This window comes from Typopeltis vanoorti, chromosome 26, assembly GCF_054136105.1.
Source record: "Typopeltis vanoorti isolate ZY-2024b chromosome 26, IOZ_Tvanoo_1.0, whole genome shotgun sequence".
In the NCBI taxonomy this organism is placed as follows: Eukaryota; Metazoa; Arthropoda; class Arachnida; order Uropygi; family Thelyphonidae; genus Typopeltis; species Typopeltis vanoorti.
In genome coordinates, this window is record NC_143574.1 from 38,784,785 (window position 1) to 38,856,873 (window position 72,089).

The following is a 72,089-nucleotide window of genomic DNA, read 5'->3' on the forward strand; positions in this document are numbered from 1 at the left end:
CTAAGGTTACACGTTCGTGTGACAGAGAGGACTTATTGTTCTTATTTATTATCACGCATGTGTGTTTGTTGTAAACGTGTAATGGGATTACTGGCTAGCTGTAGTTCAGATTGATTTAGAGAGAGGATCAGGTTTTTCCACGAACTGTTTCGGATTGCACCCTGATTTCAGTTGAGGTTTCCACTGGTTATTAACACTATTGTGGCTTCCTTGAATAAACGATGTCTGTAGTCGTCATCCAGATATGGCATGGTGCTGTTTTGCCACTCTGTGGTGTGGTTAGATGTACAGAAATGATGTGCTAAGCCAGAAGAACAGTTCGTGGAAAAACCTGATCCTCTCTCTAAATCAATCTGAACTACAGCTAGCCAGTAATCACATTACACGTTTACAACAAACATGCATGTGTGATAATGAATAAGAACAATAAGTCCTCTCTGTCACGTGAACGTGTAACCTTAGTTGCTAGTTGATTTACAATGTTTTTTATATTCCTTTCAATTTGCATTTACTAGTTTTCATGTCTCTGTAAACGCCTTGAAAAGGCCAGACAGTTTGCTGGCAAAACTGGTAGGTTCTAATGCAGTTTTGTTTTTCTTAAATGGTCAGTAATTAATAAATAAGTTTGTATTTTGATTATAAGAACGACCAAATATGTTTAGTTTAAACAGTTTAGAGAAACAGAAATCTCATTTAATGGATTATCAGTTCCTGACAGTTTTGACCTTCCTCAATTTTGAAGGACTTTATTGGACTGTTGTTATTTTCTGGTATGTCTAATTCATTTATTTTTGATGAAACATTGGTCTTCATGCCTCTACTGTTAGAACCACGAAGATATCTACTCCGATGTCTTCCTCTATTTTTTTCTTAATAACGGTGGCAATTCTGTGCTGTGTTTTTTTTGGTCGCACCTCAGCACGTAACACAGCTTGGTTACTTGAGTCATGTTCACTATTCTCCTGATTATCAATATTGGAAGCATCACAAGACATCATCATCATCATCATGGAAGTACTATCGTGATGTGAAACACTGGTCAAAGGTGGAACTGCAGCTCCAGGTAAAAATAGTGAGACACCAGAATCCATTTCTTTTATCATACTTTGTGCAACTTGACAAGAAGTAGATAATGCAGGTGACACAGAACAAGGAACTAATATTTGGCCATCACTACTTGGCCCTGATTCTATGTTATTTGAGTGAGTTTTAACTAAATCAACAGCTATTTGGTAAGAAAAGCAAAAGCAGATTATGAAAGGGAATTAACCATGCAAGCTAAAGAGAATCCCAAAGAGTTTTTTCAATATTCTGCAAGTAAAAGAAAAAATGTATATGGCAGAATGATTTCAATAAATGCCGATGGTAGGGATGTAACTGAATCAGTTGATATAGTGGAATTACTGAGTGAGCACTTTGCAAGAGTATATCATCCAAGGGATGATATTGCAGGAATGAAGGACCCAGTAGCTTATACGGGAATTGTGGTGAAAGAAGTGGAGGTGAATAGTCTATTACAAAACTTTAATGTGAATACATCTGTGGGATTGGATGGTATACCAGCTCAGGTCTTACGTGACGCAGCTAAAGAATTGTCAGTGCTCTTGACCATTTTCTTTAATTTGAGTCTCAGGTCTCAGTTATTCCCAAGGAGGTGAAAAGAGGGGAAAATAGTTCCACTGCATAAAGGAGGTTCCAAGACTGCTGATGCAAATTACCAACTGATCAGCATATCAGGAGTCTTTGTCAAGGTCTTGGAGAAAGTAGTCAAGAGAAAAATACAGGAATGGATAGATGAAAATGGGATACTGTATGGCAGATAGCATGGTTTTGTGAAGGGTAGATCATACCTCAGTAACCTGCTCACGTTTTATAACACAGTGACGGCTGAACTGGATAAGGGTAATGGGTTTATCATGATAATGATGGACCTTGCCAAGGCCTTTCACAGGATACCACATGGAATTCTAATCAGTAAACTGTAGCATATGGGATGGATATAGGGTTGGTGAGATGGACAGATATCAGAGAGTAGTTTATTCAGGAGTAGAATCCAAAAGACGACCTGTGACTAGTGGTGTGCTGCAGGGCTCTGTTCTTGGACAACTGCATTTCAATTTGTTTATTAACGATATAGGAAAGGATCTGAGAGGAAGTGTTCACTTGTTTGCTGATGATGCAAAGTTGGGTAGAGCAATTGTAAGTGCACAGGATGTCAAAATTTTAGAGGATGATTTGGATAGTTTGGAGGACTGGGCTAGGAAAAATGGATGTCAATTTAAGGTGGCAAAGTGTAATGTTATGCACTTTGGGGTGAAAAGAATAGCAGCAGTATATCACATTGGTGGAACCATACTCCAGGAGATTAACAAGGCCAGGGATTTGGGAGTGTTGGTGGATAGGAAATTGAAGTTTAGGGGGCACATTGCAAAAGTGGCTAAATTAGCTCATCAAATCACTTGATTACTGAAGAATACTTTGACCAGCAGAGACAAGTATGTTACTGTTCCTCTATATTGAGCCTTGTATGACCCATCTTGACTACTGTGCCCAGATTTGGGGGCCAGGGTTTCTTCTTGATGTGGAGGAGGTGGAGAGGATCCAGAGGCGAGTGACCAAGATGATAGCAGTTCTATGAAATGAACTTTAGGAGAACAGGTTGAATATTTGTGGATTGCAGAAATTGGTTGATAGGCAGAAAAGGGGTGATATGATTGAGACATTCAAATTACTGAAGGGGGTTTCTATAAGATTAATTCAGAGGATATTTTTGAGAACAGGATTGGTGGTGGGAGGACTAGGGGCCATCCATGGAAACTGGGCAAGAATGTGGTTAGCAAGGGTGTTAGAGCTAGGTTTTTTACTTGGAGAGTAGTGAATGAGTGGAATAAGCTTCCAAAGTCTGTTGTAGGTGCCATGACTGTGAATGAGTTTACAGCAAAGTATGACAGATACTGCGTGAATGTTGAATAGTTGTTCTTGACATGATGTTTAGGGCCTCCCTCGATGAGTCTAAGGACTCCTTGGAGTTGCCGATAATAATAATAATAATAAAGAATAAGCATCATATTCATTACTGGAATTAACATTGGAACTTGGAACAAACTGTCAAAAGATGTTGTCACTGCCTGTGATTCCTCCATTTCTATTATTGGATCTTCACTTTGTTGTGATCCTTTTACCAACATTGAACTCTGCACAGATGAAAATAAGTTCTGAGTTGAACTAGGATATATATATTTGAATGAGAAACAAAAAATCTCATTTAATTGATAATCAGTTTCTGACCTTCCTTCACTTGTGAACAACTTTATTGGTCTGTTGATATCTTCTGTTGTGCCTAATTCATTTATTTTTGATGACACATTGGTCTTCGTGCCTTTATTGTTAAAACCACAAAGATAACTATTCCAAGGTTTTCCACTTAATTAACGGTGGCAATTCTGTGATGTGTGTGTTTTTGATTGCCTCAGAAAGTAACAAGTCCTGGTTACTTGAGTCATGCTCACTCTTCTCCTCAATATCAATATTGGAAGCGTCCCAATGTGCCACCTCTATAGACATCTCAACATTAAGATCTTTACAGAGGTTGAACATCTGTAGAGATCTCGACATTCATACTTTCAGCAGCACTAACTAACATAGCAAACTGGTCCTGCAAAATTATCACTTTACCCTTGTACATAAAATCTATTATTATTATTATTTTGACACCTTCAGGGAGTCCAAAGACTCATCGAGGGAGGATACATACTCTATAACCCCATATCCACCACACATTCCACCAACTACAACTAACAGCAATAACACTAATACCATCTACCGCCCACCGCCACTAGTATTTCCACAATCACAATCATCCATGTCCTTGGCAGGATTTTTATCCATGCCCTAGGCAGGTGACGAGTTTGTTAAGAAAAGCAGAAAAGGATTACGAAAGAACATTGGCCATGCAGGCTAAAGAGAATCCTAAACAGTTTTTTCGATATGTTGCCAGTAAAAGGAAAATGTATATGGCAGAATGGTTTTAAAGAATGCCGATGGAAGGGAGGTAACTGAATCAATTGATATAGTTGAGTTACTGAGTGAGCAGTTTGCAAGAATATATCATCCAGGTGGTGACAATGCAGAAACGAATGAACTAGTAATTATATGGGAATTGTGCTGAATGAAGTGGAGGTGAGTAGTCTATTGCATAACCTCGATGTCAATACATCTGTGGGATTGGATGGTATACCAGCTTGTGTCGTACGAGAAGCAGCTAAAGAATTGTCAGTACCTTGACCATTTTGTTTAATTTGAGTCTCGGGTCTGGGTTAGTCGCGAGGAGGTGATAAGAGGGAAAAATAGTTCCACTGCATAAAGGTGGTTCCAAGACTGCTGTTGTAAATTACCGGCCGATTGGCATATCAAGAATCATTGTCAACGTCTTAGAGAAATTAGTCAAGAAAAGAATACAGGATTGGATAGATGAAAATGGGATATTGTATGGGGGACAACATGGTTTTGTGAAGGATAGATCATGCCTCAGTAACTTGCTCACGTTTTATAACACAGTGACGACTGAACTGGATAGGGGTAATGGGTTTACAGTGATACTACTGGACCTTGCCAAGGCCTTTGATAGGATACCACATTGAACCCTAATCAGTAAACTGGAGCAGATGGGGATAGATATATAGGGTTGGTGAGATGGATAGGAGTGTGGTTGAAGGATACCAGAGAGTGGTTTATTCAGGAGTGGAGTCTATAAGATGGCTTGTGACTAGTGGTGTGCTGCAGGGCTCTGTTCTTGGACCACTGCTTTTCAATTTGTTCATCAATGATATTGGAAAGGATCTGAGAGGAAGTGTTCACTTGTTTGCTGATGCTGCAAAGTTGGGTAGAGCAATTGTGAGTGCACAGGATGTCAAAATTTTACAGGATGATTTGGATAGTTTGGAGGACTGGGCTAGGTTTAATCTGGCAAAGTGTAATGTTATGCACTTTGGGGTGAAAAGAATAGCAGCAATATATCACACTGGTGGAACTGTACTCCAGGAGATTGATGAGGCCAGGGATTTGGGAGTGTTGGTGGATAGGGAATTGAAGTTTTAAGGGGCACATTGCAAAAGTGGCTAAATCAGCTCAATAAATCACTTGGCTTCTGTAAAATACTTTAACATGCAGAGACAAACAAGTTGTTGTTCCTCTGTATTGAGCCTTGATAAGACCCCATCTGGACTATTGTGCCCAGTAATGGGCACCAAGGTTTCTTCATGATGGGGAGGAAGTAGAGAGGATCCAGAGACAAGTGACCAAGATGATAGTAGGTCTGTGGAATGAACCTTATGAGAATAGGTTGAAGATTTGTGGGTTGCAGAAATTGGTCGATAGGCAGAGGAGTGGGTGATATGATTGAGACATTCATTACTGAAGGCTTTCTATAAGATTGATCCAGAAGATATTTTTCAAAATAGGACTGGTGGAGGGAGGACTAGGGTTCATGCATGGAAGCTGGGCAAGAATGTGGTTGACAAGGGTGTTAGAGCTAGGTTTTTTACTTGGAGAGTGGTGAATGAGTGGAATAAGCTTCCAGAGTCTGTTGTGGGTGCTACAACCATGAATGAGTTCAAGGCAAGGTATGATAGATACTGTGTGAATGTTGAATAGTTGTTCTTGACAAGATGTTAGGGTCTCCTTCGATGAGTCTGTCGACTCCTTGGAGTTGCCCGGAATAATAATAACTAATACCCCACCTATCAAACTTAAGTATCTTTCATGATATTGTTCATATTTTTTGTATTCCCAAAAAATGAATTGAGACTTTAAATTTTAATGGTTCATATAGCCATTCCTTGTTGGATGCAGATATTATGCAGCAAATTCATTTGTGGGAAAATATGCAGTAATCATGTTTGGTAAAAAAAAAAGTGCATTGATGATGCATTTAGAGTAATAATATCTATTTAACATAAGCAATCATATGAGGACTATGAAATAAAAATGGATGTGTGCTGAACCATGTAAGAATAAAATAAGTGAACATAGATGAACTGGAGAGTTTTCCTATTTACACTGGAATGCTTCAGGGAGACTTTTTTTTGGCACCATGTTTTTATTATTATTATTATTGCCCTTGAACTATATTTTTGGACTTGCAGGAAATGAGTACAGAATAACTAAAGATTTGGCAGGGAAAACCTACATAAGCATTCTCTGCTTTATAGTTAATGATAAGCTAAATGACTAACATTCGGTTTGTCCAAAACCACCTAGATAATCAAAGAAAAATGCAGTATCAATTGTGTTGTATTCAACAGTAATAAAACTAAAGTCATTAAAAGCTGAATACAAGGAAACATTAAAGTAAATTACTATACTCTTGAAGAAACAAAATATTTCAGTAATGAAAATAAAGCACAAAACTTTTCATTTCCATAAAAAAATTTAATTTTCATTTACATTACTAATATTTGGAAATTCAAACCACAAACACCAAAATGTACAAAACCACCAGTCAAGTCATATTTACATATGATTCCCAGACATGGAACATCACTACTGAATATGCAGTTAATATTGTCAATAACTCTTGGGACACCATGCTGGCAATGAATATTAGGATACATAGGATGATCATATGATGATGATTTTTGTGTGTTTTCTGAGTATTTTAATTAGTAAATTGATAGATATGATTATTTGTGCACATGGACCCCATAAAGAGGAATACAAAAATGGCATCCAGGTCGCCATCTTTGTCTAAAAATTTTAATTTAAAGGATTTAATTCAGTGTACCGTTTAGAAAATGTATGCATTGAGGAGAGTCTGGTTAAACACCGATAGTGGAATGAATGTGTGCAGAAAGTGTAAGGAATGCGAGGATTTAAAGAGTGTTTCAGGTCGTGGGAGTGATATCATTGTTGAAAGTGAGAATGTAGAAAATAGTGATATGCGAGGTAGAACCAGATAGTTGTGAGAATGAAGTTGAAAGTGAGAATGAAGGTAAATACAGAATGAATGAATGAATGAATTAATGGAAAATAAAAATCATGAGACTGATGCAATGAGTGAGATTGCTCAGTTACACGGAGCAATACACAGGACAAATCGGCAGCTGAAGCGTTGGCAAAAATGTTTAACGAGCGCACCGACTAATAAACGGCAAAAGTATGATAGGAAAAATAAGAGTATGAAGTATGATAGGAAAAATAAGAGTATGATAGTGAGTGTAAACAATATGAAAGAGCAAGTGTTGTATAGAGATTCTTTAGTAAGAGGTGTGATAGCTGAGAATTTAGCAAAATCGCACCATGCTGGGGCGAACGTTAAGGATGTAAGCAAGTCAATTAGAATGCAAAAGCAGCGGGTGAAAGAATTGATAGTAGTAGCAGGTACAAATGATTTGAAAGGAGACAAAATGGCTATGAGAGAGGATTTGAAGGAATTACTTGAGGTAGCAAAAGAGAAGAGTGAGAGAGTTAGGATGGTGAGTCTGTTTCCTCAGTATGACAGTGAAGAATATAGGAGGGCCATAATTGCTAATGACTTTATGCGTGGATTGTGCATGGGGAGTGGTGTGGAATTTGTGGATGTGTGGAGTGAGTTAGATGGGTGAAAGGATTTATATAAGATGGATGGTTTACATTTGAATGGATTTGGTGTACGGAGACTTGAAAAGGTGTTGTTGAATGTAGTGGAAGTTAATGTGCAGAATCAGGGAAACTAGAGTTATTAAGGGGAAGGGGAAGTAGATATGCAGACTTGAGGAGACAGTTCAGTGTATGATTGTGTGTAATATGCCCAAGAGAGTACGAAAGACCACGAATCAGAATGGGATAGTTAGTATAAGGCATCAAAATAGGGATGGGAAAATCGGCTTCTGAATCCGTGTATACTAATGCGAGAAGTATTAGGAATAAGAAGGAAGAATTTTTGGCCTTGGTTGGCACTTCTAGATCACAGGTTATTGGCATTAGTGAAACATGGCTGACAGAAGATGATATAGCTAGTGGGATTGAATGTGAGGGGTATGGTGTGTTCAGGAGTGATAGGGAGAATAAAATAAGGAGAGGAGTGTTATTGATGTTAGCTGATGAGCTACAGCCAAGGAGAATAGAAGTGGAACTGCAGGATAGAGAAAAGAGCACATTTGAGGCTATTTGGTGTGAGATTGAAACTAGCAGAACAAAATATACAGTTGGGTGCTTCTATAGACCAGGTGCTGGAATAGCTGATGGAGATAGTATGCATAAGCAAATAGAAGAAATGAGTGGAAGGAGGGTAATTATTATGGGAGATTTCAACTATGGTAAAATTGATTGGAAGGAGGAGAGGACACATGGGAGGAAGGAATTGGATTTTATGCAGTTATTAAGGGATAGCTATCTGCGACAGCATGTAATGGAAAATACTAGGGGTCAGAGAGTGCTTGACCTAGTAATTGCATCTGAGGATTTGGCTGAGACGAATATGACTACGTTGCCACCAATTTGTGAGAGCGATCACAGGGTCTTGACTTCGAAGGTAGCTAAAGGTGTGGAATTTACAATTAAGACAGTATATTTTGAATTATCGAGCTGGTAAGTATGACAAGCTTAGGAGTTTGATTGGTTCAATGCCATGGCATGTAAAACTGCAAGGGCTAGATGTTGATAGTGCATGGGAGGTGGTTAAGAGGTGTTTGTATGAGGCAAAGGCTGACTGTATACCTAGAGTGTGAATAATAAATCAAGTAGAGGTTAAATGGATGAATAACATAATTAAGCTTGAGCTGCAAAAAAAGAAACAACTATGGAGGGAATTTAAAGAGAAAGGTGACTGGCAGGCACATGAACAGTATAAAGCGCAGGCCCAAAGGGTAACAAGTGCTATAAGAAAAGCAAAAACGGATTATGAAAGAACATTAGCCATGCAGTCTAAAGAGAATCCCAAACAGTTTTTTCGATATGTTGCAAGTAAAAGAAAAAATGTATATAGTGGAATGATTTTAAAGAATGCCAATGGTAGTGAGGTAACAATCACTTGATATAGTTGAATTACTGAGCGAGCACTTTGCAAGAGTATATCATCCAGGTGGTGACATTGCAGGAATGAATGAACCAATAGATTATATGGGAATTGTGGTGAATGAAGTGGAGGTGAATAGTCTATTACAAAACCTCAATGTCAATACATTTGTGGGATTGGATGGTATACCAGATCGTGTCGTACGTGAAGCAACTAAAGAATTGTCAGTACCCTTGACCACTTTGTTAATTTCAGTCTCTGGTCTGCGTTAGTCCCGTGGGGGTGGAAAGAGGGTAAAATAGTTCCACTGCATGAAGAAGGTTCCAAGATAGAATATTACTGTTGTAAATTACCGACTGATTAGCATATCAGGAATCATTGTCAAGATCTTGGAGAAATTAGTCAAGAGGAAAATACAGGATTGGATAGATGAAAATGGGATACTCTATGAGGGACAACATGGTTTTGTGAAGGGTAGAACATGCCTTAGTAACTTGCTCACGTTTTATAATACAGTGACAGCTGAACTGGATAAGGGTAATGGGTTTACAGTGATTCTATTAGACCTTGCTAAGGCTTTTGACAGGATGCCACATGGAATTCTAATCAGTAAACTGCAGCATATGGGGATGGATATAGGGTTGGTGATATGGAGAGATATCAGAGAGTAGTTTATTCAGGAGTAGAATCCAAAAGACAATCTGTGACTAGTGGTGTGACGTAGAGTTCTGTTCTTCGACCACTATTGTTTAATTTGTTCATTAACGATATAGGAAAGGATCTGACAGGAAGCGTTCACTTATCATCATCATCAAATTCCTGCCATGTACCCTCAAGGGGTGTACAGGATATGACAGTACTACATGAAAAAATTCCATCATTACTAACTTCCTATCTACAATTTTCCTCCAAATCAGTCTGTTACTTGTCAAGACTCCAACATTATCAGATCTTATATTTCTATTGTCTAAGGCACTTTGTACCGTATCAATCCACCTATATCTTGGTCTTCCTCTGGGTCGTTTTCCTGCCAACCTGGAAGAGAACACTTGTTTTGCTAATCTTTCCTCTCCCATTCTATTTAAGTGACCATACCATCTGAGATTAGCTCTACTAACGCATTCCTGGATGCTGACAATGTCAAGTTCTTTCCTAATATCCTCATTTTTAATATGATATTGCCATTGATGCCATCTGTTCATGCCTCTAATCTTTCTCAGGACTCTCATATCTGCGGTCTCTAGTCTTTGGTCAAGTGTTTTACTTCTGACCCAGCTCTCAGATCCATAAGTTAAAATTGGTTTGAACACAGTCTTGTATACAGCTAATTTAGTGTTCTGACTAATTTCTTTCTTATTCCATATGTATTTATTCAATTGACTTCCCACGATACCAGCTCTGCTGATTCTGTTGTCTATTTCTATATTTAGTTTACCATCTTCAGTAAAAATTCTGCCTAAGTAGCTGAAATGTTTTACTTGTTCCACAGGTTCTCCATTCACAACACAGTTGACATTTTCAATGATTCTGCCTATTTTCATTGTCTTTGTGTTTTTATTGCTGACCTTCATACCATATCTATTACAATAGTTATTCAATTTAGTCAGAGAATCTTGTAGACTTGTAGCGGATTTATTTAGAAGTATAACATCATCCGCATAAAGAGCTGACATTAACATCTCCAATTTTGATATCAGGTTTAATACCACATTCCTTCATAATGTGATCCATATAGATAATGAATAACAGAGGGGATAATGTACATCCTTGTCTCACACCAGATTTAACATTAAACCATCTTCCTGTACTTCAATTCTAACTGCTGACTCACAACTCAAATAAAGACTAAGTATTGCTTGATATAATGCCCCATTGACATATAACTGCAGCGTATTGAATAGCTTCTCTCTTGGCACCTTGTCATATGCCTTTTCCAAATCGACAAAACTTAAATACAGATCTTTGTTATATTCCCATGCTTTCTCGACTATTTGTCATAAAGTGAAGATCTGATCCTGACAGCCTCTATTTGGCCTGAATCCAGCTTGTTCTTCACCAAGCTTTTCTTCCACAATTCTTCTCAACCGTTTCTCAAGTATACTTGCATAGATCTTGCCAGGAACACTCAGTAGGGAAATACCTCTGTAATTCTCACATTCAGTTTTATTTCCCTTTTTATATATGGGTACTATGAGAGCTCTACTCCAATCATTGGGAATTCGTCCCTGTGTCCAGGCTTTCTGAACTATGCATTGCGCAGCCACTGTAAGACTCTTATACCACCATACTTCAGCATTTCTGGTCGAATATCATCTACTCCTGCTGCCTTTCCACATTTCAAGCCTTTGATGGCTTTTTCTACTTCAAGTATGGATATGTATTCCTGACTGCATGCCTAGTCAGTGTTTTTTATCACTGTGCTGTCATCACTGCTTGTTTCATTTAGCAGTTTTTCAAAGTAATTACTCCATACTTCAAGGATATCTTTTTCTCCTGTTTTCATTTCACCTTTATCATCTCTAATTCCTTTTACAGCACTCTTTCCTCCATTCCTAAGCTTCTTCAACAACCTCCAGAATATTTTGCCACCTTCTTGATATTTATTTTCTATATTCTTGCCAAAGTCCTCCCATCACTTTTGTTTAGCTAGTTTTACACACTGTTTAGCTTTCTTACATTTGTCTCTGTATTCTGTAAGAGTAAAAGCTGACTTATTTGCCAGGAACTTTTGATATGCTTTCTTCTTTTCCTTCACTGCTTCTTTAACTTCCTGTGTCCACCAGGGAGTTCTGATTTTTTTATCCTTGCACACAACCTCACCACATGCCTCTCTGGCAGAATCAATCAATGTTTCCTTCAGAGTTTGCCACTGAATCTCCAAGGTTTGATTCCTGTTCTCAAACTCTTTCATTTTCTTTTCAATAATATTTCTGTATTTTAGTCTACAGTTCACATCTGAGAGCTGCTCAACTTTTATTCGCTTTTAAACTTTCTTACATGTTATTCTTTTCAATATGAAATTCAATTTTATCCTGCTCAAGACTAAATAGTGATCACTTCCAATTTCAAATCCTCTGTACACTCTGGTGTCCTGCACCAGGGAGAAAACATCACTATCAACTATAACATAGTCAATGAGACTTTTCTTATTCCTAGCCTCTTCTCTCCATGTGAATTTGTGCACATTTTTATGTTGGAACATGGTGTTAGTAATAACCAGTCCATGTCCTGAGCAGAAATCCAACAGATATTTGCCATTATTATTAGCTTTGCTCTTTTCTCCAAATTTTCCCAAAATATTTTTGTATATCTCACAATTATTTCCTACTCTACTATTCAGATCCCCAACAAGGACCAACTTTCCCTTTTTCATTGTGTCAGTTGCTTTTTCTAAAGCCTCAAAAAATTCCTCCACTTCTACCTTAGTAGAACCTTCTGTGGGACCATAGGCACAAATAAGTCTCATTGTCCAGTTCCCCATTCTCATATTTGCCCACATTACTCTACTTGAGACTGACTGCCATTCAAAAAGATTAGCCTCTTATTTTGTGTTGAATACTATGGCTACTCCTTCTTTTCCTTGATTGTCATTGCCTGAATATAACATTTTGTATTTATTGCTCAGAAAGATCTCACCAGTTTTGGTCTTTTTTGTTTCAGTCACCCCTATTATGTCGATCTGGTACTTATCTAATTCCTCAGCTAGCTCCATTTCTTTGCCATTCAGGCTTCTTACGTTGATAGTACCGATCTTTAACTCTGGTGATGTTGAGTTGGGGTTTGTTTTCAGATTTGTTCCAGTAGCTGACTTTTCGCTGTTCGCCCTGGTTCCCTGGCGAAAACAACGGGGGCCTTTTTAACCGGGCGACGCCCCAGCCGGCATGAAATTTTGTCATGTTGTACCATCATTTTTTATTTTGGTTAAACCAATGAGAATACAATTTGGTCGGCTAAATCCCAAATTGCCAGCCCATCCTCGTTCGTTCAGTATCAAAGTAGATACCCAACAGGGTGCACCATGAGAAGGTGAGGATTGGACATTAGGTCAGAAGCCCTGGTCGGTTCCCTGCATTCCTTTAAAGGTTATGTGGAGGTCTCCTCTCAGTTATACAGCTTTGACCCTTAAGCACCCCACGTTCACTTATTTGCTGATGATACAAAGTTGTATAGAGCAATAGTGAGTGCACAGATGTCAAAATTTTGCAAGATGATTTGGAATGTTTAGAAAACTGGGCTAAGGAAAACGGATGTCAATTTAATGTTGCAAAGTGTAAGGTTATGCATTTTGGGGTGAAAAGATTAGCAGCAGTATATCACATTGGTGGAACCGCACTCCAGGAAACTGATGAGACCAGGAATTTGGGAGTGTTGGTGGATAGGGAGTTGAAGTTTAGGGGGCACATCGCAAAAGTAGCTAAATCAGCTGATCAAATCACTTGATTACTGAAGAATACTTTGACCAGCAGAGACAAGTACGTTACTGTTCCTCTGTATTGAGCCTTGTACAACCCATCTTGACTACTGTGCCCAGATTTGGGGGCCAGGGTTTCTTCTTGATGTGGAGAGGATCCAGAGGCCAGTGACCAAGATGATAGCAGTTCTATGAAATGAACTTTAGGAGAACAGGTTGAATATTTGTGGATTGCAGAAATTGGTTGATAGGCAGAAAAGGGGTGATATGATTGAGACATTCAAATTACTGAAGGGGGTTTCTATAAGATTAATTCAGAGGATATTTTTGAGAACAGGATTGGTGGTGGGAGGACTAGGGGCCATCCATGGAAACTGGGCAAGAATGTGGTTAGGAAGGGTGTTAGAGCTAGGTTTTTTACTTGGAGAGTGGTAAATGAGTGGAATAAGCTGCCAGAGTCTGTTGTAGGTGCCATTACTGTGAATGAGTTCAAGGCAAGGTATGATAGATACTGTGTGAATGTCAAATAATTGTTCTTGACATGATGTTAGGGCCTCCCTCGATGAGTCTGTCAACTCCTTGGAGTTTCCCGTAATAATAATAATAATAATAATATGTTTAATACTGTCATTCTTGAAGAAAGCCAGCAAAGACTTCTAATTGAAATAATTCAGGTTAATTGGGACAACAATTTAGACATATATCCTCACGTATGCCCAGTTGCGCCATCTATAGCCAAATTAATGTTTATAGAGAGCAATAGATAATTCCCAAGAAAACAGTTCTGAAAATATGAGTACATAAGTAAAATTCTTTTTGAAGATGAGACTAATAAACCATCTAACATTTAGAAACTGGCATAATAGCAATTTGTTACAACTTCATTTAACCAACCAAATGGCTATGACATTATATTTATGTCATAGCCAGTTGCCATGGATGTGATTTGCCCATTAAAACTGCAATATCCTTAATATTCCATAATGTTTGCATGGTTAATGGACTTTATCTGTATGAGTTAATGTTCTTTGCATACTCTGTATATATTTTTCTATTCAAACTCAAAAAACTATAATGATGATATGCTGAAATATAATCAGCAGAAGGCACGGCAGACATGTGTAGAAGAGTGAAATGTTTTCTGCATTCTGTATTTTTCTAATTTTCTGCATTAGTATTTTCAGTCAGAATTTTAATTTTTTATTTACATTTCTTGTTTGTTATACTCTCTTGACAACTCTGAATATTATTATTCAGAGTTGTCAAGAGAGTATAACAAACTCCCCTATTGTCACCCTCTTTATGCAGTTTCCAGGGATGACCTCTGGTTCTCCCCCTGATCTCCCAATATTTTCTGTAGAATCTCTTCAGCTTTGATATTATAACAGCCCATTAATAACTTGTAGGTCTCTATCATATCTCCCCTCTTCCTCCTATCCACCAGACTGTAAATTGCATCTTCTGAATCTTTACTCATATTCAACATTCCAGAGCTCAGAAACTACCTTAATCAGTTGCCTTTGGACCCTTTCCAACATCTCTATACCTGACAGCATGATGGTGTTTGTGAAGTTTTCTTGCTATTTCTATTCTCCTTAGTCCGTAAACATTATTATTATATAAGACCCTATGCAGTCAAAGATTCATCTGGGAAGTCCTTTTGTCATACACACAACTCATCATGCTGTGCTTTAAACACATTCAAATTCTCTGCAGACACCACACTCTCAAGCAACATTCCAATCATTCACAACTTTGCATGAAAAAAACCTGCTTCTCACTCCGCTACAAACACCCTCTTTATACAGTTTCCAGGGATGACCTCTGGTTCTCCCCCTGATCTCCCAATATTTTCTGTAGAATCTCTCCAGCTTTGATATTAAAACAGCCCATTAATAACTTGTAGGTCTCTATCATATCTCCCCTCTTTCTCCTATCCACCAGACTCTGTAAATTGCATCTTCTCAATCTTTACTCATATTCAACATTCCAGAGCTCAGAAACTACCTTAGTCAGTTACTTCTGGACCCTTTCCCACATCTCCTCATCCTTCTGAAACCAAAGTGAACAAATCTGGGCACAGTAGTCCATGTGTGGCCTATTCAATGGAAAAAGAATCTCCATACTTCTGCAGTCAGTGTCTATGCATCATTCCCAGAAGTCTTTGTGATGTCTTCTAAATTTCAGATCCTTATCCACTATCACTTCAAGATCTTTTATTTCCTCCACCTCCGACAATATATCCTCACCAAGCATAAATTCTGCATCGCATCTTTGTTTCCCAAATTTTAAGACCTTACATTTTGTAACATTGAACTTACATCCCTATTCCTGTGACCAATCACTCAATTTATTTAAGTCTTCTTGTAAGCCAACAGTATTTTCTCTACTCTTCATAGTTCATCCTAACTTTCCATCATCTGCAAACAACTGAATATCTCCATCCAAATCTTCTCCAATATCATTAATATACAAGTTAAACACTAATGGCCCTAAAAAAGACTCCCTGAGGCACACCTCTAGTAACTTTCCTTATCCTAGATATTCCTCCCCATACACAATTTGATGATACCTATGAGATAGCCAGTCTCCAATCCAATGCACTAATCTAATATCCAAGCCCATCCAATCTATAATAAATTTAGTTTAATCTTTATCCATGTGTTAGCAAACAAAGTTTATGCCTGAAGTATCTTCAGGACTGAGGCAAATCATGGTAAAGGTAATCCAAGCTCTGATCACTCCTGTCTCAGTATCTCCCAAAATGCAAAGCACATCTTCTTGCAGACATGTATAATGCTATGCATTAAGGGAAGGGCCACTACCCAGACTCGCTTCAACCTTTTTTGAGGTCTCGTCAGTGGGAGCCAGACCCAGAAGTGGTGATATTAAGGCAGAAGCAATGGAGAGGTCATATTTACCTAGCATGATAAGTTGATAGTTTGACTATCAACTTATCATGTGGTAATCTATCAAAAGCCTTTGCAAAATCAAAGTATATATGTCTGTGTATACTTCTCCTCTGTCTAAGGAAGCAGTCACCTTATTGTAATAAGTAACTAGATTACTAAAACATGACTTCCCTTTAGCAAATCCATGCTGTCCATCAAAGACAATACCCTTGTTGTCAACCCATTTCTGGATCCTGGTTCTCACAGGCTTCTCCAACAACTTAACCACAACACTTGACATACAGGTAGGTCTGTAGTTGAATGCTTAAGTTGTTATTACTAATATCCAGCCTCCATGGAGTCAAAAGACTGATCGTGGGAGGTTGTTCTTAGGAACAAAGTTTATCTTACCATTCCTTGATGTTACTGACCGTTCTTGCTCTAACCACTCTCTCCGGCAATGCATTCCACGGTTCAACCACCCTCTATGCAAAGAAACCACTCCTCACCCTCTTGCTCACAGTTTCCTTTCGTAACTTCCATTAATGTTTTATCACCTCCTTCATGAAGTGGCACAATCTTGCCCTCTTTCCTCTCTTTAGGATCTTGACCCAGTGTAAGGATCGTGTTAAAAAAATATGTCAAGGCCATCATCAACACTTTGGTACATTCCTTCAGAATACTTGGTGATATATTATCAAGTCACACAGCCTTATTAACATCTAGTTTGCTCAACTCCCCATACAACTCTTGCTCACTTACAGTTAGTCTCCCCTCCCCATCAGCAACTGATATCAATCTCTGCATGAAGTGACATTCACAAGATTGAAAAACTTTTATGAACTACTCATTAAGTATCTCCACCACACCTTCTGCCACAGCTGTCTTTATATCATTTTTTCCAATCAGTGTCGTCCTTCCATAATCATTGTTTCTTTTGCTGGCTGCATATCGAAAGAACTGCTTAGGATTCTTTTTGGCTTCATTAGCTAACTACTGTTCACATCTCACCTTAGCTACCCTCACCAACCAAGTCACCTGTCTTGTCTGGTCTCTGTAATCCTCATGGAATTGGTTATTTCCACTTCTCATGCTACTTCCATAATGCCCTTTGTATCACATGCTTAATCTCTTTATTCATCCATTTCACACCTACCTTATTTAACCTTGTCACCCTGGAATACATTTAGACATTGCATCTACCAGATAATTTTTGAAAATCTCCCAAGCTGCATCGATCCCCATAACTCTTCATTTCATGCTACACCTGCAAGCTGTTATTGTGAGCTCCTCGTAATCACCTCCCCCCTTGTAGTTCCATATATACCCTTTACTCAAAGAGGTCCTCACACTGCTTACCAATTAGTGGGTGATTTGACACCTCATTTATAATTACATCCTCTGATGAGATGACGAAATCCAAGACCCTTGATCCTCTTGTGTGCTCTGTTACATATTGTCTGAGGTAGTTATTCCTGAACAACTGAAGAAATTCTTTTTCTTTCCTTTCAGTGCTATCTCATCTTTCTAGTCTATATTGCCATAGTTAAAATCGCCCTTTTCTTATTAAAAAGCTACTCTTTTCTTATTAGCTTGGCTAATTTGATCATACATTTCATTATCACTACGAGCCACATTACCTGGTCTATAGCAACATCCAACCTAGTATTTCATTCTATTCACCTCTATCTCACACAATGGTGCCTGAAAACCACTGGGACTATTTCCCTTCTCGCATCTCTACTTTGTATGGACATTACTCTTTCTCTATCATCAATTGCACTCCCCCTCCTCCCTTATTACCCCTTCTATCCAAACGAAACACATCACACCTTTCCATCTCTATTCCTGTCAGGATGTCGTCCTCATCTAAGCATGTCTCACTTATTCCAACAATTTTTGGGTGAACAGACTCAATTAGTGCAACCATTTCATCTACTTTGTTTCCTACACTTCTAGCATTTGTATACAAACACAACAGCTCATTCCTGGATCTACAGCTAGTTCCACTGATACCACTCATTCGATGTGATCTCTCCATGCTCAACTTCAGCCCCTCTGGTTACTATTGACAATAAATGTATCATTTTTCAAAATTCCAAAATGCATGACACCTTATATATGACAATCCCATACCTGTGGAATGTCACAGCGCAACCAAGCGCCGGAATGGATAATCCATATTTTTTGAATTAATCCAATTTTTAACAGGGACTCTTTCCTTTCCAACTGTCCATTTTTTAACATGGAAGTCTATGGGCGACCGCTGTGTACGTCGTGATGCGCTAGCAGGCGCCTCATCCTCGTTCGCGAACGGAAGTGACGTCACCGGAAGCATAGAGTGTGATGAGTGCAAGAGATCAGAACAGTAGTGTGAGAAATGAAGAGAGAGAATGGGAATGCAAGAGGAACAGGGAAATGGGATAAGCCCCTGGCAGACAGGGAGACATGGCGCAGGGAGAGTGGATGTTGAAAGTCTCAGTGAAAGTGTATATGAAGATGGAGTATATAGTGATGTGAGTGGGGAAGTTGAGACTTAGCAGAGGTATGTGGTAAGTGGTGATAAAGGTGATTGGGCAGGTGTGGTGTGGAAATCACAATGAATAAGTGGCTTGGATAGGACTGGTTATAGACCTAAAAATGAATTACTGTGCATGTTTAAAAATTCCAGAAGTATCAGAATTAAGGAAGATGAAATGGTTTCACTGATTGAGTTCATCGCCCCAAAATCATTGGATGAAGTGAAACATTGAATGAAGATGATATTCTAATAGAAATAGAAATGAAAGGATACAGTATTTTTTCTGAGGATAGAAAAGACAAGAAGGGAGAGGGAGTGCTGCTGATGACAGTAGAGGAATTATGTCCATATAAGGTAGAAATGAAAGAGGAAAATAGGGGCAATAGTTATGAGGCAGTGTGGTGTAACATAGAGGTTGACAGGAAGACATATTTAGTTTGATGTTGCTATAGGCCTGGGAATGTGGAGGGTGATGTTGAAGAAATGTAAAAACAACTTGGATTAGTGAACAGAGGAAGGGTAATTATTATGGGTAAATTTAATTATGGCAGTATTGGAATGAAGAGATATCATTTGGGAATAAAGAAAATGAATTTCTTGAGATCATGAGAGATAACTATCTCAGGCAGCACTTCAAGGAAGGCAAGCAAAGATCAAGAGTTCTAAATCTGATCATTTCATCATAGAAGGGTTTCATACTTTATTTCAGTTGGTGGAAGTGATCACAAAAGGATCATTTAGGTAATGGCTAGCCATATGCAGACTTTTGTGAGGAAAGGATACATGGGGAATTATATGGCTGGTGATTATGACAAGCTTAGGAGGCAGCTTGGAACTATAACATGGAACAAGGATTTGAGCAGTAAGGAAATAAATGTTTCAAATTGACAAAAACAATACATAATAACATCAGTGTAAGAATGTATTCCGAAGGCCAAATAGCTGAATAAAGTATGCATAAGATGGATGAATGTGGAACTTAAGCATGAAATCTGGAAAAGAAGGTACTTTGGAGGAAATACAGACGATTAATGGTAATAATCAGTTACATGAAGTGTATATTAGTAAGGAAAACAAAAGTGCAGTACGAGCAGAAATTGGGAAATCAGGTGAAGAAAAACCCTAGAGAGAGTTTTAGATATGTGGCAAGTAGAAGGAAGAATGAACATGGTAAGATGATGTTAATGGATAAAAGTGGTAGAATAGTAACTGCTGCAGAAGAAATTCTGAGGTATTCAGTGATCAATTTATAAGGGTGTTTCATCCTGATCAGAGTGGAATCATGAGGAACTTAAGGAGAGGATGGCTTAATTGTGAGTGAGCAGGAGGTATTTGAGGAAATAAACTTGATGTCAACAAGGTGATAGGATTTGATGATATATCACCATGCATCTTAAGGGTATTAAAGTTCTAAGAGAGTGGAAGGAGGGTAAATTGTTCCACTGCATAAAGGTGGTGATAAGGACTATAGCTAAATTATAGACCAATCTGCATATCTGGAGTTGTGGTGAAGGTACTGGAGAGATTGGTGACAAGTAGGATACAGAAATCAGTTGATAACAGCAGCATTTTCTGTGATTATAAGCATAGGTTGTTAAAGGGAGATCATGTTTTACTAACTTACTTCTCTTTTATAACAAGATGTTACGTCTTCGTACTGGCCCTGTTATTATTAGTTATATTATTTACTTATCTTACTTATTCTCAGCTATTCCGTTGCCGACAAATTTATATTCTTTTAAGTCGACTGCGCCAGCCGGCAACTGAATTCTGACACACAATTTAAAACTACTGAAAAACAATATAGGGATCAAGTGATTTGCAGTTGTGGTCCCCCTTTCTTAGTTGCTAATGGATTCCTCTATTACTTATGCATGGTCCGAAATTTAGTGGTAACTCAATTCTCAGAACAATGACAGACTCATGAGGTTTGAATTGAAGAAATACATTTATTTAGACAAATACTTATATACACTTTAGTTAGAAATTCCAATTCTAAAGAGCCTGAACTCCCCCCCCCCCTTTTTAAGTTAATGTATCCTGGTTTACTTTAAAATCTTATACTAGCAGTCTCATACTCTTCTTTGTGTAACTACGTTCAGGCTCGGTTAATTCTTACAGAGTTGCTCAGTTCCTATATATAAGAATAACACATATACATAGATATATTCTACAATCCTAATATGGAGCTTATCAGACCTACTCCGTCTTGCAAAATTCACATGGGGCAATATTCTCTCTTATGCTCAGGCTTTATCCTCCCCCAAAATTCAGTTAATATTCAGATTTAAATTTTACACAGTGATATAAATGTTTCTTCCAACATAAACAGTTCGAAATCTTGGTTCCCAGCTCAGCTTAAGCTTAGGGTGTCACTTGCTCTTTAGACATAGACAAAAATGTCCAAAAAAAAGCAGTTCTTTAGATATAAAAATGGAAGTTGACTATATGGAGCTCCTTAACATTCTGTTTCTTATACCCTCTTTGGTTATTATGCAATTTTAATACGAAAATTTGCACCTTACCTTTCTTGCCTTTCTAGTAGTTGTTGGGACTTCCTTAATTAGACTTCCGGGTTTCCTCACCATATATTTCTTATGGTGTCCACGACATACTTTCATTCTTTTCGAAGGATCACCTCTTCGCTGATTTATACGTTGCCGTGACTAACCAACGGCTCTTTTCTGGAACTCTGGCCGCATTCCTCAGTTGTGGCTACAGTCGACACGGCACGCACAGCAACGGGAGAATGTTGCTGGGTACAGTGGCAAACTTCATAGCTATCCAGCACTTGGATCAGGCACCAGGAACAGAAAATAAGAGAGCAATTGAATTATGCGCCGAAACCTATATAGTCAATGTGAGCACTCTCACTACGTCATGCATGTAGCGGCGGCCGATTGGTCACCGCAACTCCGAACTGTTTTTTGACATGGCTCAATGCATATATCATCTTATATACATCTTTCAGCATTTATACATAATTTTCCTTTGTTAAATAATCCACAAACATTATCTATTTAAATTACGGGTTTCTCAAAAATCACTTAATATCTACTAGAAAAATGGTTAGACATAGTTCTGAGTTACCAAAATGCACATTTTCTTTTGGAGGCATAAACATGTCCATATCCGTGGTTTTTAACGTTACCTTATGTTGAGTCGGAAATAGGATGACTCATTAAAAGTGAATCAGCACTTTTTCCGACACAACAAAGGCCCCCCCCCCCCTTATCTAAAATTTTACTTTAATGAAGTTACAGACAAATTTTGTACATTTTATCTGCCCCCCCCCCTTTTTTTTTTTTTTTTTTGATTACATTAGTTGCTCAACACATATATATGAGTGGCTTTGCTCTCTACATTGTTTATTTGGAATTGTGCATCTATCACTTCATTTTCTGCCCCTTTACAGGTATTAGTCAGCTTTATTCTTGTGATAAAATCATCATGTATTTCCTCAATCCTAAATTTGTCTTTTATATTCGAACCATTTTCAGTGCACTGAGAGTCCTCGTGCAGAGGCTTGTCCTTTCTATTTCTATGGCTCTGATTGGCATTGCTTGGATCCTTTGTTCGAAGGAACTTAATCTCCCCTTTGAGGTAGTCGCACGAGAATCCATTCTTCCACAGAAAATCCTCCCCTAAAATTAGCTCTATGTGGGAGATGGAGCTTTTTGGTAGAATCAAAAAATTTTGCCATGCATAGAGTCCAAACTCAGGTAGTCCCACCTTCAGTCTTACTACTTTAGTAGCGTGTATTGGGGAGGGGGATATCCCTAAAATCCCAATTGATTTCTTCAGATGTTTGATTCTATTCTCCACACCACGCAAAAGTTCATTGATGTGTTTTTCAGATATTATAGAGGCTTGGGAACCAGTGTCAATTAGTGCTTCAAAATTTCTCCTGAAGATTTTTCCTTTCACCACCATTCTGGGGAAACTTTTATTGCCCTGTTCCCCTTTTTTAGTGGGTAATCTCGCACATGTGAGCGATGTTGTCTCTGGTTAGTATCTGGTTCTACAATCATTTTGTGCAATAAAGCAATCTCGAGCAATATGCCCCAACTTTTTGCAGTTGAAACACCTGGGAGATTCTCGGCGGTAGTTTTTTTTCACACTCTTCCTCTGAGGACAAAAGGGCTCCAGTTCTACAGCTTATTATTATTATTATTATTATTGTTCCAGGCAACTCCAAGGAGTTGACAGACTCATCGAGGGAGGCCCTAACATCTTGTCAAGAACAACTATTCAACATTCACACAGTATCTATCATACCTTGCCTTGAACTCATTCACGGTCGTAGCACCCACAACAGACTCTGGAAGCTTATTCCACTCATTCACCACTCTCCAAGTAAAAAACCTAGCCTCTAACACCCTTGTCAACCACGCTCTTGCCCAGCTTCCATGCATGGCCCCTAGTCCTCCCACCACCAGTCATATTTTGAAAAATATCTTCTGGATCAATCTTATAGAAACCCTTCAGTAATTTGAATGTCTCAATCATATCACCCCTTTTCCACCTATCAACCAATTTCTGCAACACACAAATCTTCAACCTATTCTCATAAGGTTCATTCCACAGACCTGCTATCATCTTGGTCACTCGTCTCTGGATCCTCTCCACTTCCTCCCAATCACGACGAAACCCTAGTGCCCATAACTGGGCACATTAGTCCAGATGGGGTCTTAACAAGGCTCGATACAGAGGAACAACAACTTGTTTGTCTCTGCATGTTAAAGTATTTTTCAGAAGCCAAGTGATTTGATGAGCTGATTTAGCCACTTTTGCAATGTGCCCCCTAAACTTCAATTCCCTATCCACCAACACTCCCAAATCCTTGGCCTCATCAATCTCCTGGAGTACGGTTCCACCAATGCGATATACTGCTGCTATTCTTTTCACCCCAAAGTGCATAAACTTACACTTTGCCACATTAAATTGACATCCATTTTTCCTAGCCCAGTCCCTCCAAACTATTCAAATCATCCTGTAAAGTTTTGACATCCTGTGCACTCATAATTGCTCTACCCAACTTTGCATCATCAGCAAACAAGTGAACACTTCCTCTCAAATCCTTTCCTATATCATTGATGAACAAATTGAAAAGCAGTGGTCCAAGAACAGAGCCCTGCAGCACACCACTAGTCACAGGCCGTCTTTTAGACTCCACTCCTGAATAAACCACTCTCTGATATCTCTCCGTCAACCACCATCCTATCCATCTCACCAACCCTATATCTATCCCCATCTGCTCCAGTTTACTGATTAGGGTTCCATGTGGTATCCTGTCAAAGGCCTTGACAAGATTCAGAAGTATCACTGTAAACCCATTACTCCTATCCAGTTCAGCCATCACTGTGTTATAAAACGTGAGCAAGTTACTGAGGCACGATCTACCCTTCACAAAACCATGTTGTCCTCCATACAATATCCCATTTTCATCTATCCAGTCCTGTATTCTTTTCTTGACCAATTTCTCTAAGACCTTGACAATGATTCCTGATATGCTAATCGGTTGGTAATTTACAACAGCAGTCTTGGAACTACCTTTATGCAGTGGAACTATTTTCCCCTCTTTCCACCCCCTCGGGACTAACCCAGACCCGAGACTCAAATTAAACAAAATGGTCAAGGGTACTGACAATTCTTTAGCTGCTTCTCGTACGACACGAGCTGGTATACCATCCAATCCCACGGATGTATTGACATTGAAGTTATGCAATAGACTACTCACCTCCACTTCATTCACCACAATTCCCGTATAATCTACTGGTTTATTCGTTTCTGCAATGTCACCACCTGGTTGATATATACTTGCAAAGTGCTCACTCAGTAACTCAACTATATCAACTTATTCAGTTACCTCCCTACCATTGGCATTCTTTAAAATCATTCTGCCATGTACATTTTCCCTTTTAGTTGCTACATATTTAAAAAACTGTTTAGGTTGTAGACAATTCTTGCAGCTTCCTCATCATGTGATCCATTTTCTCCAGCACTGGTTGCTGTAGTCTTCCAACATCATTGCTGACAATTTTCTTTACCTTTCTTCTTGCAAAGAGGTGAGCATTTGATTTTTGGCTGGATCAATTGTTAGCTGATTGATCACGGCATCAAGACGTTCCACGAGTGGTCTTTGTATCTTCTCTACCTCTTGCCTGACTATTGATGGCACTTCGTCAGAATTTCTAGCACCCATTGCAACACTGTAAATTGACTCAGAGTTGCTTTCATTGTAGTCTTTTAATACCCCTTTTTGTTTCTCTTTTTCTTCTGTTTCATCCCTCACAGGGTTTGGATTCTTGTCAGTGTGCTTGTTTTCTCTATTAACATTAATGTGACTGACAGAGGTTCTGGGATAAATGTCTCCCAACAACTGTTCCCTTTCAAGCACAGCATCATAGCATTCCTTTATGGGGTTTCCCCACCTTACTTGGTGGGGAAACTTTAAAGGGGGTAGAGGAAATGAGAGTTGTGGTGGACAAGGACCTGAAGTTCAGGGACCAGGCTGCACAAGTTGTGAAGACATCACAACAAATAATGGCAATGATACAGGGATAAAGTGGTTATGATGCCATTGTATGAGGCTTTGATAAGACTTCATATGGATTACAGTCTATAGATCAGGTCGCTGGGTTTTAGTGGGGATGAAAACATATTAGAAAGGGTCCAGAGAAGAATCAAAATTCGGTGGTCTGTGGAATGTGGAGAACAAGGACTAATTGAGAGAATGTAAATTGCAAAGCCTCATGAATAGGAGGAAGTGGGTGGATTTGATTGAGATATATATATGCTGGTCCGGAGTTGTTATCAGGTTGGCAGGATAGATATTTTTTCATAGAATGGAAGAGAGGTGGTAGAATAACAGGCATTTGCTGGAGACATGGTTGGTGAGTGGAATGCATTGATTGAATGTGTTGTGAATGTAGGCACATTGAATCAGTTTAAAGCATGAGAATTATGTGCAATAGTGTGTACCTCCAACGATGAATCTCTGACTGCATGGAGAGCAGATGTTAATATAATAACAAATATATATTTTTTGTCTATAATTATCTTCATATCTAATATTTTGCAGTTGTGGCTAGTATTTTATAAGAATATCACATCCATGAAAATTTTGAAAACTACCTTCATTAGTACTATTAGGAAAATATGGGTCAGATAATACAGAAACACTGTTTCAAGTGCCAAATTCTTCAATGCATTTTAGGCCACCAGTAAACAGAGTGGTGGCATTTCATATTGGGCTGTTGACCCACTCCAACATTCACTTTTCCATTAAATATCTTGGACCAGATATATGCACAATATTCCAGATCAGCTGCAAATACAATAATGCTATCATCTCCATAACTTGTCAGTGAATCTCATTATGATCATATATTTTTTTTTTGTATGTTATTTGTGACTCTCATCCATATAAGTGAGCAACACCCAAGAGTATACAGCAGTATCATTGGTGGGATAAGTTCTTGTGTTTTGTTTTTTTTCTCAGAAATCCTGCTCCAGATACTGAACATGGAGCTTTTTCAAGCCACTTCAGGCTTCCAATAAATGCAGCAATAAAATTTATTTCCCACCTAAAGTCTTTTATAAACATCCATGTATGAAGTAGGATTCAAACCTCATGTTAGAGGTTTAATGGAGTATTGACAGCACTAAGAAAGGATTAAAACTAATTTTAATGCTTTCAGTATTTCCTCTCATTCACTGAAAAATCTTCAGGGAGTTCAAATAACATTTGTAACATACACAAAGGCAACATACTCAATGAAAAACATGGCTATAATGATTCTAAAGTCCTACTAGGTGGCGTGCCTTCTATGTATTTGTAGATGACCCAAGATGTGAATTGGAACCTCTGATGATTCACATTTCCCAAATTTTGGGAAGTGTTTTGCACCTGTAATTGTTTAAATTTGGTAAACTTCTGAGTGTTGCTGCAGATTCCAAAAATAGTCATTCTTTTTTAAATTTAATATGATGCAGCATAGCAGTTTTCTTCCAGAAGATCTTGTAAGTGGTATCCAATACATGGTCTGCAAGACCAGATTGATCATCTGGCACACCATGTATTGGATCCCACTCATGGGATCTTCTTGAATAAAACTACCATACTCCATACTTCAGCACTTAAGCCATAACACATGGATGGGTTCAAACCAGCAGCTTGCAGGTTGCAGAATGGATACATTAACCACTCGCCAATTAGGAATAAAATTTCTTCTCTATAGTTATCTCCAGTTCCCTTCACTTCACTGTCATCAGGAATATTTCTGCCAATGCAGTGTAATGTATGCTCTCTTCTTGGATAAAACAGATATTCTTGAATTTGTCAGCGAATTGTATTTATTTCTAAATCCTCGAAATATCATGCACATCAAGGATTTAGGCCTAGCGTGGCCTCTTCCGGCCTTAGAAGTCATTGTTGAATCTTTTTATTATTATTGTTATTATTATTCATGCCTCCATGGAGTCAAAAGACTCATGGTGGGAGGTCCTTCCTAAGAACATAAAGCCTGTCAAGACTCATCGAGGGGAGGTCCCCCCCCCCCAAGAAACACAGTCTATCATACCACTCCTAAAACTCATTGACTGTTCTCGCTCTCACCACTCCATCACGCAATGCATTTCACGGTTCAACCACCCTCCATGCAAAGAAACCACTCCTCACCCTCATGCTCACAGTTTCCTTTAGTAACTTCCAGGGATGGCCTCTTGTCATCACTCCTTTCAACTGTTCAACCAAGCGAAAGAACTCCTCAGTGTCAACCATGTAACCACCTCTCAACTGTTTAAAAGTCTCAATCATATCACCTCTCCTTCTTCTATCCATCAACCTCAGCAGTCCCCATTCCCTCAGCTGATCCTCATAACCAAAATTGTACAGTCCTGAAACCATCTTTGTCATCCGTCTTTGTACCCTTTCCACAGTTAATTTATCCCCTTCAAATCGTGGGGACCAAATCTGAGAACAATAGTCTAATGAGACTTATACGACAGAAAGATAACCCTTTCATCTCTTCAGGTCAGTGTCCTCATAATTGCAGCAATCCTCTGTGTTACCCTCACCACCTTTGCAATATTTCCCCTAAATTTCAGGTTTCTATCAATCATCAATGCCAGATCTCTTGTCTCCCCTACTTCCTCCAGTATAACTCCTCCCATAGAGTATGCAGCATCCCATTGATGTTTCCCAAACCTCAAGACCTTACATTTTGCTGCATTAAAGTGACACCCCCATTCATTTGCCAATCAATCTAGCATAATCAAATCCTCTTGCAGGGCTACCACATCTGCACTATTACTAATAATCCTTCCCAGCTTCCCATCATCTGCAAACAATTGAATATCCCCTTGCAATGTCATTGATGTAAAGGTTAAACAATATAGGTCCTAGTACTGAGCCCTGTGGGACCCCACTTGTAACCCTCTGCCTCCTTGAAACTGCTCCACCATACACTACTCTCTGATACCTAATGGACAGCCAATCCGTCAATCCAGTTGACCAATCTGACATCCAGACCCATGTGCTGCAACTTAAATATCAGCTTATCATATGGCACCCTGTCAAATGCCTTCGCTAAGTCTAAGAAAATTGCAGTATATGCCTTTCCCTCATCTAATGTTCTTGTAACTTTATTATAAAAGGCTAGCATATTGCTAAAACAAGAGCACCCTTTCACAAATCCATGATAACTTACTCTCATCTGCCCAATGCTGTATACAGTCCCTTTTAAGAGGACGTCCTTGTTATCTTTTTCCTAATGGCTTATACTTTAAGACTTGTTTTGGTAATCTTTCTATTTTCATTCTTTGAACGTGTTCCATCCATTTATGTTTATATTTTTAAAATTTTTTCTATTATTGATACTTGGTCTAATTCTTTCATAATTTCTTGATTTCTTTCGTGATCAAATAGAGTATACTTTGCAGTTTTTCTCATAAACTTCATTTCTGCTGTTATTAATCTTTGTCTTTTTGTTTTATTGTCCAGATTTCACTTCCATACAAAAACACTGGTAGGTTAATGTATTGTATACCTTTAGTCTGGTTTGTTTTTGAACTACTAACCACTCTGTTTATCTAAACAATAATAATAATTATAATAATAATTATTATTATTATTATTATTATTCAGGCCTCCATGGAGTCAAAAGACTCATTGCGGGAGGTCCTTCCTAGGAAACACAAACTCCATCAAGACTCGTGGGAGGTCCCTCAGAGGAAACACAAAGTCTATCTTACCACTCCTTAAACTCATTGACCGTTCTCACACTCACCACTCTATCAGGCAATGCATTCCATGGTTCAACCACCCTCCATGCAAAGAAACCACTCCTCACTCTCTTGCTCACAGTTTCCTTTCATAACTTCCAGGGATGGCTCTTGTCATCACTCCTTCCTGCTGTTCAACCAAGCAAACATACTTCCCAGTATCAACCCTGTAACCACCTCTCAACAGTTTAAAAGTCTCAATCATATCACCTCTCCTTCTTCTATTCACCAAACTCTGCAGTCCACGTTCCCTCAGCCGATCCTCATAACAAACATTATACAATCCTGAAACCATCTTTGTTATCTGCCTTTGTACACTTTCCACAGTTAATTTATCTCCTTCAAATCCTGGGGACCAAATCTGAGAACAATAGTCTAAGTGTGGTCTGATGAGAGTCTTATACAATGGAATGATAACCCTTTTATCTCTGCAGGTCAGTGTTCTTCTCATTATTACAGGAATCGTCTGTGTAACCTTCACGGCCTTTGCAATATGTCCACTAAATTTCAGGTTTCTATCAATCATCAACCTTCATGTCTTCCTTAGTTACTCCAGTATAACTCCTCCCAAAGAGTATGCAGCATCCATCGATGTGTACCAAATTTCAAAACCTTGCATATTGCTGCATTAAACCGAAACCCCCATTCATTTGCCCATCTGTCTAGCTTATTCAAATCCTCTTGCAGGGTTACCACATCTGCACTATTACTAATAACCATTCCCAGCTTCACATCCTCTGCAAACAACTGAATATCCCCTTGCAATCCACTGACAGTGTCATTGATATTAAGGTTAAACAATATAGGTCACAGTACCCTGTGGGACACCACTTGTAACCCTCTGCGTCCTTGAAACTGCCCCACCATACACAACTCTCTGATACCAATCGGACAGCCAAAGCTAAATCAGTTGACCAACATCACATCCAAACCCATGTGCTGCAACTTTAATATTAGCTTATCATGTGGCACCCTGTCAAATGCCTTCGCTAAGTCCAAGAAAATCGCAGTATATGCCTTTCCCTCATCTAATGCGCTTGTAACTCTATTATAAAAGGCTAGCATATTGCTAAAACAAGAGCATGCCCCTTCACAAATCCATGTTGACTCTCACAGATAACTTTACCATCATCTGTCCAATGCTGTATATGGACTCTCACTAATTTCTCCAAGATCTTAACAACTACTTATGCCACACAAACTGGCCTATAATTAGACACTTCCAGGCTGCTACCACCCTTATGCAATGGCTCTATCTTACCTTCCTTCCATTCTCTGGGAACCTTTCCCACAGCCAAAATTTCATTGAAAAGCCAGGTCAAAGGCTCTGTCAGTTCTTTAGCACATTCTCTCAAAACTCATGGTGAAATGATATCTAGTCCCACAGGTTTATTGACATCCAGAATACTCAGTATTTGGAATACACTCTCCTCCTGTACCTATAAACCTGGAATCTGTCCTATCCCTCTACTATTAAAATTTCCTTCTCCAGGATGAACTACTCCAATAAAGTATTCATTGAACAATTCCACTATGTCCTCTGCCTCAGTCACTCTATTCCTATTTTTATACCACAATGGCATTCTTCCACAGTCATTTCTCCTCCTACTGGCCACATAGCTAAAAAATTATCTAGGATTTTCTTTGGATCTCAGGGCCAATCTCTCCTGTTATTGCAGTTTTGCCTTCCTTAACATATTAGTGACTCTCCTGGCCTGTCTTATATTTTTTCATGCATCTTCTCTTCACCTTTCTCCTTATATCTCTTCCATAGCCATTTTTTTGCATGCAGTTCCTGTTTAATATTGTTTGTCATTGACTTTACTCCAAATTGTGTCCTCTTCTTCACTTGTGGAATACAGGTTACGTTTGCTGCTAACAAATATTTCTTCACAATTTCCCAAGCACTAATGATATCCCGCTCTTTGATTTCCTCCCTGAATGAAAACAAAATTCAATACATGTTAGATAAAGGAGAATAAGTAACACTCCAAAAGGTTTAACAGGATTTTGGTTGCTATAGACTTTTGTATCTGGCCGCATGGTCTATGATAGCCAATTCCATATAATTATTATTATAGGTTTTATTTCTGAAAAAAATTTCCATGTTACTCCTCTAAGAAATTATTAATTTTATGGCTGATTAGCCTATGTATGTTTAGGAGTGCTCTTTTTTTATAATGTCATTGGTTTTTGCCCAGTTCTAGGGCATTACTGAAGTTTTACATAGATAAATATATGAAGAATATAAGAGGGAAAATTCAGACAAACCTTTAGGATGTTGCTGGCTGTCTTCTTATTCAGTGGCATCCTGGTGTGTGGAAACAACATTCATCTGCTGTTTGATGTCAGTATGACTGAAAGGAAGGGAATTTTGGAAAAGGTGGTGGTATAGCAATGTTGGAGAATTATTGTTGAGGCAAGGGTGAATCTTTTTGAAAAACATGTTTTTTTTTATATATTATTAACGGTGGGCAGAGAATACTTTGGGGGTGAAAATAGAAAAACGTTTTGGAGAAGGGGAAGGATATGATGGGATAGGTTCAGGGGGTGGGAGTCGAAATGGCCTACACATGCTCTTCATGTTTTATGTAGCGTGACTGAATATCCTTCTGTTGACAATGAACACGTCTGCAAATCTGCAGTCCAATAAATATTTGATGTATACTTTGTTGCATTTGATAAAACTGTGTGCCCTTAAAACAACACCTTTTAAAACATCAATAAGAATATATATATATATGAAATATTTAGCACTTACAGAAATTGCATCTTTCCATGCTTCACGTTTTCGGGAAATATTAAATTCTTGAGAAAACTGAAAATGTATTTCTTCATTCCTCATTAATAATGTGGGAGTCTTGACATATAACAGATTGATTTGGGGAAAAATTTTTGATAAGAAGTTAGTAATGATGTAAGTTTTTCTTGTGGTAGTAGTCATAATATGCTGTACATCTCTTGAGGGGAGATGTCAGGAATTTGATGATGATGATTTCCTCATTCCTTTCAATATCATGTGTTTCACTGTTGATGAAAGAGATGATGCTTAAATTTTTTGAAGTTTTTTTCAGTTGGTTATGCTGTAAATTAAAGATGCCAAGAAATTATATTCTTGGTTTCATTCCTTATCCTAGCATAAGCAAACAAGTTTGCACATGAATAACTGCATGACTGGGCTACTTGTATATAGAGACTAATGACCTCACATCAATTGCCTTAGTATTCTATAATGCAACACACATCCTTACAGGTATGTATAATGCTATGCATTATGGGGAGGGTCACTAACCAGGCTGGTTTTGTCCTTTATTGAGGTCTCATAAATGGGAGCTAGACCCAAAAGTAATGCCAAAGTTGAAATAATGCAGAAGTCATATTTCCATATACAAGTAGTCAAAATGTGTCACTCCTTATTACTAAAATACTCTGGATTAGAGACAGATGTTGAAAGTTTTTTCACTTGGTTATACTATAATTTAAAGGTGCCAAGAAATTATATTCTTGGTTTCATTCTTTGTTATACATCCAAGTGTAAGCAAACAAAGTTTTTCAGTGAAGTGACTTCACGACTAGACTACTTGTATATTAACATCAGTTCTATTAATATCCCATAATGCAACTCTGACACCTTTTGACTACTTGTATATGGAAATATGACTTCTGTATTACTTCAACCTTGGTAGTACTTCTGGGTGTGGCTCCCATTGATGAGTTTCAATAAAAGTCAAAACCAGTCTGGGTTAGTGGTCCTTCCCATCATACATAGCAATATATATGTCTGTAAGGATATGTGCATTACATTATGGGATATTAAGGCAATCCATGTGAGGTCAATAGCTCTATATACACATAGCCCAGCTAGGAAGTTACTTCACATGCAAACTTTGTTTGCTTACACTTGAATAAAGGATGAAACCAAGAATATAATTTCTTGGTATATTTAATATATTATGCTGAAATTCAATAAATGTGAAGTGTAAACAACCTGTCTAACCCACAGTGATGATCTTAAAATAATAATAATAATAATAATAATAATAATAAAATATATATACATAAAACTCACCTTTGTAAGACGAATCTTATGAATATATCGTGATGGCAGAGTAAATCCATTCAAGAATGGATTTAGTATCTCCTTTTGAGAGTGAACAGTAACATAATGGAATGGATACATATACTGTGTCAGATAATTCCATGGATCCAAATTTAATACTATCATTACTGCTAAAATATAAATAAAATAATTTGCATCAAACATACAGGTTATTAAAAATGTCATCTTGTGTCTGTATTTCAGATTTAAAATGTTTAAAACTATTAAATGAAAGAGTTTATATAAAAATGTAACATTTGAAAAAGCATTTATGAATGAATAAGAGTTCTTTTTATTATCATTATTATCCCAAGATTCCATGGAGTCAAAGAAAGACTCATCTAGGAGGTCCTTTCGTCATTCACTGAAGAAGTATAACTATACTAAATTCCTTTTACAAAATATATAGCAGAATTTTAAATAACAAACTAATAAAATATTCTGAAAACTTTATTTTAGAAGTAGATCAATTAGAAAAGAGATCAATGCAGCTTGGGGGATTTTTAAAAACTATCTAGTAGATGCAATGTAAATGTATTCCAAGGGTCAGAAGATTGCCTGAGAGTGTGTTGTCTGTAGAGAATTTGAGTGTGTTTAAAGCAAAGTATGATGAGCTGTGCATATGATAAAAGGACCTCCTAGATGAGTCTTTAATTCCATGGGGTCTTATTATTATTATTATTACTACCCCAAGACCTCATGGAGTCAAAGACTCATCTGGGAGGTCCTTTTATCACACACACACAGAGCTCATCATACTGTTTCTTAAACACATTCAAACTCTTTACAGACTCCACACTCTCAGGCAAGGCATCCCAGTCATTCACAACTCTGCACAAAAAAAACCTGCTTCTCAGTCCACTACTCACACCCGCTTTATACAGCTTCCAGGGATGACTGCAGGTTCTCCCACTATTTTCTGTAGAACTTCTCCAGCATTATGTTAAAGATACCAAGCAATTTTAAACCTGGTTTTACTCCATTTTTCCCAAGTAAGCAAACAGACAAAAATGCCAAGTTTGCGCCTGCAAGTGATGCAAGACTAGCTGATCCTACAGGTGGTGCAAGACCAAGGCAACTCGTGGTAGAGGTGGAAAAAGCTCCGATCACTAATCTTAATATTTACCCTTAATGTTTACCCTTAATGCCAAAACACATCTCCAAGAAGGGGATGTATGATGTTTTGTATTAAAGGCAAGGGGCCACTACCCAGACCGGTTTCGACCTTTTTTGAGGTCTCATCAGTGGGAGCTAGGCTAGAAATACCAAGATTTACTAATACAGAGCTTGTAAGTATTTTACCAAAACAAGTTACCATAAGCTGTTTTAACCTTATTAAATAAAAATCTCAGGAGGAGATATATAGATGTAGAAAGTATTTTTACCTTGGGTATAATTATGTTAAACATACCAAGCAATTTTAAACCTGGTTTTACTCCATTTTTCCCAAGTAAGCAAACAGACAAAAATGTCAAGTTTGTGCCTGCAAGTGATGCAAGACTAGCTGATCCTACAGGTAGTGCAAGACCAAGGCAACTCATTGTAGAGGTGGAACAAAAACCAGGTTTAAAATTGCTTGCATACACCTGCAATTCCCGCCACCAGTCAACAAGATCCAAAAATTCGCCATTTTTTTAATTAACGTCTTAAAGTAACGTCTTTAATACAAAACATCATACATCCCCTTCTTGGAGATGTGTTTTGGCATTAAGGGTAAATATTAAGCTTAGTGATCGGAGCTTATTCCACCTCTACCACGAGTTGCCTTGGTCTTGCACTACCTGTAGGATCAGCTAGTCTTGTATCACTTGCAGGCGCAAACTTGACATTTTTGTCTGTTTGCTTACTTGGGAAAAATGAAGTAAAACCAGGTTAAAATTGCTTGATATCTTTAATATAATTATACCCAAGGTAAAAATACTTTCTTCTCCAGCATTGATCCTATGACAACCCCTTACCAACTTGTAGGTCTCTATCATAACTCCCCTCTTCCTCCTGTCCACCAGACTCAGCAAATTACATCTTTGTCCCAACTTTGCATCATATGCAAACAACTGAATATCTCCATGCAAATCCTCACCTATATCATTAATATAAACGTTAAACAGCAATGGACCCAAAACAGACCCCTGAGGCACTCCACTAGTGACGTTCCTTTTCCTGGATATCGCTCCCCCATATACAACTTGTCGATACCTATCAGATATCCAGTTTCCAATCCAATCCACCAATCTAATATCCAACACCATCTGCACTAGTTTGACTGTCAACCTATCATGAGGTACTCTGTCAAAAGCCTCTGCGAAATCCAACTATATTACTGTGTATCCTTTTCCTCTATCCAAGGAAGCTCAGTCACTTTATTGTAATAAGTAAGTAGATTACTAAAACGTGACCTCCCTTTAGCAAATCTATGCTGTCCATCAAAGATAATACCATTGTTGTCAACCCAACTCTGGATCCTAGTTCTCACAAGCTTCTACAACAACTTAACCACAACACCTGACACACAGAGATAGCGCTATAGTTTGATGCTTGAGTTCGATCACCCCCTTTATGAAGTGGCACAATCTTGCCCTCCTTAGGAACTTGAACAAGTGTAAGATTAATATTAAAAAAAATAAGTCAAGGCAGGTGTCAACACCCTGGCACATTTCTTCAGAATACGTGGTGATATATTATCAATTCCCACAGCCTTATTAACATCTAGTTTACTCAACTCCCCATACACCTCTTGCTCACCTACAGTCAGTCTCTCCTCCTCCTCATCATCGACTGCTCTCAATCCCTCCATGAAATCACATTCACAAGATTGAAAGATCTTTATGAACTGCTCATTAAGTATCTCCACCACACATTCTGCATCAGCTGTGTTTATACCATTTTCTCCAATCAATGTCATCCTTTCATAATCATTCTTTCTTTTGCTGGCTACATATCGAAAGAATTTCTTAGGATTCATTTTAGCTTCATTAGCTAACTGCTGTTAATACCTCTCTTTAGCTACCCTCGCCATCAAGTCACCCTCCTTAATTGGTCTTTGTAGACCTCATGGAATTGGTTATTTCCTCTTCTCTTATGCTGCCTCCGCAATGCCCTTTTTCTCTGTATCGCATATTTAATCTCTTTATTCATCAATCTCACACCTACCTTATTTAACCTTCTCACCCTTGGAATACATTTAGACATTTCATCTACTAGATAGTTTTTGAAACTCACCAAGCTGCATTGATCTCTTTTCCAGCTAACTCCTCATTCCATGCTACACCTGCAAGCTATCTCCTGAGCTCTTCATAATCACCCCCTTGTAGTTCCACATACTCTTTTCTCACAGAGGTCCTCACACTGCTGGCAACCACTGAGGTAATCACTTCATGGTCACTCTCACCAATTGGTGGATGATTTGACACCTCATTTATAATTACATCCTCTGATGAGATAACCAAATCCAAGACCCTCAATCCTCGTGTGCCCTCTGTTACATACCTGAGGTAGTTATCCCTAAAAAACTCAAGAAACTCATTTTCTTTACTTCCAGTTGCTATCTCATCATTCCAGTCTATATTGCCAGAATTAAAATCACCCATAATGATCACCCTTTTCTTATTTACTTGGCTAATTAGATTGTACATTACATTATTACCACCATCCACATTACCTGGTTTATAACAACATCCCATCAAGTATTTGATTCCATTCACCTCTATCTCACACCATACTGCCTCAAAACCACTGGCACTATTTCCCTCTTGCATCTCCACTTTATATGGACATAACTCTTTCTCTATCATCAATAGCACTTCCCCCCTCCCTTTTTTACCCCTTCTGTCCTCATGAAATACATCATACCCTGCCATCTCTATTCCTGTCAGGATGTCATCCTCTTCCAACCATGTCTCACTTGTCCAATAATCTTTGGGTGAACAGATGCAATTTGTGCAACCATTTTATCTGCCTTGTTTCTTATACTTCTAGCATTTGTATACAAACACAGCAGCTCATTTCTGGATCTACAGCTAGAACCACTAATACTACTCACTCGATGTGATTTCTTGATGCTTGACTGGGGCCATTTCCCTTTCTGCTTCTTCATTTTAGAACCCTTCTCAATTCCAACTGTTTCCTCTTGATCCCTGGTCATCCCATTTCTTTCCTGCCTACACATGCTCACCTTCTCTTGGAGCATCCACCTTTCTCATGCTGTGTACCCCTGTCCACCCTGAGCCTCCCTGTTTCCCTGCTCCTCTTGCACACCCAATCTCTCATTTTCTATACTCATACCACTCACTTCCCAATTCATAACCACCTCTTCAATCTCTCCTGTCTTACTCCCCTGCTCTTCCACATCACTTCCTGCTCGATCTGATTCATTCTCTCTATTCACTTCTCTACCTTCCAGCAGCACTTTCTCCAAGCGACTCACACCATAACCACTCAAATGCAGTCCATCGCTCCCATACAGTTCACTTCGTCCCTCAAACTCATTCCACACATTAACAAACTGTACTCCCGTCTCCTCACACATTTCAGCCAGCGTATCAGTCTGGTAATAATAATAATAAGTACAGAATGGATTTAGAAAAGGATGATCATGTATAGACCTGGTCTTCTGCCTAAAATTAATAATGGAGAAATGCATTTTTGAAAATTATGGAGACAACTACCATGTTTGAATAAAAACTTTAGTTTAATATAACTAAAATCTACATTTGACGTTTCGACCTTTATGTCAAGGTCATCTTCTGGAGCATACAACTATACACAGATAACAAGCTACACTACAATCAAACTGGTTTGTTAAAGACACTGACCAACAGCTACAACAATTGTCGTCCTGACCTCTGTTGGGAAAAAAATAAAAATAAAATAAAATAAAATAAATTATACATCAACGCTAGAGTCCTATTATTAGCGTTATCTGTTGGTTGTAGAAATACATTGGGCACAACAACAGGTATTTATCTATATACATATATTAACTTCATGTACATTCCAGCCAGTTGGTATGGAATGGTTTCTAATACTAGCTGAAGATTGGCTAGAGTCCTGACTTATTCTGGATCTTATATGTTAGGTAGGCTGAATGTGTGCCATCCAGATCCTTGGAATTTTCATGTCATCTTTGTTGTTGATATTTGGGTGGTTTATCAGGATTGCACAGACAAACCAGTTTGATTGTAGTGTAGCTTGTTATCTGTGTATAGTTGTATGCTCCAGAAGATGACCTTGACATAAAGGTCAAAACGTCGAATGTAGATTTTAGTTATATTAAACTAAAGTTTTTATTCAAACACGGTAGTTGTCTCCATAATTTTCAAAAATGCATTCCGATCACCGTGTAAGCTTAAAAGAAATAATAATAATAGAGAAAAGAAGGAATACAATTTAGAAACACATATTACATTTATTGACTTTGAAAAAGCATTTTATTTAACATATTAAAAGAAAGATAAATACCAAATAATATTCTAAAAGCTATCATAAGTATATATGAAAAATAATCAAACACAAATCAGATTAAATCATTAACTATCATATACGAGGCAGATAAACCAAGGAATCTGGCAGGGATATCCTCTTTTCAGCAACTCTTTAATGTTTATCTAAATGAAATAATAATAAAATGGAATAAAAATTTCCATCAAGGTATTAAACTTTCTCCTAGTGTGAACTTAAACACTCTCCTCTTCATCATTGAACACATAATAATTACAAATTCTGAAGATAATTTACAGAAAGGTATTTTAAATTTAAATGAGATAGCCAAAGATTATGGAATGATAATATCAAGAGGAAAAATCAAAAATGATGGCCTTTAAAGGACAAGATCCAGTAAGAACTAAAGTAATAATAGATAACAAGATTTTAGAACAGGTGAATTCATTTAACTACCTAAGTTGTATGATTACATATGAAAATGAAAAAGATATAAACCTAAAAATTGCAAAATATTTAAAAATAACAGGTGTAATTATAATAGTTTATTAAGAGGAGTAACATGGGAGTTTTCCCAGAAATAATATACATAATTAAATTTGTTTAAACCAAACCAGATTAAAAGTATACAATACATTAGACATACCAGTCTGACTGTATGGAGGTGAAATCTGGACAATAAAACAAAAAGAGAAACGAAGATTAATAACAGCTGAAATGAAGTTTATGAGAAAAACTGCAAAGTATACTCTATTTGATTACAAAAGAAACAAAGAAATTATGAAAGAATTAAACCAGAATCAGTAATAGAAAAAATTTAAAAATATAAACTCAAATGGATGGAACACGTTGAAAGAATGAAATTTGAAAGATTACCAAAACAAGCCTTAAATTACAAACCATTAGAAAACCAGGATGTCCTCTTAAAAGATTCAACAATGAATTCTAAGGCTGGAACAGGCCACTCTAGGCCTAAAACCTTCATAGGCATGATGATGATGGAATCGGCCCAATGGCAGAATCTATAGAAGACTCCTATTATATTTGATGTTATTTCAGGAAAATGACAATGTAGACTAAATAATTAAAATTTTACTTCTTATTTCCAATATGTGAGAGGAGATGTGTGTGAAGAAAGGAGTGCAGTTTGTTAATGTGTGGAATGAGTTTGAAAGACAAAGTGAACTATATTATTATTATTATTATTATTCAGGCATCCATGCAGTCAAAAGACTCATCGTGGGAGGTCCTTCCTAAGAAACACAAAGTCTATCATACCACTCCTTAAACTCATTGACCGTTCTCGCTCCCACCACTCCATCAGGCAATGCATTCCACGGTTCAACCAACCTCCACGCAAAGAAACCACTCCTTACCCCCTTTTGCTCACAGTTTCCTTTCATAACTTCCAGGGATGGCCTCTTGTCATCACTCCTTCCTACTGTTCAACCAAGCGAAAGAACTCCCCAGTGTCAACCCTGTAACCACCTCTCAATAGTTTAAAAGTCTCAATCATATCTCTTCTCCTTCTTCTATCCACCAAACTCTGCAGTCCACATTCCCTCAGCCAATTCTCATAACTATCCTTGTACAGTCCTGAAACCATCTTTGTCATCCGTCTTTGTAACCTTTCCACAGTTAATTTATTCCCTTCAAATCCTGGGGACCAAATCTGAGAACAATAGTCCAAGTGTGGTCTGATCAGAGACTTTTACAACGGAATGATAACTTTCTTATCTCTGCAGGTCAGTGTCCATCTCATTATTGCAGCAATCCTCTGTGTTACCTTCACCACCTTTGCAATATGTCCCCTAAACTTCAGGTTTCTATCAATCATCAACCCCAGATCTCTTGTCTCCCCTGCTTCCTCCAGTATAACTCCTCCCATAGAGTATGCAGCATCCCATCGATGTTTCCCAAACCTCAAGACCTTACATTTTGCTGCATTAAAGTGACACCCCCATTCATTTGCCAATCGACCTAGCTTATTTAAATCCTCTTGCAGGGCTACCACATCTGCAATATTACTAATAATCCTTCCCAGCTTCGCATCATCTGCAAACAACTGAATATCCCCTTGCAATTCACTGGCAATGTCATTGATATAAAGGTTAAACAATATAGGTCCTAGTACTGAGCCCTGTGGGACCCCACTTGTAACCCTCTGCCTCCTTGGAACTGCTCCACCATACACAACTCTGTGATACCTATCAGACAGCCAATGCTGAATCCAGTTGACCTTCTGACATCCAGACCCATGTGCTGCAACTTAAATATCAGCTTATCATGTGGCACCCTGTCAAATGCCTTCGCTAAGTCTAAGAAAATTGCAGTATATGCCTTTCCCTCATCTAATGTTCTTGTAACTTTATTATAAAATGCTAGCATATTGCTAAAACAAGAGCGCCCTTTCACAAATCCATGTTGACTCTCACAGATAACATTACCCTCATCTGCCCAATGCTGTATGCTGTATATGGTCCATCACTACTTTGTCCAAGATCTTAACAACTACTGATGACACACAAACTGGCCTATAATTAGACACTTCCAATCTGCTACCATCCTTATGCAATGGTACTATCTTACCTTCCTTCCATTCCCTGGGCAACTTTGCTAGCCAGACTTTCATTGAAATGGCAGGTCAAAGGAATTGCCAGTTCTTTATCACATTTTCTCCAATCTCATGGTGAAATACCATCCAATCCCACTGCTTTATTGAAATCTAAAATACCCCACATTTGAAACACGTTTCCCTCCTGCACCTCTGATTACAGGGAAGTACTCATTTGTTTGCAGATGATGAGAAGCTTGGGAAGGTTTTTATTAATAGTATTGATGTGGATTTTCAGAAGGATTTGAATGTGCTATAACGGTGGCAAATGAATGCAGATGATGTCATTTTATTGTGTATCCCATCAATGGATCTCAAATGTAAAGGTTTGACATTTGGGACCTACAGATTGGATGCTTGATGGTCACTTAGAGCTAAACTAGAATAGGGAGAAGGAAAAGGAGAATATGAAATGACTGAACATAGAATTTAAAATTTGACGACAAATTGCAGTGAAAACACCCACTGCAATATGTCATCATGGAGAGGGAGAGAATGTGTGGATTTGGGTTCTTCTGACCAGACTACACCAAAGTTATCACTATCCCATATATTCAATGCACATCTGAAAAACTAACAAATGTACAACCTTTCAACTATTTATGGACTATATAAAAAATTAGCATCGATTTCCTGACCATGCTTTTGACACCCACGAAAGCAACTGGGCTCCATCACACCAAATATAAATATGAAAGACTTTACTTCGAATCTGCTTCTGTCGTTACCATTATTATTATTACTTACATAATTGATACACAATCAAAACAAGATTTAAACACATGATTTAAACAACAATTTGACTGGTGATACAGAACAATTCACATTCTACCGAAGAATCTAAGAATAGTCCGTCAGGTAGCGTCGTAAAATATGGACTGTTCCAAGTAATGCTGTTTTTTGTAGGTCATATGGGATCATTTCGTGGATGTTTAATTGTGGTATATAGTTGGATAGAATCTTTGAAATTGCACCAAGTGCACCGATAACTGTTGGAATAACTTTAATTGTGTTTAAACCACAGACTGCAAATCCGATTGTCAGCTCTCAATATTTAGTAATTTTTTCCATCTTTGATGTTTTTGTTGTTATCGCTGGGTACTGTGACATCGATAATCCAAACCTGTCGATGATCGATAATTGTGACGTCAGGTCTATTGTGTTCCAAATGCCGATCAATTTGTATTCTAAAGTCCCAGAGAATGTTTGCTGTTTCGTTTTCCAGTACAGTCTCTATTTTATGATGCCACCAGTTATCAGATGTAGGAAAGCCATATTTTTTGCATACATGCGAATGAATTACTTTGGCCACTTGATCATGGAGGTATTTGTAGTGAGTTTGAGCTTTTTTTCTGCAGGCACTAATCAGATGTTCTACAGTCTCATATTTCTGATGGCATAAATCTGCCTTTGCTGTTATTATTGATGTTCAAAATTTTTGCTTTCATCGCATTAGTTTGTAATGCCTGTTCTTGAGTGCTAAAATAAATCCTCCTGTTTCTTTTTTTACATATTCGTATTGTAGCCATTTCCATGTCTTGTTCACGTCAATTTTGTCCTCAGTATCTCGAAGAAATTGGCCATGCAAGGGTTTATTTTTCCAGTGCACATATCGGATATTTTGTTGTTCCTATTTGTAATCGGATTTGTTTCCTGTTGCTTTTAGAAGTTACTGCCTTACTCTTTACAAGCAAATTACCTCTGTGTAATTTATCTACTACTAAATTTCATATGCTGTGTTCATTAAAATAAATGAACCATGTTCAGTAGAATGCAGTTAGTTAGGGCAGCCATTTATTTGGGGCAAATAAATTGCAAAGTGGATGACAGCCAGGAGACAGATCTTTAGCTGGAAGGAAATGTCAGTAGGAAGGTCAGTGACTTTAGATACTTAGGTTCAACAGTGAAAGAGGATGGTGAAGCTGAGGATGTGGGATGCAAGATACAAGCAGGATGGAGGAACTGGAGAGAGAGAGATGACTGGAGTGTATGCGATAAGAGGGTGCCGATCAATCTAAAATGCAAAATCTACAGAACAGTAGTGAGAGCAGCCTATGACGTATGCTATGGAAAAATGCGATGGAAGTTGTGGCGGTGGAAATATTTGCGATGGAAAAATAACATCTGCAGGATGGAGGTAGCGGAGATGAGAATGCTTAGGTGGATGTGAGGTGTGACCAGAAAGAATCATCTGAGCAATGGGAGCAAAGATACAGGAGGCAAGGCTGAGATGGTTTGGTCATGTGATTAGGAGGGAGGACGAGTATGTGGGAAGAAAGGTCATGCAGATGGATGTGCAGGGGAGGAGGAAGTGCGGGCTGCCAAAGAAGTGGAGGAGGACTTGAGGATGAAGAAATGGGATGTGGTTACATCCCAAGAGAGGAAGCTGTGGAGGAGACTCAGTACAAACAGGGACCCTACTTAAGTGGGACAAGCTGCAGATGAAGAGGAAGTAGTAGTTAATCACTTGTAAATTGTTAGTTAGTTTAGCCTTATTGGCGCAAGAAGTGCAAGAGTCATGCTGCACACCAAAACGCAGCTCATAAATGATTTATCAGCCTTGTTCCTCCATGTGCTTTAGGTGAAAAATGACTCATATAGGCATCAATCTTCTCACGCACTCAGCTTATATAGCGTATTGCCTTCTAAGAGAGAGAGAGAGAGAGAGAGCACTGAAAGATATCTACATTTTTCTGATTATGCATTGGCTCTGTTTTTTGATAATTTTGGTAATTAGTTTATGGAATTAACAATGCATATAAAGTATATTAATTAAAGGCAACTTTAATGAATAACTTCTATATTAAGCAAATGAGGAAGAAAGCAAGAAACTAATATTGTTCCTAAAGTCCTAATGGTGCCCTCTGATGGGCTAATTTGGTTGTCTTGGCAGTTGGGCTGAATATAATAAATTTAGTTTAATCCTTTATCCAAGTGTGAGCAAACAAAGTTTGTGCCTGAAGTATCATCATGACTGGGGTAAGGTGATACAACACCAGGCCAACTCGTTGCAAAGGTGGAGCAAGCTACCAACACTCCTGTCTCAGTATCTCCTATAATGGCAAACACATCTCCTTGCGGATATGTCTAATGTTATGCATTAAGGGAAGGGCCACTACCCTAGTTTCGACCTTTATTGAGGTCTCTTCAGTGGGAGCCAGGCCCAAGCTGAGATACCAGGCAGAAGCATTCACAGGTCATCTCTACCTAAGTTGGGCTGAAGTTTTCATAATGTAAGTCTCCCAAATTTGGGGTAGTTTCATCCACCCAAATTTGTTGAGGTTAGGAACGTTTTTAGAGCTGCTGCTGATTCCTTGAATAATCTTTCGCATTTAAACTTGCTGCAGTGTATTATTTTTGTTTACTTCCAAAGAATTCTATGGTGGGTATCTAAGGTCTGCCAGCCCAGAGCGGCTGTACTGAAACTGGATGTAGTCTTTGTGTTCTGAAATCCTGATATTTGCTGTCCTGCCTGTTTGACCAAAGTAGGACAATTTGCAGCTGCAAGGGACCTGATATACACCAGGTAGGTCTAGGGGAAGTGGTTGGTCTTTGGTAGAGCGGATAAGGGATGCCAACTTTTTATATGGTCTGTAACAAGAAGTAAGGTCATAATTTTTGAGGATATTGGTTATTTTCTCAGAGGTGCCCTGGATGTAGGGGATGGTGATAGATTTGGTGTAATCTCTATTGTGGAGCGGGGAGGGGGTTGTGGTTTACTGGTTTTAGTATTTTTTGGATTTTTGGGGGTTATAGCCTGAAGGTTATAGACTAGAAATGAAGAATAACAAAAAAATAGTAATCACCAAAGCGGATAAGGAAACGCCACTGTGGTGCTCAATCAAAAGGACTACAAGGGTAAGCGTAATGGTACTAGACCGTACTACTTACCTCCCTATTGAATATAATCCTACCAGCTCTCAGATTAGAACTCTCCACAGACTCCTTAAGAAAGTCACCTCTTGGCCTGTGGAAGTCATTAACAAACTAAAACCTTATAACTCTAGACCCCCCCCCGATTATATGGACTCCCAAAAATACATAACTAAATGTGCCATTATGTCCCAGTGGATGGCATTGATTCCCCCACATATAAATTAGCCAAACATTTAGCCAAAACGCTCACACATTATACTGGCAACACACCATCACACATAAAAAACTCAGCCCACTTTAAAGCCAGTATAGAAAACCTCTCACTCCAACACACTGACATAATGGTCAGTTTTGACGTCTCCTCCCTATTCACTAATGTCCCACTAAAAAAAACCCTAGAGCTCATCCAAGCCAAGTTTCCTCCTGATATCTCAGCCCTATTTCAGTTCACAATGAACTTAGGCTATTTTATTTGGCAAGGAAAGTTCTACAAACAGATAGAGGGGATAGCCATGGATTCACCACTTTCCCCACCCTTGGCCAATTTCTTTATGGAGACCTTTGAAGAGAAAGTCTTAAACTCCACCCCACAAAAACCCACTATTTGGCTTCGTCACATGGACGATGAGTTCGCTATTTGGCCACATGTCTCAAACACACTCCACTCTTTCCTAACACTTAAACAACCAACACCCCAGAGTCCAGTTCACCTTAGAAAAAGAGGAAAACAACACCCTCCCCTTCCTAGACACTTTAATCACTCACCAGCTTGATGGATCTTTGGTTTTCTCTGTTTACAGAAAACCCACGCATACTAACAGATACATTCACCAGCAATCCCACCACCCCCTCACAACAATATGGGGTTATAAACACACTATATAACAGGCCAAAATTAATCTGCTCAGATGACAGGGTCCTAACTAAACCACATCCTCAACACTTTCTTAGCCAATGGCTATAACCCCCCAAAAATACTAAAACCAGTAAACCACAACCTCTCCCCCCTCCACAATAAAGATTACACCAAATCTATCACCATCCCCTACATCCAGGGCACCTCTGAAAAAATAACCAATATCCTCAAAAAATATGACCTTACTTCTTGTTACAGACCATATAAAATGTTGGCATCCCTTATCCGCTCTACCAAAGACCAACCACTTCCCCCTAGACCTACCTGGTGTATACCAGGTCCCTTGCCACTGCAAATTGTCCTACTTTGGCCAAACAGGCAGGACATCAAATATCAGGATTTCAGAACACAAAGACTACATCTGGTTTCACCAGTACAGCCCTCTAGGCTGGCAGACCATGCCTTAGATACCCACCATAGAATTCGTTGGAAGAAAACAAAAATAATACACTGCAGCAAGTTTAAATACGAAAGATTATTCAAGGAATCATCAGCAGCTCTAAAAACGTTCCTATCCTCAACAAAATTGGGTGCGTGAAACTATCCCAAATTTGGGAGACCTACATTATGAGAACTTCAGCCCAACTGCCAAGACAACCAAATTAGCCCGCCAGAGGGCACCATTAGGACTTTAGGAACAATATTAGTTTCTTGCTTTCTTCCTCATTTGCTTTTGTTAGTACCTGCATGCACATACCATATCTTTATGTTCCTGAAGATAGCAACATGACGTTGCCGAAATATAGAAGTTATTCATTAAAGTTGCCTTTAATTAATATACTTTATATGCGCTGTTAATTCTGTAAACTAATTACCAGTTATGTATTACCAACGAATAAGCCTTGCTACTAGAATTTTGATAATTTTGTTTTTAATTTTAATTTTATAAGATTTATCAACAGCTGAAACAATTGCGTTACTAGACCAAATCAAAGGCTAATTGCCGGATACAAGTCCACCATTGTCTGGCGGAGATATCTAAAGTACTGAAATGTACAATTGCATGCTTAATGCAACAGCAAGATGAACTGCGAGAAGAATGGGCATGCCACGGAAACGAGGAAACAAAAACAGAAGCATAAAGGTGAGGATCCTAAAACTGATGATACCCTAAATCAGTGGTTCTCCATTATAACTGGATGAGAAATGTGCATCAGTCATCTGATGTTAAAAAAGAAGTCACCGGAGCTGGCTCATGATAATGTTAAAGCAACAGGTGGTTTAATGTCTCAATTGAAATAGAGGCATGATATTAAATTAAAGTTACATAAGTTAAATATTTAAATATGAAATATTTTCTAACGTGTTGTGTATTTTGTTTTAATAGGATTACATTGAAGGATAACAGATCACTGTTGATATCAATGATGAAGAAATTTTAAATATTATTCTGCTAGTGTGATTAATTTTTTTGAATCAATGATTTGTTGCTCAGTGGAATGTTAGATTGTATTTTTATACCTTTTTAACTAGTAAAACTAAGCTTCATATAACTAGGGCAGCCACTTAATTGAGCCAAATGTTCAAGTTCCAAAGCGTCCCAGTTAATGTGCATCTACTCTATCTGTCTCTAAAGTGGATAAAAGAAAAGCTGTAGTTGTAATGCATAAGGCAAACTATGTGAGAAATATAGATTGCTTTTTACAAGATACCTCCACTTTTTAAGAAATTAGTTATAACCCTATCAAAACATAGAATAAACAATTAATAAATTTCCTTGATGAAGTTGTTAGCTCGGATAAAAATACTTTGAATAAGTTACACACTCATTTTGGAAGGCCTCCTCAGTTATATGATCTTCCAAAAATACATAAAGAAGGTGGTTCTTTAAAATCATTGTGAATTGTTTTGACTCTCCCACATATAGAACTGCAAAGTTTCTTTCATGTCTATTAACTTCTCACATTGAACAATCCAAATCATTCATCAAGAATTCCACACATTTTCTTGAAAAATCAAGGATATGCAAATACAAGAGTCAGTTTTGACATCAAAATAAAAAACAAAATCAGCTAACGCCTTTTTATTCCTGTATATAGGGAGTAGGCGAGGTCGTTTTAGCCCTATCTAACTTTTGGGGACTCAGTGGGGGACTCAATCTCCACTGGTACCCAATCAGAGATAGCTAGCCCAAGGCTATCACTAATTAAGCGGCACACAGTGAAGAGAGATGGTTCAACAAGTGTCGCGATCTCCTGGTCCCTAACCCTAACACTCGTATTTAATGTCTGAAATAATGTGGGTTCTACGGTCGATTTTCTTGAGTTTATGGGACAAAAAAAAAACAAGTTTCTGTGAGAAACCACCCGTCTGCCTGTGTCAGAGATTGACTAACTTAGGAACTGGTCGAAAAAAGGCTTTGAAAAATTTCCTCTAGTCGCCGATTACATTCGAAACCAAGACGTCAGTCTTCATGCAGTCAAGCACCTGGTTTGCAAGTGCCACATCCACTGAGCTATTTACCAATATATCGTTCTGCCACTATTTGTTTTCTATATGATGATTTCCATCCTGATGTTGTGTAGAGTTTTGAATTTGTTATGCTGTCAGGATATTTCAGGTGGAAAAACAAGTATCTATAAACAGATGGAAGGCACAGCCATGGGTTGCCTTTGTCTCCTGCTCCTGGCAAATTATTCTTTGAATCATCTGGAAGGTGATTTGTTTTCCTCCATTTATCCCCAACCCTCTCTGGTTTTACTATATTGATAATGGTTTTTTTAGATATTATTTCTAAAAAAAATTGTATGTTACTCATCTAAATAAATATTAATTTTAATGACTATTTTGTATATTTCTATGGAGTAACTTTTTATGTTAGTTGCTTTTTATTCTATTTTTAAAGGCATTACTGGTGTTTTAAAAATATAGATATATTATTATTATTATTACTATTATTATTAAAGCGGTAGCAAGCATGCTATTTCGATGCTCACATATTTCAAGTTGCAAAGTAGATTTTTGTTGTGAATTAAAATGTAAAGCGAATCAGTGAATTCCATTACTCAGGCGAAACATATTGACGTTAAAACTGTAAGTGTCTGTTAAGTAATAAGTAAATTATAAGTATTCAAAGTTTGAAGTATACGTTTGTCAACTATGTAAGGGGAGAACAAAGGAAGTCGCCATATTAGCAGTTGCAGCAAGATCGTCTAAATGCTACAAATGCCAGGAAGATGTAATAGAGGAATAAAACCACATAAAATGCAGGAACTTCGAGAGAAACATGTATTATTATATTCTGGAATGTCCGAGGGTGCTTGGCAGCAAAAATCAAACACAAAGTATGATGAGTGGAAGTGCCCACATTGTAGAGAAAACAAAGGAATGTCGCCTTTAACCACAGGCGGTAAACAGCCAATGCAGAAAAGAACCGCAGCCGGTAAACAGCTAACGTGGCAATCAACAGCAGAGGAAACGAAAAACAAAGAATACAACAATGGAAACCCAGGTGAGACAACTTGGAATGCATTACTTGAAAACAGACTACAAAACCTAAAAGACTATTTAATCAATTTTGTTGGAGAACTTTCTGAAAAACATACCGTACAATTTGCCGAAAAATTCAACCAATATGAGGAATTTATTAAATTTAATAATAGCTCAGTAGAAGACGTACTACAGACCATTAGAGAAATTAAAAACTGCGTTAAAGAACTAACAGAAAGCAATATAATTTAATTAAAGAGACAACGGAATTCCGACAAGAACTAAACTCTTTAAAGCAACACTACGAACTCTTAAACCAACAGCAGTACAAAAATCATATCCTCATAGATGCTCTCCCAAAAATTGCCACGGAACATTTAAAAGACATCATAATACATCTAAGCCAAAAAATTGGCGCTCTCATAGAATCAAAAGATATCCAGTCAGCACATCGCTTATTAAAAAAAAAGGAAAAGAGAAAGTAATCCCCGTCGTGAGATGACTCACGAACAGCTCAAAAAACGTTACCCATATAAAAGCCAGCAGGATCAAAAAACCAGTAGTCATGGATCTGAATTAACCCAAAAAATATCCCCATATACTTGTTCGATATAATATATGTTCCCCAATACATTAACGCCATGATATTTTACCAAACAAGGAAAGTAAAAACAGAAAGAAATTAACGGTTTATTTGGATAAGAGACAACAAAATAATCCTAAAAAAAGCACAATATACAAAGCCGATCCAAATAAAATCTGTAGAAGAACTCAATAGGCTGCCACATTTAACAGAACACTGATGAGTCGTAAAGAAGGAAACAACATACCATCCCACATGAATGTAGATCACCAAGCAGATGTAATCACCCCGGAGCAACTGCCACAATCTTAAAGTCACTTGTTTCCATTCGATAACAGAATGAAAACAAGTGAATATTCCCCAAAAAGGACTATGTATTTTCCACATCAACATCAGAAGCATTCAAAAATACTGATTGAACCTGCAAGCTTACCTGATGGAAGATATAGACAACATAGACATTTTAATACTGACTGAAGTATCCACGACAAAAGAAGAGGCAACCATTTACCAAATGCCACATTTACAACAAACAAACACTGCAGATAAACTAAACGATGCGGGGGGATATAATAATATTTACGAAACATAAACTAGAAGTAACAGAAACAAACTATATATTAGAATACGCAGAAAACATATGCATCAAAATTAAAAACATCAAACAAGAAAACTCCTGGATATTAAATGCAATTTACAGACCAACCAACTTAAGAACTAAAAAATTTCTAGATGAATTAAAACAGATGGCTTTCAACCACGGAAGAAGGCGCCTCAGAATACTTGATAACAATAGGAGACATGAATATAAACATTAGGAACATAAATAAAAACAAGGAACAATACTTAGACCTCTTATCGGCATATAACATAACCCCATCCATACAGTCGTATACACGAGAAGAGATAGTCGGAAATACAACAACTTCATCCTGCATTGACATATAAATATAAGGGCCCTTCCAAACAGCCACACAGCAGCCGTCATACCATTATTTCACAGCATTACAGTTAAACACTGAACCAGAACCCATAAAACTCACTGAGACTACAAAAGAGCATTATAGCATTCTAAATGAAACAATATTAAACGACGAAATCAGAAAAACAGAATGGATGCAGATAGCATCTTCAGACTCTGCTGAAGCTGTATATAATAATCTTAAACTTGCATTTAAAAAAAATATAACGAAGCATTAACAACAATAAAAATATGTTACCAAACTAAACAGAATCCATGGATTACAGATAACATATTAATAGACATACAAAGAAAAGATGACCTGTGGAAACATCTTAAGAAGTCGGCAAACAATATCGCTTTACAAGTTGAATACAAAAGAAAATTTCCTAACAACGCAGATTAGAATGGCAAAAAGAAACTACTACAGAAATAAATTAACAACAGCTAACAACGACATAAAGGAAACCTGGCACTTCACTAATGAAATGCTGGACAATATACACAGAATTTTTTAAGGTTTCTGAGACAGTCGACTGCCTCAGAAACCTTAAAAACAGCTTTGCTTGCGATCACAAATCCCTCAAACAGTTGGCAAAGAACTTTAATCAGAATTTTGCAAACTTTGTCCAAAAACTACAAGAAACAACCTTCCCTCAAACAAAAACAAAAAAAAAACATTCTCCACTAGGTCTACGAGCAACCTAGTCAATGTGGTTCCCCACAATAACAAAAGAACTATCACTTGCAATTCAACAAATCAACCCTAACAAAGGACCAGGGATAGATGGAATCAGATCAAAAGACATCAAGAAACACTCAACCAACCTAAATCCAGTTACACTAAAACTGCTGAAGTGTGCATTAATCACACCCATACATGAACATGAAAAAGGAAACATTATAAGTAATTACAGAGCCATCACCTCATTTTCTGTAATCAACCAAATCATAAAAAGTGAATCATTGTATCCCCCCCAATTGCTGCTATGTTGTCTCACCGTGGCGGGGGGTGACCCTGGGTGGGATGGGTGAAGCACGTCAGGAGTATCATTACTCCTGGTAGGGCCTCCCAAGGCGAAGGCCATCCCACTATGCCCAGCTAAATGCTAGCAGGCAAAGACAGAAGAGGAGATTGGCACCATCTGTCTTAATTTATTGCCCATTAGCCATTCATGGCAAAGGACTTACCACAGCACACCATGCCGGCTAGGACATCGCCCGGTTCAACAAGGTCCGTGTTGCCATTTGGTAGCTGTTCTAAGGGTGGCAATGAAAAGTTAGTGACTGCCGCTATCATCACCACTATTACTGACAAAAATAATGGAAAAACTGGATCCAGATTCAGACTCCGCAACCATTTAATGACCGTAACTTGGAATATTAGGACTCTACTGCAATCAGATCAACTCAAATTACTGCAGCATGAACTAAAAAGATATGAATGGACTGTTATGGGACTTTGTGAAATTTGATGGCCCAAAACAGGAGAGCTAACAACAGATGAAGGACATTTGCTTCTTTACTCTGGATGTGACTGCAGCGGTAAAGAAGTGTCAGATTTCTGATACACAAATCATCACGAAATTCTGTCATGGAATTCAATCCTATCAATAGTAGAATTGCTCTAGTCCGCCTAAGAGGGAAAACCCTCAATATCATATAGGTCTATGCCCCAACCACAGGCCACGAGGAGTCTGAAGTAGAGGACCTTTATGGTCAACTTAATGCAACAATCACTGGAGCGAATAGAAAAGACCTTTTGATTGTACAGGGTGATTGGAATGCCAAAATTGGAACAAACATTGGCAAGGATTATTTCCCATTTGTCGGACCGTGTGGCTATGGGGAAATAAACGAAAGAGGTTTTGAATTGATCAATTTTGCCTCACAAAATGAACTTACCATTACTAACACTCTATTTCCCCATAAACTTTCCAGAAGATGGACATGGACTTCCCCTGATGGTAAAACACACAACCAAATTGACTTTATCCTTATAAACACAAGATTTAAAAACTCCATCAACCTCACAAGAACCAGATCATTTCCTGGAGCCGACATTGGCAGCGACCACAACATCACAACTGTGAATATGAAAATGAGGGAAACATTACCTACAAAATCAACTCGTAAAAGTTATAATATAGAAAAATTAAAAGGTCCTCATATAAATATACTATATAAATACAAATTAAAACACATTTTTGACACATGCTTCAAGGAATATAATAGTATCGAATCTAAAATCAAATACTTCTCACAAAAGATAACTGAGGCAGCTGAAGAAATCTTTGGATACAAAAGGATAATAAGTAAAACATGGATAACCAAAAATATTTTGGACCTATGCGACGAAAGAAGATATTTGAAATCTAATATTAATAGCAGTGATAATAGAGAACAGTATAAAAATATTACTAAGATTACTAAAAAAAGAAATCAAACATGCTAGAAACTTATGGATACTAGATGAATGCAAAAATATAGACGAGGACTTAAATAAAAATAATTCTAAAAGTGATTTTCAAATTATCAATACGTTAACCAAACCTTTTACTACAACTAATTGGAGCATAGAAGATGAAGACGGAACTCCTATGACAGATAACCAGAAAATAGTTGATAGATAAAAATGTTACGCAGCCAAGCTTTTTCAAAAGGACCCTCAACTGATTGACGATATTTTGGACGGAATTTTGGCAGGAGGTTCGGAGGAAGGAGATTACCGGATATTAAAAGAAGTCATTGCAGCAGTTAGCTCCTCAAAAATAGGAAAATCACCAGGAATTGATGGTGTTACAATGGAACTGATACGCGAAGGAGGTAACACCATCACAGATACTTTGCTAAATTTATTCCAGGATGTATGGAACACAGAGACTTGGCCTTCTGATTGGCGAACTTCTGTCCTTGTACGTATTCATTAAAAGGGAAACAGCAATAAATGTAGCAATTACAGAACAATAAGCCTTATTAGTCATCCAAGCAAAATCCTGTTAAAAATAATATTGTCAAGAATCGAAAAGAAAATAGAAAGCAGACTATTAGATCAACAAGCAGGTTTCCGGAAGTCCTCTGGACTTCCGGAAACCTGTACAATCGACCATATTTTTACAATACACATACTAGGCGAAAAATACATAGAACATAACAATATAATCTATCACAACTTTTTAGACCTTCAAAAAGCTTTGACTCAATATGGCACGAGGCATTATGGAAGATTCTAGAACATTATGGATTGACAAGAAAATCATTAGGATTATTAGATCTCTTTATTCTTCATCTGATATGAGAATTGAAATTAAAAAGTATAGCAGTGAATCATTCCGGCAGAAGGGAGGTAAGACAGGGATGCATCTTGTCCCCTCTTCTTTTTAATTGTTTTCTGGAATATGTCATAGATGAAGCTCTTTATGAATATGACAGTGGAATAGCAGTTGGCAGACTAAGAATAAATAACTTTCGTTTTGCAGGCGATATCGATCTTCTGGCAGAAAGTGAAGAATTACAAGAGATAACCAGCCGTGTTTTGGGAACATTAAAAAATATGGATTATACATAAACCTACAAAAAACAAAAACAATGATAACCTCAAAATCAGACATTCAATTCTCAACGTGCTTCCTAGATAAATATACAAATTAGTAATAAACAAATTGAGAATGTAAAAGTTCACTTATCTAGGAAGCACGTTGAGTCAAGATGGTCGTTCAAAAACTGACAACATTAAATACCGAATTGCTAAGGCAACTGAGCCCTACAAAAGTTAAAACCATTGTGGGGAGATAAAAGAATAGCAATCACAACCAGACTAAGACTAATTGACACCTTGGTGAATTCTATCCTCTTGTATGGTTGTGAGGCCTGGACTTTATTGAAGGAAGATGAGAGGAGACTCCTGTCTTTCGAAATGAAAACTTACAGAACTCTTCTGAGAATTCCCCATGCTGCTCACGAAACCAATAAAAATATCCGAAAACTAATTGATTCAATAGACGGAAGAAGGAGGGAAAATATTCTGACAGTCATCAGAAGAAGACAGATGAAATGGTTCGGACATGTGGAGAGGGCTAATTGAATTACAAAGCAAGCACTAGAGGGAATCGTTCCAGGAACAAGGGTTAGGGGCAGATGGACTGATAACATCAAAAAATGAACAAATTCCTCCCTTTCTCAACTGACATCAAGAACAAGAAACCGAGACGATTGGAGTAGGCTATCAAAGAGTATCACCTACCAGCCATGAATCACCCAACGGTCCATTTAGGACTACAGGATAAGAAGAATGAATGATATAATCACGTAATCACAAGAAAGATATTTATTTAACCAAATATTTCGGTCTGGAAATAGCAGACCATCGTCGGTGGTATTACAAGAACAGTTTAAAAAATATACAAGCTAGAATACTAACAATAGATCGTTGAAATTAGAACATGCCGCGTGATGTTATATCACTAAGTATGAAACGAAATATTTTGAAGTAGAAACATGATTGAATTTGCTATTAAAAAAAAAAAAAAAAAAAAAAAAAAAAAAAAAAAAAAAAAAATTAATGGGTAATCTTGATTAGGCTTTCCCAGATTTTTGATATAGATATGCAGTCATTACGATTCAGGTTGGGATGATGGAGCAAGGCCTCCACGCTTTCCTTGAACAAACGTTCGAACCTATAACGGGATCTATGTAAGAGGCGCGTTTTGGACCAAAGGATGCTGTGGTCAGTTTCAATCCCGTGTTGAGCCAAACCAGACTTTTCAGGTTTATTGTGAAGAATGGATGATTGATGTTCTTGGATTCTTTTTTCAAGAGAACGTCCAGTCTGTCCAAAGTAAGAGAGATCACAGTTGCAAGGAATTTGATAAACTCCAGGAAGAGATAAAGTTGAGCGTTTGTCTTTAGGAGAAGGAAATTGAGAAGACAATTTGTTAATAGGAGAATACGTAGCTGTTAAATCATATTTCTTCAAAATTCTTGCGATAGGTTCTGAAATACCGGAGATATAAGGAATAGGTACTCGACGTATTGAATCTTTGTTGTTTTGTGGAGGATTATAAGATGTAAGAAGACGTTGAATACTTTTTTCAGAAAAGCCATTGAGTTTCATGTGTTGCTGGATAGTAGAAAGTTCTTTCTGTAGATAATCAAAAGTAGAACAATTAGTTTTGGCTCTTTTGATGAGACATTTTATAATTCCTGTTTTATGACATGGATGATGGGCTGATTCTTTCAGAATATAACGACCTGTGAATGTTGGTTTCCTGTATACTGTAGTTGTAAGAATATTTGAAGATGATCGGATGAGGAGAACGTCTAAAAAAGATAACTGGTTGTTTTCTTCTAATTCCATAGTAAACTTTATGCGATGATGTAAGGAATTAATACTGTTTAAAAAGGAAGATAAAGTGTTTTTACTGTGAGGCCAAATAGCAAATATGTCATCTATATATCTTACCCAAAAAGATGGTAGAGGGAAACTAGATGTGAAGAGGACTTTTTCTAAATGTTCCAAATAAAAGTTGGCTAAAGCTGGAGAAAGAGGACTTCCCATGGCTGTTCCTTCTACTTGGCTATAAAATTTGTTTTGACATATGAAATAACCAGAATGTATAACGAAATCGAATAGTTTTATAATATCTTGAGGAAAGATGTCAGCAAGTAGTTTTAAAGTTTCCTTAAGAGGTACATTGGTGTATAAAGATTCTATATCAAAACTAACCATAAGATCTGTAGGTTGTAATGAGACATCTTTTAATTTTTCTAAGAAATCTGAGGAGTTTTTTAAAAAAGAACTCGAGTTGCCAATGTAAGATTTCAGTAATTTAGCTAGATATTTGGCTATACGGTAAGTAGGAGAATCAATTTTTAAACTGTTCTTGTAATACCACCGACGATGGTCTGCTATTTCCAGACCGAAATATTTGGTTAAATAAATATCTTTCTTGTGATTACGTGATTATATCATTCAGTCTTATGTCGCAAGTATCCTTAAAACAACAAAGGATAAGAAGAATCATTGTTAATTTAAATGGAACGTTGTAAATAAGTATGTGAAAAAAGATGTAAAACACGTTGTTAAATATCATTACCAATGCAATTTAAATAAGATACTTTCCTAGCATTCTGTACGAAAAAAAATTATATAGATAATTGTGTAATCTATCCTGAGTAACAGAAGTATAACTGATTGTAAACTATTACTACTAATAGCACACGAATTGTTGTACTATATAACTTGCGCACTGTACAAAGTATGAGATAAATTGGAATCTGAATTGAACCACATGTGAAAAATTGTAGTATTATCTCTTAAATTGTATGCAAATATATTAAATTTTCTTCTTTTTCTTCCTTCGCAGGTTTATAGGCCAATGGCCTGTTCCGGACTCAATTCCATCTTTTTAAGGGTCTTCCTCTGCATCGAGTACCTTTTGGGTGTAATAAAATTAGTTTAATCCTTTCAATACCTTTAAACTTTCAATACCTTTTGGGTGGTAATTTAGAATTTCTTTATGTATTCTGCTTCTATTCATTCTCAGTATGTGTTCTTTCTATTTTTCTCTATAGCAAATAACTGTTTCATTTAGGGAGGTTGTAATTCCAAGTTTTTTTCTGATTTCGATGCTTTTCATTTTGTCCATTATTGTGACTCCTTCAGTTCTGCGTAGAAATTTCATCTCGGATGATTCAATTTTTGTTTCATCTACTTTTTTTTTATTGTCCATATCTCACTGCCATAAAGTAAGGTTGGTTTAGACACTGTAGAAACAATAGATATTGTAGATTCTTATTCATGTGTGCTTTTGTACATAATTAGGTTTAAAAATTTTATTTATAATGCCTGCTACGTTTAAAAAGTTTGATGTCTTTGTTCTATATCAGCTTCATTTTCATGACAGTGTGCAACCTAAATATTTGAATGTATTTACTTACTCTATTATTTTGTTGTTTATTACTCTTTTGCTTCTTATTGGATTAGCACCTTTGAAGGTCATGACTTTTGTTTTGTCTGTTGATATTTCCATACCATATGTTTTAATCAGATTATTTAGACTGCATAATGATTTTTGTAGTTCATCTTCATTGTTATCAAGGATTATTTGGTCATCAGCAAAAAGAAGAGTAGCTAATCTGGTCTTATGGTTTATCTTGAATCCTCCTTCATTAGTTATCTTTCATTCTTTTATGATTTTCCTTATCTATATATTAAATAAAACTGGTAAGAGAGGGCAACCCTGATGTACTCCTCTAATTATTGGTTTCCAGCTTGATGTTGAATTATTGTACTTCACAGATATTTTATTATCTAGATATATATTATATAAGGCTCTAAAGAGTTGGTTTGGTATTTCATATTCTTCTAGGATTTCCCATAGTTTTTCTCTGATAATTTTATCAAATGCTTTGGTGTAATCTATAAAAGCTATGTGTGTTCCTATGTTCATTTTTCTGTGTTTTTCAATTAATAATTTTAACGTTAATGCAGAGTCTATGCAAGACCTGCTTTTTCTGAATCCATTTTGTTCTATCAATTTGGGTCTACTATCCATTTAAGTTTATATGCTAAGATTTTTGCATATACTTTATAACAGGTACTAAGTAAGCTGATTCCATGATAACTGTTACAATCAGATTTGAGTCCTTTTATTTAGATGGGCATAAATATTGCTTTGGTCCAATCTTGTGGGCATTTTCCTTCTTTCCAGATCATATTATAAAAGTTAAGTAACCTAAGTGAGAATTCAAGTCCTGCATGTTTGATAAGTTCCAAGTTTATATTGTCTTCTCCTGGAGCCTTTCCTATTTTGCTTTGGGTTAATGCTTCTGTTAATTCTTCTAGAGTGATGTTTTCCAAGTTATCAGAGATGTTTACAAAGGGAAGTTTTCTGTTTTGAATGTTTTAATCATACCATAGATCTTGGTAGTAATCTTGCCATGTTTCTATTTTAATGGTATTAATATCTGATTTTTCTCTAGTTTCATTGCTTAGATCTTTGAGGATTTTATATGCATTAGGTCTTTTGAACTTAGAGTATCTCTCTAATTTTGCTACAAAATTGTTCCATCTCTTTCTGTTTATTCTCCTGCATGCTGCTTTTGCTATTGCTTTTTTCTGTTGTAGTGCTGTTGAGAGGAGACCTCCACATAGCCTTTAAAGGAATGCGGAGAACCGACCAGGGCTTCTGACCTAATGTCCAATCCTCACCTTCTCGTGGTGCACCCTGTTGGGTATCTACTTTGATACTGAACGAACGAGGATGGGCTGGCAATTTGGGATTTAGCCGACCAAATTGTATTCTTATTGGTTTAACCAAAATAAAAAATGATGGTACAACATGACAAAATTTCATGCCGGCTGGGGCGTCGCCCGGTTAAAAAGGCCCCCGTTGTTTTCGCCAGGGAACCAGGGCGAACAGCGAAAAGTCAGCTACTGGAACAGATCTGAAAACAAACCCCAACTCAACATCACCAGAGTTAAAGATCGGTACTATCAACGTAAGAAGCCCGAATGGCAAAGAAATGGAGCTAGCTGAGGAATTAGATAAGTACCAGATCGACATAATAGGGGTGACTGAAACAAAAAAGACCAAAACTGGTGAGATCTTTCTGAGCAATAAATACAAAATGTTATATTCAGGCAATGACAATCAAGGAAAAGAAGGAGTATCCATAGTATTCAACACAAAATACGAGGCTAATCTTCTTGAATGGCAGTCAGTCTCAAGTAGAGTAATGTGGGCAAATATGAGAATGGGGAACTGGACATATCAGGAGATTTTGAGGCTTTAGAAAAAGCAACTGACACAATGAAAAAGGAAAAGTTGGTCCTTGTTGGGGATCTGAATAGTAGAGTAGGAAATAATTGTGAGACATACAAAAATATTTTGGGAAAATTTGGAGAAAAGAGCAAAGCTAATAATAATGGCAAATATCTGTTGGATATCTGCTCAGGACATGGACTGGTTATTATTAACACCATGTTCCAACATAAAAATGTGCACAAATTCACATGGAGAGAAGAGGCAAGGAAAAAGAAAAGTCTCATTGACTATGTTATTGTTGATAGTGATGTTTTCTCCCTGGTGCAGGACACCAGAGTGTACAGAGGATTTGAAATTGGAAGTGATCACTATTTAGTCTTGAGCAGGATAAAATTGAATTTCATATTGAAAAGAATAACATGTAAGAAAGTTTTAAAGCGAATAAAAGTTGAGCAGCTCTCAGATGTGAACTGTAGACTAAAATACAGAAATATTGAAAAGAAAATGAAAGAGTTTGAGAACAGGAATCAAACCTTGGAGATTCAGTGGCAAACTCTGAAGGAAACATTGATTGATTTTGCCAGAGAGGCATGTGGTGAGGTTGTGTGCAAGGATAAAAAAATCAGAACTCCCTGGTGGACACAGGAAGTTAAAGAGGCAGTGAAGGAAAAGAAGAAAGCATATCAAAAGTTCCTGGCAAATAAGTCAGCTTTTACTCTTACAGAATACAGAGACAAATGTAAGAAAGCTAAACAGTGTGTAAAACTAGCTAAACAAAAGTGATGGGAGGACTTTGGCAAGAATATAGAAAATAAATATCAAGAAGGTGGCAAAATATTCTGGAGGTTGTTGAAGAAGCTTAGGAATGGAGGAAAGAGTGCTGTAAAAGGAATTAGAGATGATAAAGGTGAAATGAAAACAGGAGAAAAAGATATCCTTGAAGTATGGAGTAATTACTTTGAAAAACTGCTAAATGAAACAAGCAGTGATGACAGCACATTGATAAAAAACACTGACCAGGCATGCAGTCAGGAATACATATCCATACTTGAAGTAGAGAAAGCCATCAAAGGCTTGAAATGTGGAAAGGCGGCAGGAGTAGATGATATTCGACCAAAAATGCTGAAGTATGGTGGAATAAGAGTCTTACAGTGGCTCCACTGCATTGTTCAGAAAGCCTGGAAAGAGGGACGAATTCTCGATGATTGGAGTAGAGCTCTCATAGTACCCATATATAAAAAGGGAAATAAAACTGAATGTGAGAATTACAGAGGTATTTCCCTACTGAGTGTTCCTGGCAAGATCTATGCAAGTATACTTGAGAAACTGTTGAGAATAATTGTGGAAGAAAAGCTTGGTGAAGAACAAGCTGGATTCAGGCCAAATAGAGGCTGTCAGGATCAGATCTTCACTTTACGACAAATAGTCGAGAAAGCATGGGAATATAACAAAGATCTGTATTTAAGTTTTGTCGATTTGGAAAAGGCATATGACAAGGTGCCAAGAGAGAAGCTATTCAATACGCTGCAGTTATATGGTGTCAATGGGGCTTTATATCAAGCAATACTTAGTCTTTATTTGAGTTGTGAGTCAGCAGTTAGAATTGAAGGAAGTACAGGAAGATGGTTTAATGTTAAATCTGGTGCTAGACAAGGATGTACATTATCCCCTCTGTTATTCATTATCTATATGGATCACATTATGAAGGAATGTGGTATTAAACCTGATATCAAAATTGGAGATGTTAATGTCAGCTCTTTATGCGGATGATGTTATACTTCTAAATAAATCCGCTACAAGTCTGCAAGATTCTCTGACTAAACTGAATAGCTATTGTAATAGATATGGTATGAAGGTCAGCAATAAAAACACAAAGACAATGAAAATAGGCAGAATCATTGAAAATGTCAACTGTGTTGTGAATGGAGAACCTGTGGAACAAGTAAAACGTTTCAGCTACTTAGGCACAATTTTTACTGAAGATGGTAAACTAAATATAGAAATAGACAACAGAATCAGCAAAGCTGGTATCGTGGGAAGTCAATTGAATAAATTCATATGGAATAAGAAAGAAATTAGTCGGAACACTAAATTAGCTGTATACAAGACTGTGTTCAAACCAATTTTAACTTATGGATCTGAGAGCTGGGTCAGAAGTAAAACACTTGACCAAAGACTAGAGACCGCAGATATGAGAGTCCTGAGAAAGATTAGAGGCGTGAACAGATGGCATCAATGGCAATATCATATTAAAAATGAGGATATTAGGAAAGAACTTGACATTGTCAGCATCCAGGAATGCGTTAGCAGAGCTAATCTCAAATGGTATGGTCACTTAAATAGAATGGGAGAGGAAAGATTAGCAAAACAAGTGTTCTCTTTCAGGTTGGCAGGAAAACGACCCAGAGGAAGACCAAGATATAGGTGGATTGATACGGTACAAAGTGCCTTAGACGATAGAAATATAAAATCTGATAATGTTGGAGTCTTGACAAGTAACAGACTGATTTGGAGGAAAATTGTAGATAGGAAGTTAGTAATGATGTAATTTTTTCATGTAGTACTGTCATATCCTGTACACCCCTTGAGGGTACATGGCAGGAATTTGATGATGATGATGATTGTTTTTAGGTTGAGCCAATTATTATATGATTTTTTCTGTTCTTCAATAATGCATTTAATTTCATCATCCCAGTCCGTAAAGCCTATTTTTCTTTTCCACTTTTTTTTGTTCCAAAACTTTCTTTTTCGGCTTTTGTTATTAGGGTTTTTAGGTTTGACCGTTCTTCTTCTATGTTCTGATTTTGTTTTATACTTGTCATCCAGTTCTTTATTCTATTTTGGTACAAGTCTTTGGTACGGCTTTTGTTATTAGGGTTTTTAGGTTTGACCGTTCTTCTTCTATGTTCTGATTGTGTTTTATACTTGTCATCCAGTTCTTTATTCTATTTTGGTACAAGTCCTTTTAATGCTACTTTCGTCCAAAAGTGTAACTTTGAAGGATTCAAAATTTCTATTTTAATTGGGCTTTTTTGTTGTTTTCCATCTTGGTTTACATTTTATTTTTCCAATTAGAAGGTAATGATCTGATTCTATTTCAGATCCTCTGCATACTCTGGTATCTATTATGATTTCTGACATTTTGATATTGCTGATTATGTAATCATTAATGCTTCTTGTGCATCTTGCTTCCCATGTGCTGTGGATGTCTTTATGTTTGCAGAAGGTGTTCGTTATTTTAAGGTTATTCTTTATAGTAAAATCTCTTAATCTATTTCCATTTCTATTACAGTTAAGTTCTCCGATAGGACCTATGTTTGGTTCATGGTTTACTGCCGATTCTTGCGTTGAGGTCTCCTATCACCAAAATGTGATCCTTAGGATTGGTCTTATTTAAAATGTTCTGCAGTTGGATGTAGAAGTTTTCTGAGTCCTCCTCTTTTCCTTCTTCAGGTGCATAAGTTCCAATTACTGTCATATAGCCTGTGTCTATTTTAATTCTCATTTCTATTATTCTATCGCTCCAAAAGTTGCAATGGGTTATATTGTTTGTAAGAGATTTATGTAGAAAGATCATTAACCAGATTTAACTCTCTCTTCTGCTTTTACCCCACTGTATATATAGATGTAATTTTCAGTTTCGTCTGTTCCTCTCTGCTTTTTTTTACATTCTGTAATTAATGCTATTTTTACATTTCTTTCTTCTAGTGCTTAGTCCAGTTCTATGATTTTGTGGTGGATACTTCACACATTCCAGGTGGCTATATTCCAACAGGTGTATTTCTGCTTTTTTTTGTTTTCGATAATTTTTTTCTCGAATCCTTATTCCAAGCCAGTTCATTACCAAAAAAAGTCTGTACGTTTACTATCTTCATGAGTGTGTTTAGTGGGTTAAAATTTTGACTGAGAGGGTTACTGGCCATCTGCAGTCTAGCTTGGATATGGGGCTGCCATCTTGAGGCCTTCAAGCTTGCCTTAAAGTTGTGGGAGAGAATTTTAAAGAGAAGACATAGAGATAGAGTACAGATAGAAATAGAATGACCCATAGCCCTCGATTACTCTAATAGCATTAGGGTCGTGAGTTACAAGTTGGGTTAGGAATGCCATATAGGAAAGATTACAGAGCAAGGGGCCTACCTCAAAGAAGAGGGAAGAGAGAGAATAGACCCAGCTAAGGGACCATGGGAGAGTCAAGAGGATAGCCCCCTGTGGTCCTGTTAGTCCACGAGTCCTTATTCAACTTAATCGGACCACCCCACCATATCTGGTGGGCTCCCCAATACGCCACTCAGGGGATGCGCTCTCTAGGGGTTACAGGGTCTTCCGAGAGATATTATGATATACACACACATATTAAATTGTATGTACTATATAAACACGTGAATTATATGTTTTTTATAAATTGTATGGATAATTAAATTATATGTATATGTATGTCATTTATTTGACAGATAACAAATTTATCTGTCAAATTATAATAACATAATTATTATAATTTGACATTACTTATTATAAGTAATACGACATACTAAATACTATTACTGAAAAAGAAAATCTATGGAAAAAACTTAAAAAGTCATCCAGTAACACACATTTACAAACCTTATAAAAATACACAAGATATCAACTAACAACAAAAATTCGTAGGGTAAAAAGACGCTACTTCTTCCAAAAATTCATGGAATATAACGACAACATTAAGCAAACATGGGCGACACTCAATGAATTAGTAACTCGAAAAAAAAAAAAATTACAGCACAAGATTTTATTGCAAAAAGCTTCGGTCAGGACACAAACCAAGAGGAACTAGCAGACTCATTCAACCATGCTTTCACAAACAGCATCACACAACTCCAAAAAGACAAACTACCAACGATCAACAAAAAACTAACGACACAAAGTCAACAACAAACGATGTATTTTCCACCCATAACAAAACAGGAACTGAAAGAAGAGCTCTTACAACTAAAACCAAAGACCAATCCAGGAATAGACAAAATAAGACTCACAGACTTATAACACAGTTTGAACAAATAAATCCAATACTTTTGAGAACTTGTGAACATAATATTCGACACAGGCATTTTTCCACAACAAATAAAAACTACAATAATTACGCCGATTTACAAGCATGGTAAAAGAAACGGCACTCAGAACTACAGACCAATAGCTATCCTCCTACCAGTCATTTCAAAAATTCTAGAAAAAATGGCACACACCAGATTACAAAACTATTTACAGAAGTACAACATCAATTCACGAAACCAACACGGCTTTCAGAAAACAAAAAACACCATCACTTTATTAGAAGACATCGCCGACACAATGAACAAAGCTCTCGACAAAAACAAGTACGCCGTCCTTATTTGGACCGAACCAAAGCATTTGATACATTTGAAACCTGACATACTACTAACCAAACTATACTCAATAGGTATAAGAGGAACACTGCATACACACTTCAGGAACTACCTCTCAAACAGAACACAAGTAACAAAAATAGATGCATATCCCATACCGGTGTTGGATTCTGAATATCTAGTAATTTGAGTAATTAATATTTGCATCAGAATTCAACATGATCTTCCATCACATAAGCTAAACTTGTAATTATTTAATGTAAATCACTTGTTTATAATTTAATATTCATATAACTACCTTTAACTTTATTTGATATTTAATTATTTAATCAAGGATATATGTATTAATAGTGATAAGATTGTATTTAAATATTATTAAGTTTATTTTATTTATTGCTATATTAATATAAGAACTTGTATTTGATAATTTAACTGCGCATTAATTGAAATATAAATATTCTCTATTTATTCCTATTTGTTTAACGTTATTGCATAACGTTAAACTTGAAGTTTAACGTTATGCAATAGGCTCAATTTTATTATATTTTGTTTGGTTGTCATGGAGATGTATGTAAGTAAGCGAGCGCGAGTTTGGAACAGGAAAAGAAATTTAGAAAAGAATTTTAGAAAGAAATCACAAGAATAATTTAGGCGGGAAGAATAGATATAAAAAGGATGAACATTGAAAATATATAGATTATTATAGATTAGAGAGAGTGAAAAGAGAGAGATTGGCATTCGGGTTGGAATCAGAGCATTGGGCATTCGAGAATCAGAGTGCGATATTAGAGAGTCGGCAAGTCACTCAAGCAGCTATTTTAAGTCTACTAGTCGAGAAGCAGTTAGCTAATAAGTTGTAGAATAACAATTATAGCTACGAAAAACAGCTGAGAGACTATTAAATAGACTAGCGATACTTGGGTTGAGATTTAATTTCAGCGCCGACCTTTCAAGGTCATACGGAACCTCGAAGCAAAGCACGAAGTTACTAGAGATTTGTAGAGGCTGTAAAGTTGAAGTTTACCGTTAGCTGTGTTTAGAATTATAGTGCCTAAAGAATTCATTGAATGCCAGAGGAATGAACAACTGTGCATATAAAATCTCAAGTTAAAGAATTATTGTGTATTGCCTTAACTCATGAGTGATCTGTAGTACTTCAAGCAAGAACGTTTGTTTATGGGTATTGTGACCGATGATTAATTCAGTTATTGCTTAAAAGATTCATTTTAATGAGTGCCGTATGCTGCTCAAAGTGTTTACAGTTATAAAAAATGTTTGTGTGTAAGTTTATGAAGAAAGAAGATTATCGGTAAGATTATTCCAACCATTAATATTCCTTTGCAGAGAAGTGTGTGAGTTTCATCCTAGAATTTCCATATACTAACAGTAACTATTGCGGAAATTAGCCGAAGTGTAAATTTAAAAGTGTTTGTTTGTGAAGAAGTATTACTGCAATTTGTTATATTTGGAACTTAAGGAACTGTGAGAAGACTGTATTATAGAGATAACAGATTTACCTTTGTCTGAGTCTGTATGATTGAACTTATCAAAGAGGCTAAAATGTTTGTGATATTTTAATAACTGATTGAATTTAAGTGTAAAATTTGTGATTCTAAAATTAAATGTTTGTTTTTGTTAATCAAAAGTTGTATTTTGCCTGAATCTCTTTTACTGCACCATTCATAAAATATTCGAACCAAAGCGGGTAAATTAAGTAAGTTAAATATTCTCGGCCAGTATATATAATAACAACATATAAAGGAAGGGTAGTTGAGAGTTGGTTTATCTTCAATTCTTGAACTAATTCAGATATAAAGTGGTGCAGTCTTTAAATATAAATTTTCTTTATATTTGAATTAGAAATCAACTTACAACTTATCAATTAGTTAAGAACATCGTAATAGTAATCATGTCGGATCCAAAGTATAGATTGAGAAGAAGTAGGATCCAATACCGAGTATACAAATAAAAAACGGTGTTCTTCAAGTCGCCATATTATCAACCACTCTATTCCACATATACCTTAACGATGTTCATAACGTGCCATAAGAAGTCAAATAGCTCAATATACAGATGATATCGAACTACTAGCAATCCATACAGACATCAACAGGGCTCTCTCCAAAGCATAACAAGACATAAATGAAATCACAACATGCTTCCACCAAAACGCAATTCTGATCAACGGCACCAAAACACAGATGTCGATAATACACAACGCAAAAATCATGCGCCCCGCACCACTATCGCTACACTGTCACATATACCGCTGCATTAACAACAAAAATACTTGCCAATGTCCCAAAATCAATGCTGTAACAAATGCAAAATTCCCTGGTCTCAACATAGATTACCACCTTAAATGGACAAAACATATAGAATACCTACATACCAAACTCCAGATCATCGCAGCAAAACTCTTCCAAATAAAAGACATTATTCCATCTAACATAAAAAACTCTTATTTCACGGTATCTGCGAGTCCCTACTCAGATACGGAATAACAGTCTATTCAAACACATCAAACAGCCACCTAACAAAATTAGAAATATTACATGGGAAAATCGTGTCAACAGTGATTTGGACACTTTACATGCAACAACCAATATCCGACCATCACATGGCGACAAACAGAATTCTCAGCATTAAAAACCTGAAACACTACATGACATTAACAAGGAATTACTTCAACATCACCTATCGAAACAACAGGGACACATATCGTATAAAACGACCTACGACAACTCTCTGCATCTGTGTACCTTTCAACAACTCATACGGTTCTTTTCTTAGTTCACATCAGATACCCATGCAACTCAACAGCCTACCAAGATATTTAAAACACATAGACAACCACAGAACATTAAAACACGAACTCTGAAAAATATACCAACAAAGTTAATATACCATTAGCACTAATATACACATCATGAATCACCAGCATCCAATGCCTACAGCCCATGCATAAACAGTAACAACAACATAAATACTGAAGGCTAACTCCCACACTCTTCATAAAAGATAACCAAAGCTTCGAAGTAGGTCGGATTAATACGCCTTACTCATCTACACATAATCCTCATAATCAAAGAATACAGATCATGTAATAAAACAGTCAGTAAAGTGTATTGTTAGATCTTGAATGATGGTTCTATCAAGAATAGAACAGCACCATTCAAGATTTAACAAGAACAATATCAAGCAAAAGCACACTTGTACTCTTGGCAAAACAAACATAATATGTGAAAATGCTGATGTTAACTTTGCTTAAGAAGGGAATTAAAATATAAAGGTTAAAGAAATTGAATCCTACATTAAAATGAAATCGATGAAGGAAATAAGTAATAGATTGTACTATGTTTAAAGTATTGTCTAAAATAGATGGAAATCTTAAACTTTCAAAAACATCAATATTAAACTATGCCATGTATAAAATCGCGTATTGTCGTGCGAACGAAAGTTCAAAGGTTGCAGTTTGACCACCAAAGATGACGTAACGAACGATGAGTAGGCATTAGTGGAAGGCGCTCGAAATTCGCGTTCCCCGAAGAGAGCGATCCTCGTTCAGCGAGGAGGTGACAGCAAATAGGAAAGCGTCATTGACAAGCTTGGAGTACGGAAGAGGGCGCTATAGAAGAGTTTAAAACCGAACTCACATGGCTTGAAACTCTCTCTTTTGGCTCCTTTTACGTTTCTGGTTTTGGTTCCTGTGGTGTTCCCCGGTCGCATGTGCCCTCCACGTGGATTTCTAGCTCGTAGTTCCGAAGGGGGTCAGCATGGCTGATATCTGATAAGACGGCATAGCGGCAACGTGTTTCCAGTTGCTGAGTGGCGCGAATCGAAGAAGTTTAGCACGAGATGACGGCAGTGTTCCGAGTTTTGTCCATCAGTCTAGTTCTAACCGATGAGAAAGCAGCAAAGGATGCCCTTTGAAGATAATTTGTGTTAAAAGCAGCGACGCGAAAAGTTCCTAAGCCCAGAAGAAACAAGTGTCTAATTCGGGACGAGCATGTGACTCCACGTGGCGGCAGATCACCGTACAGAGGGACAATCCATAACAAAGAACAGATGGAATGATCGAGAAATCATCTAACAAGGTGGTAACGTACAAATCTTCATTTTATGTATTATCTATTAGTGACAAATGTGTAAAATGGACAGAGATTAGAAAAGAAGATAGTGAGATTTTAGAGACAGTTTCCTGTGTTATGTTGATTGAATTGGACTGGTAGTCTACGTTCATAAATTGCCTAAACCCAAGTAAATGTGTATGGGCCGTTAGTACAGTAATCTAGTTAGATATCGAGAGCCATGTTTGTGATTTAGATGAATCACGAGTGTGTATAAATAACCTGCTTGTTTGATTACCATTGCCTTGCTTTACTTGTAATTTAGCCAATAATAACCAATGAATTTGAAAAAAAAAACTAGAATCATATCAAAAACTCCACATTGAGAGATATCAGTTTTTCGGTCGCTGGCAGATAATAGTCTTGAAAAAGACACATTGAGTTTACACTCATCACTGTGGGAAAAAGACATAGCATGATCCCAGTGTGAAGGAAATTAACGAAGAGTATGAAATGGACTGAAAATCTCAGGGAACAAAAAGTCGACTAGCTTTTCAGTTTATTTATAGAACTTTCATTCTTTCAATCTTTGTGTTTTGTGTGTGTTGTGCTGTGAATATATGGTTATAATTCAACTATTTCGGAATATCTATTGTTTTCAGAAAACCTTGCTAGTTCCAAAACTCCCCATTCCTGAAAGAAAATAAGTTAATCTTTTTTGTTTAACATAGCAAGTGATATTTGTAATTTCAATGAACACTGCTTGTATGTTTTGCTAAGCGCAATTCTAATTCTAATACTGAATAGTTTTTCATAAGAATAATCATATGGTATATACTTTAGCGAGTATCACATTAACGACATTTCATTTCTAAATGTGTGTGGTTGAGGGGACACCAGTGATAGCATAGAATTAATTTACTCAGAAAATGTATAAATGCTGCCACCAGCTCTCTTGACTAACTAAAAATTCCCATAATCATCTATTGACAAGAAAGACATATGTGTGTGTGTTTGAGGGGGTGTGTGACACCAATGATAGTTTTAATTAATTATTCAGAAAATGTCTAAATGCTGCTGCCAGCTCTTCACTCGAAACTAAAATTCCCCTACCTAATTACAGGAATGAAATTCCCCAAATTTATATTTTAAATTTCGTAATGCTAACTGTAGACAACCAAACACAAAACGTTATGTCAATGACGGATGTGTGTCACCCTGGGAAATTCCAAGATTTCTTATCTCGAATTATCACCTACAAGACCATACGCAAACAAAAACACACTACGTGATGTCACTGAGTCATGTGTTCCCCAGAAATTTCCAACACATAACGTCACGATTGCTTATCTCTAACCACAAGGCCATTCACGAACCAAACACACAACAGAATGCCACTGGCAGATGGGGGCCATCTAAACTCTACCATCACCCACAATTCCATACACAAACGATACACTTATGTACATCTTAAAACAACACACATTCAAGATACAGACGTCACTTCCCCCATTCACTCTACTCCTGTTTGGTTTAAAGTGTCCACCAATCACGGCACGAATGCTTATCCACTAATATATCTTACTTTTCCATGCAAAACAATAACGTCATTTAATTTCAACAAACAAATTACGTCACTTATCTACATCTGATAAGAGCCATCCAGGACACTGACGTCGCTTCTCCCATTCACCCTTCCCCTGTTTGGTTTAAACTGCCCCACCAATCACGACATGAGTCCTTATCTCCAACCATCATCTACAATCCCATACGCGAACCAAAACACAAGACCTGACGTCACTGACATATCGTCCCCAAAGGGGAAAATCCAAACCCATGATGTCACACAGAGAATGTCATCAACTGAACAACCAATCACGTCACGATTCCTTATCTTATCATGATCTGGTTATTAGTGACCCCATACTACTAATGTCCTGAACTCAAACCTGTAGCACATGCAAAATACCTTGGTCTCTGCATAGATTGCCACCTTAAATGGACAACACATATACAGAATACCTACATATCACACTCCGCATCATCGCAGCAAAACTCTTCCAAGTAAAAGACATTATTCCCTCTAGCATGAAAAAATAAATTCCTATATCACGGTATCTGCGAATCCCTACTCAGATACGGTATAACAGTCTGTAAGCACATCAAACAGCCACCTAACAAAATTATTAATAATACATAGGAGAACTGGACAGCTGATACACAACAGCCAATATCCGACCGGCGCATGGCGATACACAGAATGCTGAGCATTAAAAATCTGAAACACTACATAATATTACTAAGTAATTAGTTGAACATCACCTATTGAAACAATAGAGACACATATCGTATAACACGACCCACAACAACTCTTTACATCCCTACACCCTTCAACAACTGATACGGTTCTTTTGTGAGATCACATCAGGTACCCACACAACTCAACATCCTACCAAGAAATTTAAAACAGATAGTTAACTACAGAACATTAAAACACGAACTCTTAAATATATACCAGCAAAATTAATATACCTTTAACACTAATATACACATCATAAATCACCAGCATCTAATGCCTACTCCCATCCATAAACAGTAAAAACAACCTAAATAGTGAATGCTAATCCCACTCTCTTCATAAAAGCTAACCAAGCTTCGAAGTAGGTGGGATTAATCCGCTTCATTCATCACCACGTAATCGTCATAATCAAAGACTGCAAATTATGTAAGAGTCAGTACGGTGTATAATAATAATGAAGATACTGATGTAAAAAAAAGTATATGAGTTTGTATCCAAAGAAAAAAATAATTGAAAAGAAATAATATGCTTTAAATTGTGTACAGAATTTCGTACAGAGCATCAAATGTAATATGC